The following is a 60948-nucleotide window of genomic DNA, read 5'->3' on the forward strand; positions in this document are numbered from 1 at the left end:
TTTCTGCATTTAAATTTTATTTGTGTTTCATGATGATTTTCTAACTCTTATATCTTTGATTACCCTTATTTTTATTAATTCCCTATTCATAAGATGTTAAATATAAATACTGGTAGCATGTATTTTTAGCCACTATTAAATATTAATGTAAAAACTTTAAACAGTTCTATACGCTATATGACTGTCATTGGAATTTTTGTTTTGCTATCTACTCCCTTGATCTATTTTTAAGACTTATTTATTTTTATTTTATGTGTATGAATGTCTTGTCTGCATGTTAACTCTATGCACAATGTGAGTTTAGTGACCCCAAAGGCCATAATTTGGCAACAAATCCTCTGAACTTGAACTTAGAGATAGTTGTAGGCCAGTATATGGATGCTATGGACCAAACTTAGGTATCCTGCAAGAGAAACAAGAGCTATTAACCACTGAACCATCTTTCCAGTCCCTAAAGAAAGCATATTTACAATCAATTTATTATCTTATCAATTATTTTTCCTCCTTGATTCACAAATTTTTCTAATTAAATCAGTTCATGTCCTCAAATTCGTTCACCTTTATTCGATCAATCCTTTGTTATATAATGTCTGATACTCAATTTCTGAGTTCTCCCACACATCTGGATGGTAAATAGACTTTACAAAAAGAAATTAATTACCTGTGATACACATAACTCATGTGAGAATGCAGTGTCTTATATATTGGGTTAATTTTGCTAACTACTGTAAAGAATTGTTATTACATTAGGTTGCAATTTACTTTTTCTTTTTTTTTTTTACTTCTTAATTGTAATTCTTTTTTTTAATTTTTTTATTTTTTTATTTTTTTTTAATTTTTTTTATCAGTTACATTTTATTAACTCTGTATCCCAGCCGTGTCCCGATCCCTCATTCCCTCCCAGTCCCTCCCTCATCTCCACCGTGCCCCTTTCCAAGTCCACTGATAGGGGGGACCTCCTCCCCATTCAACTGATCCTGTTTTATCAGGTATCTTCAGGACTGGCTGCAAAGCCCTCCTCTGTGGCCTAACAGGACTGCTCCTCCCTTCGGGGGTGGGGAAACCAAAGAGCCAGTCATTGAGTTCCTGTTAGAAATAGTCCTTGTTCCCCTCACTTTGGGAAACCAATTGGTTACTGAGCTACCACAGGCTACATCTGAGTGGAGGTTCTAGGTTATATCCATACATGGTCCTTGGTTGAATGTCAGTCTCAGAAAAGACCCTGTGCCCAGATATATTTGGTCCTTGTGGAGCTCCTATCCTTTCCCCATCAGGCTAACTCCCCTTCTTTCTTATGATTCCCTGTACTCTGCCAAAGGTTTGGTCATGAGTCTTTGCTTTGAGAACACTGCTAGTTAGAGTCTTTCAGATGTGCTCAGTAGACTCCTGTCATACGTTCAATGCACATCCCATCTGTCTTTCTAAACGAGGATTGATCATCTTACCCCATGTCTGCTCAATTGATTATCTTTTTTAGCTGTATAGATTTCATTATGTTTATCATATCTTATAGGTCTATATAAGTGAGTATATCCCATGTTTGTCTTTCTCCTTCTGGGATATTTCACTCAGAATGATCTTTTCTAGATCCTACTATTTGCCTGCAAATTTCATGATTTCCTCCTTTTTGATTGCTGAGTAGTATTCCATTGTATAAAAATACCACAATTTCTGTACCCATTCTACCGTTGATGGACTAATATGTCAATTTAAATAATTAGCAAAATAATTAAGACATAAAATATGATATGTCATGCTGTTTACTAAAGTCAGAGACAAGAAACATTTGTATATCACTAATTCTATTGTTCAAAACTAAACTCAGAAACAGCTAGAATGCTAGAAACAACAAATTAAGTTAGTAGGATTAATAAGAAAAAGAAATATGATTCTTAATCAGGATTTAGTGGATTACACAACAATGAACAGAAAACATCATAGCACAGATCAGAATCTTGCTCTTGTCGTTAGAGCCCTGCGGTCCTGGTCTGGGCTGCATGATAAACTTTAGAGAAGTTTAGAGGTGTGGTTTGACTCGGAGGCCTTGCTTCAAACAGGGGCGCCATCCTTAGAAAACTTCTTCTCAGGAAATATTAAGGAATCTGGAACCCAGGGTGGAGTCCTTGGGTGCAGGATATGCGCTTCAGGAAAAGGGAGGCCTTAGTCTGGTGGAATCAGTAATGGGTAACAAAAAAGGGAGAGTAGGAGGTCTAGGGCTTATAGAAGTCAAGATAGAGGCCCCAAGGGATTATTTTGTGTTCTGTCCACCAGAAGTTGTCACAATATGTTCTGGTTTGCGAAATTCACTTCAAATGATGTCTCCAAATGAAAATCTAGAGTTCATTTCTTAATTTAAAAAATTAATTTTATTTTTATTTTTACCTTTATATGTATGGACATATATAAAGGTATATCTATGTCCATACATATAAAGGTAAAAATAAAAATAAAATTAATTGTACAACTGTACATAATATATATTGCATATATATAATATGTATGAACATGTTAGCGTAGGAGCCAGAAAATACCAGAAGAGAGGTGTCAGGTCTCTTGGAATTAGAGCTATAGGCAGTTTGTGAGATACCTGATATGGGTCCTGGGAACAAACAACTCTTATTAACCACTGAATCATCACTCCAGCATGGCTTTCCAGGGTTTCTTAGAGAAACATGGTCTTTGGAGGTGGGATTAGATGTTTGTTTTTTTTTTAATATTTAACAATCAAGATGGGCAATGACGCGTTTGAATCAAATCTACCTCCTGTTACCTCCCCTTAATTCCTCCTACATCCCCAGTACAACTTTTTCCTCCCAACTTCTTTATTGTTCTTTTAAATATTTTTTTTTAGTTTTTGAGATAATATAACATTTATTCCTCCTCTTTCCTCCCTTCAAACTCTCCCATTTACCCATTCTCTTTAAAATTCATGGCCTCTTTTTGTTAATTATTGCTGTTTGCATATATGTATATACATATGTATTCCAAAATAAAACTTTCCAGTCTTTATAATCACTTGTATGTATGTTTTCAGGGCTGACCATTTGGTATTACATAACCAAGTGATATGCTCTTCCCTGGGGAAGATGATTTGTCTTGCTCTCAGCATTCCTTCATTGCCTGTAGTTGCTTGTGCAATGTTGGGGACCTATGGGGTTTTCACCATTCACTTTTGCATGTTTCCTGGCATCATCCTTATTCAGCTCATGTTGAGCAATCATGTTGGTGAGAATTTATGGGTCTCTGGCATTACTAGGAGACACAATCTCACATAAAACTCCTTGATCTCTAGCTCTTACAGTCTTTCATTTTTCTCCTACACAATGCTCCCTAAGCCTTGGGTACAGGAGTGTTTTGTAGATGTATATATTGAGACTGGGCTATACAACTCTGCATTGTCATTGGCTGGGGCTTTCTGTAGTGGTCTCCATCTAGTGTAAAGATAGAGATCACTCGTTATGGGGAGACAACAACAGTTATCTGTGGGTATAAGGACAAATGTTAAGATTGTTGTTAGGGATTGTTCTCGCTTAGTAAACAAGTGGTTGTCTGCATGTCTCTTCCAATACTGATGACTTCACTATCATTGGGAAGTTAGCTAGGATTTCAGTACCAGGCATGGCTTTCCTGTTGTTGAGTGAGCTTAAAGTTCAATTAGAGAGCTGTTGGTTACTGCTGAGGTATGTGTGCCACTAGTGCACCTTTAGGGTTATCATGCCATTCTGGCTGTGGTTCGTAGGGCCATAGCAGGGTAGGACTGTTGTTTACCTTCCCCTTTGGAAGATTGCATGGTTCCTTCTGGTAATATGAAAGTAGTCCTCAGGAAAGACACCTTCATGTCAGTTCCAGTTAAGGGGTTCTTGGGTCTTGTTTATGAAGTGCATGCTATCTTCAACAATAGGGACTTCTACCTCTGCCTTCCCAACTTCTTAAATAACATCCCTTCCTCCCTTAAAGAGCAAGAGTCCATTTCCTGCTCCCCATGTGTGCATGAATGTGGAGTCGTCTACTCAAGAATGAGTAGTCTGTCAGGGCCTGCTTCCCCCCAAAAAACTGACTTTCTCATCTCCAGTTAGTATTTCATACCAATAGCTCTTCAAATTAGGATAAGTTTGTTTGTAACAGGATCATACCTTGTAGCTTGGGATTGCCTGCATCTGACTCTACAGACCAGGCTGGTCTTGAAGTTAATACAGTCCTCCTGCCTCTGCCTATTAGAATTTTTCTATTCCTCTTCATTAAAATTCCCTGAGGCTTAAGTTCAGTGATTATGTTGTAAATGTATCAGTTTGTGCTGGATACCACAATATGAGTTGTTTTCTGTATTTTGACCAGTTGTGAATTTCTGTGATGGTCTCTGCTGTAAAACAAACCCCCTTTGGTAAGGGATAGGTACACATTGTGGAGATAAGAATGGATAGACTGCAGTTGAGAATTAGAGTGGTTTAAGAAAGTGGCATTAGTAAGAATATCAAGGGAGAAAAGTAATTAATGCTCTTAAGAGTCCATGACCCTCCAACCAAGGACTATTCATGGAGATAACCTAGAACCCTGACAATGCAGCCACTTCTGATGAGAACTGATAGACTAAGATCACAAAGGAGAGGAGGACCTCCCCTATCAGTGGACTTGGGGAGGGGCATGCATACAGAAAGGGGGGGAGGGTAGGACCGGGAGGGGAGGAGGGAGGGGCTTATGGGGGGATACAAAATGAATAAAGTGTAATTAATAAAAGTTAAATAAAAAATAAAAAAAAGAGTCCATGACCTCATCAGCCATGGCTACCTGGCTAGCTTTACTACACCAGGAATGGATTCTCTCCTTTTGAACAGTCTTTTGTCCTATGAGACTGCTATTGGTTAACCCCATAAGTGTCACTACTGAGCCCTTAGATGTAGGTTATGATGCTGGTCATTGTTGCAATTCATAGAATTTGCAGCTGTGTAGAACTAAAGTTTGCCCCCCACCTTGGCAGCTTGCACTACACCTTTGGGTAGTATGAGAACTAGTCCTCAGGCAGGAAGCCTTTAGGTCAGTTGCTGATCAATTCCTCCATATCCTATGTATCCTGTGTCTGAAGTGTGTGGTGTCTTTAGCAGTAGGCTTTTACCCTCCAGATCTAAAAGATAAACAAGGGAAATGGCAATAACCAATATTATGAGAATCTCATGGACTCCCCTGACCAACACTTCAGTTTTTCTCATGCATAGTACTCAGGTTTAGATAGTATGTAGCTCTCAGGGTGAGAATTGTCTGCATTATCTGTCAAAATTCAGAGCATAGACTTGTTAGGTTAGCTGTGGCTCTCGGGTTCTATATCTTGTCTTCTATAAGCCATAGACCTCCTATTCTCCTTTCATTTTTGGACCCATTACCGATTCCACCAGACTAAGGCCTCACTTTTAATGTTTCCCTATGGATTTTTCCTTTTTTTTCCCTCCTTAGTGTTTTCTCTCCCCTCTGTATTGCCTTCCATTTTCCCTTAGCATATAAAATTGCTGTCCTATTTTCCCATTACCCCTTTATAACACCTCCATGGGGCATTTACTTAATTGCTAATTGATATAGGTTGCCCCATCCCACAGTGTAAGTTGTGTCATTCCTAGGTAACTAAACCTGGGCTATATAAGAAAAGTAATTGAGCAGGCCTGTCTCAGTCACTATTCTATTACTATGAAGAGACACCATTACCAGGGCAACTCTTATAAGAGAGAGCATTTAATTGGGGCCTGCTCACAGTTTCAGAGATTTAGTCCATTATCATCATCATGGCAGTAAGCATGGTAGTATAAGGCAATCTCTGGAGTAGTAGCTGAGAGCAATATCCTGATCCATCCAGAGAAAGAAGAGACTCTGAGCTTGGCATGGGCTTTTGAAAGCTCACAGGCCACCACCAGAGAGATACCCCCACCAAAAAGAAATCTTTCTAATCTTTCAAATAGTGTAGCTTTCTGGTGACTGAGCTTTCAAATAGATAAGCCTATGACAGCCATTCTTATTTAAACCTCCACATTCCATTCCCTGGCTCCATAGTCTTATAGCCATATCATAATGCAACATGCATTTAATCCAATTTTAAAAGTCCCGTAGTTTTTTACAGTCTCAGTACTGTTTAAAATTCAGAAGTCCAAAGTCCCTTCTGAGACTCCTGGTAATCTCTTTTTGTATTAATTACAAGTTATTCACTTTGTATCCCAGCTATAGCCCCATCCCTCATCCCTTCCCAATCCCGCCTTCCCTCCCTCTTCTCTTCCCAGTTCACTGATAGGGAAGGTCCTCCTCCCCTTCCATCTGACCCTAGCCTATTCAGGTCTCATCAGAACTGGCTGCATTGTCTTCCTCCATGGCCTGGTAAGGCTGCTTCCCCCTCGGGGGGGGAGGGAGATCGAAGAGCCAGCCACTGAGTTCATGTCAGAGACCGCCCCTGTTCCCATTACTAGGGTACCCACTTGGACACTGTGCTGCCATGGGCTACATCTGTGCAAGGGTTCTAGGTTATCTCCATACATGGTCCTTAGTTGGAGTATCAGTCTCAGAAAAGACCCCTGAGCCCAGAATTTTTGGTTCTGTTTCTCTCCTTGTAGAGCTCCTGTCCCCTCCAGGTCTTATCTCCCTCTTCTTTCTTAAGATTCCCTGCACTCTGCCCAAAGTTTGGCTATGATTCTCAGCATTTACTTTGATATCCTGCTGGGTGGAGTCTTTCAGAGGCCCTCTGTGGTAGGCTTCTGTCCTCTTCCCTGTTTTCTCCCTCTTCCAATGTTCATCCCATTTGCCTTTCTGACTGATTAATCATCTTATAGAGGGTCCTTCTTCTTGCTTAGCTTCTTTAGGTGTTCATAACTGTAATCTCCTACAAAATAAAAATTAAAACACCTGATCACAAACGTCGACATACAATGACACATATATATTACCATTCTAAAAGAAAGGAAAGGGAGTACAGTGTGGAAATATTGGACCAACACAAGAATGAAAACCAGCTGGGCAAATTCCGAACTCTGCATCTCCATGTCTGATGTCAAAGCACTCTTCAGATTGTCAACTCCATTTAGATTTGTTGACTGCAGTACACTTCTCTTTCTTGGGATGGTTCCACACTCTGTTAGCAACTTTCTTGGGCAAGTACTCCATGACTCAAGCATTTCCAATATCTTGGAGTCTCCAACACAGTACTTCTTTTATCTTTACAGCCTTACACAGTACCTCGATTCAGGGACACTTCTGACACATGGCTTCCTTCAATGGCTTTTCTTAACTAAGGAGAGAGAATCTACAAGCCCTTTCTTCTGTCTTTAACTCTAAAGACAAAATCACATGACTGAAGCTGCGAAGTTGTGCTGCTTGCCAGGGATGGAACTTTGTCCCCTCTTTTTTATTTTTAATTCTTTCTTAATTATACTTTATTCACTTTGTATCACCCCTGTGGTTCCCTCCCTCCTCCCATCCCAATCCCTCCCTTCCTCCACCCTCTGCATGCATGCCCCTCCCCAAGTCCACTGATAGGGGAGGTCTTCTTTTCCTTCCTTCTGATCCTAGTGAATAAGGTCTCATCAGGAGTGGCTGCATTGTCTTATTCTGTGGCCTGGTAAAGCTGCACCTCCCTCAGGGGGAGGTAATTAAAGAGCAGGCCAATCAGTTCATGTCAGAGACAGTCCCTGTTCCTATTACAATGGAACCCACTTGGACTACATGGGCTACATCTGTGCAGGGGTCTTAGCTTATCTTCGTGCATAGTCCTTGGTTGGAGTATCAGTCTCAGGAAAGACCCCTGTGCTCAGATTCTTTTGGTTCTGTTGCTCTCCTTATGGAGTTCCTGTCCTCTCCAGATCTTACTGTTTCCCACTTCTTTCCTAAGATTCCCTGCACTCTGCCCAAAGGTTGCCTATAAGTCTCAGCATCTGCATTGATATTCTGCAGGGAAAAGACTTTCAGAGGTCCTCTGTGTCAGGCTCCTGACTTGTTCCCTCTTTTCTCCTTCTGATGTCCATCCTCTTTGCCTTTCTGGATAGGAATTGAGCATTTTAGCAAGAGTCCTCCCTCTTGATTAGTTTCTTTAGGTATACAGATTTTAGTAGGTTTATCCTATATTATATGTCTATATAAGTGAGTATATACTTTGTGCATCTTTCTGCTTCTGGGATAGCTCACTCAGGGTGATCTTTTCCAGATCCCATCATTTACCTGCAAATTTCATTATTTACTCTGAAAAGCAATCTGGCACTTTCTCAGACAACTAGGAATAGCACTTCCTCTAGATCTGGCCATACCACTCCTAGGCATATACCCAAAAGAGTCTCAAGTACACAATAAGGACATTTGCTCAACCATGTTTGTAGCAGCCTTATTTGTAATAGCCAGAAGCTGGAAACAGCCCAGATGCCCCTTAGTAGAGGAATGGATGCACAAGTTGTGGTATATCTACACAATGGAATATTACTCCGCAATAAAAAACAAGGAAATCATGAAATTGGCTCCCTCTTTCAATTATGTTTGTATTAGTTTTCTGCTGGTGATAATTTCCTTGTTGCTGAAGCTTTTCTTTAATTCCTTCTCATTAGTTAGAAGCAGAGCTGAGTGGAGTCTTTCCCTGAGGCCACCACTCCCTTTATCTCATTTAACATAAGACTTTTCTTTAAGCTTGAGCACTGGACTTAGCTCCATTATACTTCCTGGTGCTCCTTTTCTTAAACTATATATTTTATATTTCTCTTTGTCCAGCTTCTTTCTTTTCATTCTATATCTGCAGAAGAGTGATTAATGATATCCACAGGAAAGAGTCAATAGTGGGGTATCTTAAAATCATCTGAGCCAAAGCCATTAATCCAAAACCCTTAAGTTTATCCCCAGGCACAAATTTTGTACAAGGTAAAAATAAAGCCAAAATATCACAAGAATGGTTTAAAGGCACTTAATATTCTTCCCCTTTGAAACCTTCTGAGGTGGGCCATCTTTTTTTTTTTTTTTTTCACTTAAAACTCAGTTTTACTTTTAAAAACTCAGAATACGGTATGATTTTACAAAGACAAGACAGACAGCAGGTTTGGCTTTCACAAATGGGAAATTATGGAAATAAACTAATAAGCAAGGCTTGTCAATGTCTGAAGTAGTTAGAGATCTCTTTAGTGATTAACTTCTTTCTATATTTCTTTGTGGGTGTGGGGCGAGACAACTTTATAATTTTAGTTTGGGGTTTAGACAAATTGGGATAGGGCTCAGAGTTTTTCTAACTCTGCTTCTGCTTAACTGTTTTCAGCTCAAAAATGTTATGTCAAAGAGGCATGTTTTGGTATGATGTATTCTAGTTTCCATCGTATCATACAAAAACAATGAATGACAGAGAGGCAAGAGAAGAGAATTCCTACTCTTTCTAGATCAATTACAAACCATAGCTATAAAAGCTTTCTGAACATTGGCAAGAAATGGGGAAATGTTGTTGACTTTCTCCTGAAATTCTGCTAGGCACTCAAGAGGAGGTGAACTTCATAATCCCTAGCTTCCTTTAGGCTCAGGGAAAACACACATGGGCTTTCAGGATTCTTAGGGAATATATTCTTATATTCTTAGAGAATATGAACTGTAATTTATCAGCATGAATCTTTCTAACTTCTAGTTCAAGGTAATCTCTATACAAGTCAGATGATTTCTGCAGCTGTTTCAATCTTTTTTTTTAGCTTTGTCAACAGTGGAAATGGTTTTCTTTTTCCTAGAATATTCTTTTTTCAATTTTTATAATTAGTTACTCTTTAATTTTTTTATTAATTACACTTTATTCACTTTGTATCCCCAAAAGCCCCTCCCTCCTTCCCTCCCAAACCCACCTTCCCTCCCTCTTCTTCATGCATGCACCTCCCCAATTCCACTGATAGCAGAGGTCCTCCTCTCCTTCCTTCTGATCTTAGTCTATCAGATCTCATCAGGAGTGGCTGCATTGTCATTTTTCGTGGCCTGGTAAGGCTGCTCCCCACTCAGTGGGAGGTGATCAAAGAGCAGGCCAATCAGATTATGTCAGAGGCAGTCCCTCTTTCCATTACTATGGAACCCAGTTGGACACTAAACTGCCATGGGCTACATCTGTGCAGGGATTCTAGGTTATCTACATGCATGGTACTTGGCTGGAGTATGAGTCTCTGGGAAGACCCCTGTGTTCAAATTTCTGGTTCTGCTGTTCTCCTTGTGGAGTTCCTGTCCTCTCCAGATCTTACTTTTTCCCACTTCTTACATAAGATTCCATGCACACTGCCCAACAGTTGGGCCATGAGTCTCAGCATCTGCTTTGATAGTCTGCAGGGAAGAGCCTTTCAGAGGCCCTCTGTGGCAGGTTCCCAGCCTGTTTCCTGTTTTTGTCCTCCTCTGATGTCGTTCCTCTTTGACTTTCAGGATAGGGATTGAGCATTTTAGTCAGGGTCCTATCTCTTGATTAGTTTCTTTAGATGTATAGATTTCAGTAGGTTCATCCTATATTATATGTCTATATGAGTATATACCATGTGTGTCTTTCTGCTTCTGGGACAGCTCACTCAGGATGATCCTTTCCAGGTCCCACCATTTACCTGCAAATTCCATGATTTCCTTATTTTTCATTGCTGAGTAATATTCCATTGTGTAGATGTACCACAATTTCTTCATCCATTCTTCAGTTGAGGGGCATCTGGGCTGTTTCCAGCTTCTGGCTATTACAAATAAAGCTGCTACAAACATGGTTGAGCAAATGTCCTTATTGTGTACTTGAAAATCTTTTGGATATATGCCTAGGAGTGGTATGGCTAGATCTTGAGGAAGCACTATTCCTAGTTGTCTGAAAAAGTGCCAGATTGATTTCCAGAGTGGTTGTACAAGTTTACATTCCCACCAGCAGTGGAGAAGGGTTCCCCTTTCTCCACAGCCTCTCCAACATGTGTTGTCACTTGAGTTTTTCATCTTGGCCATTCTGATGGGTGTAATGTGAAATCTCAGGGTTGTTTTGACTTGTATTTCCCTAATGGCTAATGACGTTGAACATTTAAGTGTTTCCCTGCCTTTCGATATTCCACTACAGAGAGTTCTCTGTTTAGCTCTGTTCTCCATTTTTTAATTGGATTACTTGGTTTGCTGCTTTTCAGCCTCTTTAGTTCTTTATCTGACAGAGGGCTAATATCCAGTATATTTAAAAGGTTGCTGAAGATTCTTTCCCAATCTGTAGGCAGTCATTTTGTTTTAATGACGGTGTCCTTTGCTTTACAGAAGCTTTTCGGTTTCATGAGGTTCCATTTATTGATTGTTGTTCTCAGAGTCTGTGCTGATGGTGCTCTGTTCAGGAAGTTGTCTCCTGTACCAATGAGTTCTAGGGTCTTCCCCACTTTTTCTTCTAACCGATTTAATGTGTCAGGTTTTATGTTGAGGTCTTTGATCCACTTGGACTTTAGTTTTGTGCAGGGTGATAAGTATGGATCTATTTTCATTTTTCTACATGTAGACTTCCAGTTAGCATCTTCAATAAATGGTGGTGGTCTATCTTTTTTCCATTGTATGATTTTGGCATCTTTGTCAAAGATAAGGTGTCCATAAGTTTGTGGGTTTATTTCTGGAACTTCTGTTCGGTTCCATTGATCCACCATTCTGTTTCTATGCCAGTACCATGCAGTTTTTATTACTATTGCTCTATAGTACAGCTTAAGATCAGAGATGGAGATAACTCCAGATGACCTATTGTTGTACAGGATCGTTTTAGCAATTCTGGGTTTCTTGTTATTCCATAGGAAGTTGAATTTTTCTTTCCAGGTTATTAGTTACATTTTTATTAACTCTGTATCCTGCTCCCTCATTCCCTCCCAATCCTACCCTCCCTCCCTCATCTCCTCACTGCCCCTTTCCAAGTCCACTGATGGGGCGGATCTCCCCCCCCCCTTTCATCTGACCCTGTTTTATCAGGTATCTTCAGGACTGGCTGCAAAGTCCTCCTCTGTGGCCTAACAGGGCTGCTCCTCCCTTGGGGGGTGGCGAGTTCAAAGAGCCTGCCATTTCCTGTCAGAAATAGTCCCTGTTCCCTTTACTAGGGAAACCCACTTGGTTACTGAGCTACCATGGGCTACATCTGAGCAGAGGTTCCAGGTTATATCCATATATGCCTTGGTTGGAGAAACAGTCTCATATAAGACCCCTGTGTCCAGGTATATTTGCTCCTTGTAGAGCTCAGCTCCTATCCTCTCCAGGTCATATTAACTCCCCCTTCTTTCTTATGATTCCCTGCACTTTGCTGAAGGTTTGGTTATGAGTCTTAGTCTCTGCTTTGATACACTGCTAGGTAGAGTCTTTCAGAGGCCCTCTGTGGTTGGCTCCTGTCCTGTTACTTGTTTTCTCCTACATCCAATGCACATCCCATTTGTCTTTCAAAGTGAGGATTCATCATCTTACCCTGGGTCTTCTTTCTTGTTTATCTTCTTTAGGTTTATAGATTTAATTATGTTTATCATATCTTGGAAGTCTAAATAAGTGAGTATATACCATGTATGTCTTTCTCCTTCTGGGATACCTCACTCAGAATGATCTTTTCTAGATCCCACCATTTGCCTGCAAATTTCATGATTTCCTCATTTTTAATTGCTGAGTAGTATTCCATTGTGTAAAAATACATGTTCTATATCCATTCCTCCGTTGATGGACATCTGGGTTGTTTCCATGTTCTGGCTATTACAAATAAAGCTGATACAAACATGGTTGAGCAAATGTCTTTGTTGTGTACTTGAGCAACTTTTGGATATATGCCTAGGAATAGTACATCTGGCTCTTGAGGAAGCGCTATTCCTAATTGTCTGAGAAAGCACCAGATTGATTTCCAAAGTGGATGTACCAGTTTACGTTTGAGGTGGGTAATCTTAATCTACACGGCTCTAAGCACCTCTGTCTCCCTTGCTCTTATGGTCCATTAAGTCCCATTTAAAGCATTCAACTGCTTTCCTAATCCAAAGTCCATGTTCTGCCAACAAGCAGAATGGTCAGGCCTATCATAAAATTACTCCATTCCCTGATACCACTTTCTGTCTTAGTCACTGTTCTATTGCTGTGAAGAAACACCATGACCAAGGCAGTCTTGTAAGAGAAAATTATTACTTTGGGTTACAGTTTCAGAGATTTAATTCATTATCATTGTGGTTGGAAGCATAGCAGCATGCAGACAGACACTGGAGCAGTAGCTGAAAGCTACATCCTTATCCATAGGCAGAGGAGGAGGAGAATATGAAGTCAGTGTCATGGGCTTTTGAAATCTTGCATTCCATTGCCAGTGGCACATTTCCTCCAACAAGGCCACACCTCCTAATCTTTCTTCTTTCAAATAGTGCTACTCCCTGATGACTAAACACTGAAATATATGAGCCAAAAAAAAAAAAAAAAAAGAAGAAGAAATATATGAGCCTATGGGGGGCATTCTTTTTAAGAACACCAAAAGGGAAGATAACACAAGCCAGTTAGCAGCATTCCTCCATGGTTTTTCCTTCAGGTCCTGCCTTTAGATTCCCGCCTTGAGATCTTTCTTTGACTTCCCTAAGAGATGGATTATAACTTGCAGGGTGAAATAAACTCTTTCCTCCTAAGTTGCTTTTGTTCAGTATTTTATCACAGAACCCAAGAAACAAACTGGGACAACTCTTTCATGGCATTTATTTGAAAGAATACTTTACAGTGAGAGTATAAATTCTAGACTAAGAACCATAGAGCAAAGGTTCAAGGAATTATCCTTTGAATGATAGAAAACCACATGGACTACATTCTCCAAAAGAACTGGTGCTCTTCTCTGGCTCTCTGCTCAGCTCTGGAAGAACTCTGGAATGGGCATCCACAAGGAACATCCTTTATGTCATTGTTTCTTTTTTTTTTTTTTTTTCAGTGAACTATGGCCTTTGATCTGAAGCACTGAAGCCAGACAATTAGAGGGAGGATTCAAAGGTGCATTCAGTGTCTAAGGTAAGTATTCTCAGTTAGCAGTTAAGGAACCTTTAGAGCAGAACTGGCCCCACAATGTCCATCTATAATGTTAGAACTTGGATGTTGGGATGTACATATGAAGAATGGCATTTTATCTTTCTTTGGTCCCTAATACTTCTGGAATTTAATACTAAAAAAATTACAAAAAATAAAAACAGACTAGCAAGGGCAAAGCTCTTATGCAGTGTTAGTAACTGATGTATAGACATAAGAAAGATTGAAGAATCATTTGTTTTGTTATAGTTGGTATCTTCATATGCTTCATTCTGATCTTCAAATTTTGAAATTTTTAAGTGGTACTTGGAATTTAGTTACTTAGTTGTGAGAATAGCAGTCTCAGATTAAGAGAGATGTGTACAAAACACAACTAGGAATCTAGACTTAAACACAGATAAGATTAAGGCTATTATACACAGTAGGATACAAGAGGCCAAACAAACAAACTCTAATATGTTGTTAGTCCAGGGTACCTTAGGATTGGATAAGTATTCCTCCTCTTCCTAACTAGAGTTTTTATAAGAAGTTGTTTTGTTGTCGTGGACCCATGTCATATCAAGTAGTATAAAATGCCCCAAACTCTGCCAAAATCAAAGGCAAGACCGTGGAAGAAGTCTGAGAGATTACCCTTCCAAGTATATAGGTCTCCATGTGGTGGTATCCTCTGTTGTCATACTGGTTAGCTGGGTTTTGGCAAACAGATTTCTCATACCTTTCCCCACAGTTGTCTGAAGTGATGACAACTGATTTTGGCAGGGAGTTGAACTTGTAGCTATCAAAATCTAGGAAGTATAGCTGAATCAGTACTCCAAATAAAACCTTTGACTAAGGGCCTCAAGGAATCATGTCTCTCAGAATATCTGGATTAACATAGCCCTGCTCAGTTTCCCTATGTGCCTGAGGAGCCCCTGGGCAAGACTGCCAGACTATAATGTAAAGAGATTTCCTTCTCCTGCCAATTGAAGACATGGTTTTAAATATTTTGTTCCAAACAAATTATACCATATTCTAGACACTTCCATTGGATAAAGAAAAGACATTTAGTGAGGCAGATAGAAACATATACTCACAAACAGAGTGATCTCAACAGAACAGTCTCACCTTATTTACAGATTGTAAGGGGGAAATGGATGAATTTAATGCTTTTCACTTCCTCCTTTGGGGTCACAGGGACACAAGTAGTGTGATAGAACATCCGTTCAACAGAAGAAATGGATCTCAAATATTATCAAGATGTGTGCTATATATCTTAAATGATCAGTGAGTGATACATATAGTGAAGTATAGGAATGATAGCACATTTACTACCCTGATACTGTATTCGTTTCTTTAGATAATTCAAATGAGGATAGCAAAAGTGTGAACAGTTCACTTCCTGTACTAGGAACTGAGAGAGGCAGTAGTCATCTTCTGACATAGGTATATTTCCAATGAAGAAGACGAGACTGATGTTTGCTTCTAAGTAAGGCTCCTCGGCAGTGAGGAGGTCACCACAACACACAAACATTCTGTAGAGTTTAGTTTCTGCCTTTGATGCACAGAATTTTAAAATAAGGAGGACCTGACCACTTACTCCTACATTTCTAAGAAAATACAATTTTAGTCTTAGGGAGCATGGTTTTACTATTTATTCTTTCTTGTAGGACTCCTAACAATGCAAGCTTTTGGGACCCTTTTCCTCCTACTGGGTTTCCTCTTCCAGCCTTACTATGAGGAGAGGTGCCTAGTCTTACTGCATCCTGATATGTTATGTTTTGTTGATATCGCTGAGAGGCCTGCCCTTTTATGAAGGGAAATGGAGGTGGAATGGTTTGGAGGGAGAAAGAGGAAATGGGAGGAGGAAAGGGCTGGCAGGAGAAGAACAAAGGGAAACTGTAGTCAGGATGTAATATACAAGAGAATAAATAAATTTTAAATAAGAAAATTTCATAGAAGTTTGATCATATTCACCCCCTACACTTCCTAGTTGCAATTTCCTTTCCTCCCTACCCAACTTTGTGTTCTTGCTTTGTTTAACCCATTAAGAACTATTGGTGCTGTCCATGTAGTTTTGAGTGTGTATGCCCCCCTATCAGAGCATGGTCACCTACCTTAAAGAAAACTGACTCCCCCTTACCAGTAGATGTCAGTTTCCTATAGTTCCTTGGCTACAAATAGAACATCATGCCTACCTTTAAGGGGGTTAGTTTTTCTATGGAACAGAATGTTGCCTTAAGTCCATCAGATTCCATGTTGATTAAATTGTAGTGATTATGGAACTTCTCTTTTTTTTTTTTTTCTTTTAGAAAAGGAATGGGTATTACAGAGCCAAATCTGTGTCTACTATGAATCCTGATAACTTTCATATTGGGCTGTCTAGCACTCAGCCAGTCTTCTATATTCCTGTACCAGTTTTTGCATGTGAACCTTTATAACATGTTTTTCAGAAGCCTGTTGGAAGTGGCTTTTACTGGCTGATTACCCTCACATCATCCCTTTTTTCTTTCAAACAGTGATTCCTCATTGCTGCCTTGCTGCCTACACCCTTATTTACGTCTAGTCTATTAGAGTCGCCATGTCTCAACTTCAGAAGACTCCAGAATATGCAGATGACCAAGGCCAGACCTGTGAGGAGACTCAGGGCCTACAGACTGAAGCAGTCCCCACGGATGTGGAGGACCCATGTCCCTCCTCTCATCTTCTTATGAACCAGACCTGTGAAGAGAACCAGGCCCTAAAGATTACACAGGTTTTCAAGGATTTGGAGGACCCATGTTCCCCTGCTCATCCTCTTGCGGGTAGCAAACAGGAAGATCCTAAAGATGAGATGCCCAGTACTTCTGGGGTTCTTCAGAGTCCCTGTGCCTCTTCAAGAGAATCTCCTGAGGGTCTTAGTAACCAAGAAGAGCAGGGTAACCCAGTCAATCCACCAGGTCTACCAGGCCCCATGAATTTACCTCTGATGAGTGAAGATATGAAAGTTAATTTTTTGGTGAATTACATGCTGTACAAGTATCAAATGGAAGGGATAATGAGCAGGGATGAAATAGTGAGACTCATTGTCAGAGAAGAAGAACATCGTTTTCATGAAATCCTCGTGAAAGCTGCTAAGCGCATGGAGATGGTCTTTGGGCTGGATGTGAAGGAGGTAGATCCTGTCAACCACTACTATGCCCTCTTTATCAAATTAGGTCTCACCTATGATGGGATCCGCAGTGATGAGTATAGTTTTCCTAAGACTGGTCTCCTGATAATCATCCTGGGGATAATCTTCATGAAAGGCAACCGTGCCACTGAAAATGAGATTTGGGAACTGATGAATCCAATGGGAATCTGTGCTGGGATGAATAATTTCTTATTTGGTGACACTAGACAGCTTATAACTGAGTTAGTGTTGGAGGAATACCTCATGTGCCAGGAAGTACCCAATAATGATCCTGTGCAGTATGAATTTGTGTGGGGCCCCCGGGCTCACGCTGAAACTACTAAGATGAAAGTATTAGAGTTTGTGGCCAAGCTACATGGGACAGACCCTACTGCTTTCCCTTCTCATTTTGAAGAGGCTGTGCTAGATGAACCCATGCCATAATTTTAGACCATGCTGGCCTGAGTTCTGTTCCTGGTGCTAGCTCTAGTGCCATGGGCAGCAGCTTTCCTCGTTTCTAGTAAAATCAGAGATAAATTACTCCTTAATAATTTCAGAGAATTTTTAGAGTTGAAGGTGATAATAGACCTAGGTTGATAGTGAAGGCATAACCCTATCTGTATAGTTCTAATTTGTATAAATACCATACTATTTTTCCTTCACTGTTTGTCCCTTATATTTGAACACCATTGCACATAATAGCACTGTTTAGCTTGAAATAACTTCACTGAATGCCATTCACAAATGTAATAATTAGAACTTTCTCATAACATAAAATTAATCGTGGAATATTTTCATCTATCTGTACAATTAACTGGAGTACCAAAACATGTTTGCTAAGCTTCCACCATTTAAACAAATTTGTTCTAATTTTTTGCATTTTTCCATTTCTCAGTAAAATTACATGATATATGTGGAGTTTTTTTTACTTTATAGTTGCCAAGTGTAATAAAATTCAATAAATTCTGATTCACATTTACAGTCTTTTATTACCCAAAATTTATTTGAGCATTTACTATTTTTAGTAGTTATTTTACTTTACTAGGGTTCTAGATTAAACAACATTTCCCTTATAAATGTGTTGATTATGGTAGTATATCTCCTAATAGTTAAAGACAAATGAAAGATAGTGTTTATTGGTAAATCAGTCCTTATGATCCTGTTAAGGGTAAATATCCTGAAGGAGGAAATGCAATGCAGTTGCGGTAAGGTAAACCTCTTCAGAGTGTTAGTTTTTAAGTTAAATTTTGATGTGGAGAGAACTGAGATGTAGTAAGACCAGGGGATGATGAACTCCAAAGTCGACATCCAAAAGTTGAATGCAAAACACTCTTTGTGGTTTTGTTTACTTAGAGACAATCTTCATGCAGAAAGAGTCAAAACTGTCCACCTCTGTCTCCCATCTCGGTGCTGCCGAATGTTGATCATAAACTAAGCCTTTATTTGCAAATAATTATGGACATGTTTATAGGTAACAGAGACACAAGAGCCACTGGGTTACTACTCGCCTCCCAGATGTGTTAAAGTCTGAAAATACCCAGTTATAGTAAGAGCTGGAGAGGACAGGGACTCCACAAGGAGAGCAACAGAACAAGAAAATTTGAACACAGGGAACTTCCCAGAGACTCATACTCCAACCAAGGACTATTCATGGAGATAACCTAGAACCCGTGCACAGATGTAGCCCAGGATAGTTTAGAGTCCAAGTGGGTTACATAGTAATGTGAAGAGGGACTGCCTCTGACATAATCTGATTGGCCTGCTCTTTGATCACCTCCCCCTAAGGGGGGAGCAGCCTTACCAGGCCACAGAAGATGACAATGCAGCCACTTTTGATGAGAACTAATAGACTAAGATCAGAAAGGAGAGGAGAACCTCCCCTATCAGTGGACTTGGGGAAGGGCATGCATGCAGAAAGAGGAGGGAGGGTAGGATGGGGAGGGGCTTATGGGGGGATACAAAATGAATAAAGTGTAATTAATAAAAAAATAAAGTTATCAAAGAAAAAGACATTTTAAACATTTAGTATTATTTGAACTGTATATAGTAACGTACACTTAATTTTTAATAAAGATATGTTAAAATATTGCTGATTTAGATGAAGGGAAGTAGTTGTTCCTTGTCAAAAATTATAAGAATTTTTGTGTAACTGAAAATCCATTTTTCCATTTTTTAAAGAACAACGCCCATGGAAAAATTACTGCAGTTTATCTGTTTAGGGTAGCTGGGCTACCTTGTCTGGCCTCAGTGAGACAGGGTGCTTTATCACTTGCTCTAATGACATAAAACTGACATGAAATAAGTTTCCATGTTTTGAAAGCCAACATTTAATTTAACAACAGGTTGACAGAGAAAATGGACTAAAATTCTAAAGTTGTATACTAAGAAACAGCTCAGTCTCAGGGAAAACTTATTTCTTGCTAAATAAATTAGGATTAAAGGATAATCCTTCCTCAATTTTTACTTTGGAAGTGAAAAAAGATGTATCCTTATTTTCCCCTGAACAGCAAAAGAGGATTGCTAATCTTGATACAATAGCTGAGTCCCAACATTCCAAGTACTCATATGCAGCCATACTCTTAGATGTCTCCAGCTACCAAGTGACTATAATAGCATGAGAAGTCTACAATGAAACTTTAAAAAGTAATTAAGCTGAATCAATTCATGCAATCAGTGAAAAATATTAATCGTATTTTTAGGAAATAGGTGAAAATATTTTTTCTTATTTTTAATATCATTTATTATAATTTATTCAATTTGTATCCTAGCTGTGGCTCCCTCCCTCATCTCCTCCCTCCTTCCTCTCTCCCTATGACCCTCCTCTAGTCCACTGATAGGTCCTCCTCCCCTTCTATTTGATCTTAGTCTATCAGATCTCATCAGGACTGGTTCCATTGTCTTCCTCTGTGGCCTGGCAAGGCTGCTCTCCCCAAGAGGACGTGATCAGAGATCTTGCCACTGAGTTCATGGCAGAGAAAGTCCCTGCTCTCCTTACTAGGGACCCCACTTGGAGACTGAGTCTATGGGCTACATCTGAGCCAGGGTTTTAGGTCCTCTCCATGCATGGTCCCTGGTTGGGGTATCATTCTCTCCAGGGCCCTCAGGGCTCAATTTTTGTATTTTTTTGTAGCAGGCAATATGTTTTATATTCAGATCTCCTTTTGGAGCTCCTGTCCCTTCCAGATCTTTCTATCTCCTCCTCCTTTCATAAGATTCCATATACTGTGCCCAGAATTTGGCTATGAGTCTCAGCCTCTGCTTTGATACCTCGAGTCTTTCAGAGGCTGTCTGAGGTAGGCTCCTATCCTGTTCCCTGTCTTCTCCTGCTTCCAATGCCTATCACATTTTTTCCTTCTGAAGGAGGATTGAGCATCTCCCCTAGGGTCTTCCTTGTTTAGCTTCTTTAGGAATACAGATTTTAGTATGCTTATCCTATATTATATGGCTAATATCCACTTATAAGTGAGTATATACCATGTGTGTCTTTCTATTTCTGGCATACCTCACTCAGGATGATCTTTTCTAGTTCCCACCATTTGCCTGCAAATTTCATGATTTCCTTGTTTTTAATAGCTGAGTAGTATTTCATTGTGTAAATGTACCACAATTTCTGTATCCATTCCTCAGTTGAGGGACATTTAGGTTGTTTCCAGCTTCTTGCTATTACAAATAGAGCTGCTACGAACATGGTTGAGCAAATATCCTTGTAAAGTTTGAGCATATTTTGGATATATGCCTAGAAGTAGTATAGCTGAATCATGAGGTAGCACTATTCCTAAGTTTCTGAGAAAGTGCCAGACTTTTAGATGCCTCCAGCTATTGTGTGACTATAATAGCATGAGAAGTCTAAAATGAAACTTAAAAAAGTAATTTAGCTCAGTCAACCAACCCATACAACAGTGAAAAATATTAAAATAATCCTGTTTTTATACTATTAAATTTTAGAATGATTTATTGTGCCACAAAAAAGAATCAAACTGGATATTAAAATACTATATTCAATATTACTTTTAGTTCATCTGGTCTTTGTATTTTTTTTAGCAGGCAATATATTTTATGTGCATGTATTATTTTTCACAAATAAGTGATATGGTAACATCTACAATTTCCAACATATGAAAGCTCTGATTATCTCATCAGGCAAGAATGTGTTTACAACTTCCATTTGTGTAACTTTTGATAGAAATATCTAAATTAAAAGATTTTATCAGTTTCATCTAAAATTGGTAAATTTTAAGGTATATTCCTTTAATATCAACTCCTAATTTCCCCCTTTATCATCTAACTTCAGGTAAAGAAAGCCTCTTTCTAATTTGTAGATATCCATAATTTTGTTAACCAAACTTCTCCAGAGAAACAAACAGTAAAGTCATTCATGAATATGACCAAGAGAAACTTATAATAAAATATTGTCTATTGGCTCATGATTATAGAAACTGAGAAATTTCTCCTCTTCAACTCGGAGATTCTGGAAAGCCAATGGTGTAATGGAAAGAATAGGAATTGGATTCAGTGTGGTAAGATCAATGAGTGAGGGGACCGATCTGGGTCCCCAGAGACCAACACACATCAGGGAGCAACAGGAGCCCATCTACTGGCCTACCCACAGCCCACTAGCAACAGTGATGAGGTCTGTCCAGAGCCCTCTCTGCTCCACTTCACCTGCCTGCTCCATACCTCAGTTCCTGGACCCATGCCATTTCCTGAGACCCTCCCCAATCTGTGACCCCAGAAACCAGCACAGACAAAAGAGTGGCAGAAAAACCAGAAGAATTCGGCCATCTGAGATCATGAGCTCTACCTACAACTCCAGAGACCTACTACCACCAGGGACCACGAGGCCTACTAACAACAAAGTCAACCACATGGCTAGAGGTCAGTGCAGTAACACAAGCAACAAAACCCAGGGCCATATGATACCACCCAAACCCAGCTACCCTACCACAGCAAGCCCTGAGGATACTATCACACCAGAAGAACAAGAAACCAATCTGAAATCTGAGATTATAAAAAATGGTAGAGGCCTTAAAAGAAGAAAATAAATCCTTCAAAGAAATGCAGAAAAATACATTGAACAGGAGAAAGATCAAATTGCTTAAAGAAATACAAAGAATACAAACAAATGGAAGAAGGAAATGAATAAAACTGTCAAAGATATAAAAAATGGAAATAGAGACAATAAAAAAAAACACAATCTGAGCCAATCCTGGTGATGGAAAAACTAGGGAAGAGAACAAGAACTATAAACACAAGCATCGCTAATAGAATACAAGAGATGAAAGAAAGGCAGTCAGATGTAGAAGATACAATTGAAGAAACCAAAGAAAATGTTAAATCTAAAAAGTTCCTGACACAAAACATCTAAGAAATCTGGGACAATATGAAAAGACCAAACCTAAGAATAATCAGAATAAAAGAAGATTCTAAGCTCCAAGGTCCAGAAAATATTTTCAACAAAAATATAAAAGAAAACTTCCCCAACCTAAAGAAAGAGAGGCCTGTAAACATACAAGAAGCTTACAGATTATGAAATAGATTGTACCAGAAAAGAAAATCCTCCCATCACATAATAATCAAAACACTAAATGTACAGAACAAAGAAAGAATATTAAAAGCTTCAAGGGAAAAAATCCAAGTCACATATAAAGACAGACATATCAGAATTATATCTGACTTCTCACCAGAAACTCCTAAAGCAAGAAGGGCTTGGGTAGATATCTTACAGATACTAAGAGACCACAGATGTCAACCCCGACTACTATACCATGCAAAACTTGTAATTACCATAGATAGACAAAACAAGATATTACAAGAGAAAAATAAACAATACCTACCCATAAACTCAGCCTTACAAAAGCTACTAGAGGGAAAACTCCAACCCCAAGAGGCTAATAACTCCCAAGGACACAGAGGAAATAAATAACCACACAACAGCGAAACCAAAAGAGGAAAGGCACACACACACACACACACACACACACACACAGTCACCATCAATATCTAAATAACAGGACTTAACAACCACTGGTCATTAATATCTCTAAGCATCAATGCCCTCGACTCCCCAATAAAAAGACACAGGCTAACAGAATGGATGCATAAACAGGTCCCATCATTCTGTTGCATGCAAGAAACATACCTCAGTAATAATGATAGATATTTTCCTCAGAATAAATGGCTGGGAACAGTTTCCAAGCAAACAGACACAAGAAGCAAGCTGGAATATATATTCTAATATGTAATAAAATATACTTTCAACCCAAAATTAATCAAAAGAGATAGGGAAGGGCACTTCATACTCATCAAAGGAAAAATCAACCAAGGTGCTATCTCTGTCTGAATATATACACCCCAAATGTAAGAGCACTCTCATTTGTAAAAGAAACAATACTAAAGCTTAAATCATACATGAACTCCACACGTTAACAGTAGGAGACTTCAACACACCACTCTCACCAATGGACAGATCATTGAAATGGAAACTAATACCCAAAATATATAAAAAACTTAAACATCAACAAATCAAATAATCCAATTTAAAAATGGGTTATAGAGCTAAATCGAGAATTCACAACAGAGAAATCCTGAATGGTGAAGAAGCTCTTAAAGAAATGCCCAGTGTCATCAGGGAAATGCAAATCAACATGAATCTGAGATTCCATCTTACACCAGTCAGAACGGCTAATACCAAAAACTCAAGTGATATTCTGGAGAGGATGTGAAGAAAGGGGAACACTCCTCCATTGCTGCTGAGAGGGCAAACTTGTACAACCTCTCTGGAAAACAATCTGGTACTTTCTTTAAAAATTGGGAATAGTTCCACCTCAAAATCCAGCTATACACTCTTGGGCATATACCCAAAAGATGCTCCACCACACAACAACAACAACAAAAATATTTGCTCAACTATGTTCATAGAGGCTTTATTTTTAATAGGAAAAGGTGGAAACAACCTAGATGTCCCTCAACCAAAGAATGGATGAAGAAATTGTGGTACATTTACATAATAGAATACTATTCACCTATTAAAAATGAGGAAATCATGTAATTTGCAAGCAAATGGTGGGAACTAGAAAAGATCATCCTGAATGTGGTAACCCAGACCCAGAAAACTGAACATAGTATATACTCACTTATAAGTGGATATTAGTCCTATAGTACAGGATAACCATACTACAATCCACAGACCCAAATAAGCTAAGTAACAAGGAAGATCCAAGGGAGGGTGCTGGAATGTCACTCAGAATGGGAAATAGAGTAGACAGCAGAGGTGGATGAAGAGAGGAAACTGAGTAGAAGATGGAATGGGTAAGGAAACAATGGTGCCGATCAGATGTAGGGAGAAAGGGACAGGAGGTGAAAGCCCTGGGAACAAGAAGGGAAACTGAGTGAGAGCATCTCCTTGCAACAAGTTAGCCTCCTGGGAAGATATTGGTGTGACTCTAGCTGAGACACCTAACTGGGGTGGTGGGGTGCATGAAGACTGAAGTGTCCACCTCCTACCAGGCAGGACTAGTGGAGGGAGAGGAATAATAACCCACCCCAAAACCTTTGATCCAAAAATTACTCTGCCAACAGGAAGTGCAGGGATAAAGAGGGAACAGAGATTGAGGGTATGTCCAACCAATGATTGGCCCAACCTGAGGCCCACCCCATGGTAGAGAGCCATCTTCTGACCCTATTAATGATGCTCTGCTATGCTTGAAGACAGTAGCCTAACATGATTGTCATCTGGGAGGCTCCACCCAGCAACAGATTGAGACAGATGCTGGGACTTGCAGCCAAGCATGGGACAGAGCTCTGGTGCTCCTGTGGATGTGTTGGAGGAAAGACGGAGGGACCAGAAAGGACAGGAACCTCACAAGGAGATCAATAAAGACCAGATAATCCAGACCCACTGGGGCTTTCAGAGACTGAGACATCAACTAAGGAGCATGCATGGTCTGGACCTAGGCCCCCTGCACATATATGGCAGAAGGACGACTTGGTCTTCATATGGGAACCTGACAAGTGGAGGGGGGATTATTTCTAACATGGACTCTATTGCCTACTTTTGGATCACTTCCGCCTGGCAGAGCTTCTTTGCTTGGCTTCAGTAGATGAGGATATTGGCCAAATCCCAGGAAAGCTAGCTGTCTCTTCTTTTGTCCAGTCTCTGTGTTGCCTGACCAGTTTCTGTATTGTCCAGTGTCTGTGTTGTATGTCTTTTGGGCTAGCTCTTTTAAAGATGATTTGCATGTAAATTTTAGAAGAACTTCGGCGTAATTCTATAGTTATTACAATCAGTCCTCAGCATTAATAGACAAGTTACCAAGGTGTTACAAGTTACCTTTCTCTGGAATTGTAGAGTCCTTCTGTAGTCAGAAAGCCATGGTTACACTTACACTGTGTTCTCTGTTGCTGTCCTGTATTGATGTGACATTGAGGTGCTCCTTATTCCTTACCGAGTTACAGTGTTCTGTCTCAACCACGTAAAATGGTATTAAAACTCCATCCCATTTGCCTGAAAACAAGAAAATCATGAAATTTGCAGGCAAATGGGATGGAGTTTTAACAAAATTGAAATTCTCTCTCCTTAAGCCCACTGAAAAGTCGTGTCTATGAAACCATAGAACATATTGGCTTTGTTCACCAACATATCAATAACTCCTAAAATCCTGGTGCATAGTCAATGACAAAAAAACATTTCCTGAATGAACAATGAAAAACAAAACAACTATCAAATCCCATTTTAAGTTCTGAGAAGACAAAGACTAAGAAGTATTATTTTACTCAAGAATTTGAGAATGACAGTCACTGATTATCATAAGAAATTTCAGTGGAACAGTTGGGGAAAACAAAATGTAAATGACCTAAATGAAATAGCAAGAATGTCTTTATACAAGAAATCTCAGGCTGCCAATATAGCTCCAGTGGATAAAAGCATTTGACCCTAAGCCTGACAACCTAAATTTAATCCCCTGAAGCCAGATGGTGGAAGGAGCTCCCACAGATTGTCCTCTGATTTCCATATATGTGCACTGACATGTACACAGAGAGAGAGGGAGAGAGGGTGGGGGAGAGAAAGGTTGTAAAAATAATTATTGTTAGTATTTAGGCAGCCTGCTTCTGGGTTGCCTAGCAACCTAGATGTACTTGTGTGTTGCCCTCCAGGTGTCGCACCTGGCAGGCGTGGTTAAGTTACTCCATAAAAGGACCAACCTGCCACTTTGTCACGCTCTTGCCTTCTTTTATTTTAATTTATTTTTTATTTATTACAGTATGTTCACTTTGTATCCCAGCTGTAGCTCCCTCTCTCCTCCCCTCCCAATCCTATCCTCCCTTTCTCTTCTCCTCCCATGCCCCTCCCCAAGTCCACTGATAGGGGAGGTCCTCCTCCCCTTTCATCTGACCCTAGCCTATCAGGTCTCATCAGGACTGGCTGCATTGTCTTCCTCTATGGCCTAGTAAGACTGCTCCCCCCTCCCATCAGGAGGAGGTGATCAAAGAGCCAGCCACTGAGTTCATGTCAGAGACAGTTACTGTTCCCATTACTAGGGTACCCACTTGGACACTGAGCTGCCATGTGCTACATCATGGTCCTTGGTTGGAGTATCAGTTTCAGAAAAGACCCCTGGGCCCAGAATTTTTTGGTTCTGTTCCTCTCCTTGTAGAGCTCCTGTCCCCTCCAGGTCTTTCTGTCTCCCCCTTCTTTCATAAGATTCCCTGCACTCTGCCCAAAGTTTGGTTATGAGTCTCAGCATCTGCTTTGATACCCTGCTGGGTAGAGTCTTTCAGAGGCCCTCTGTGGTAGGCTCCTGTCCTGCTCCCTGTTTTCAGCTAAAAAGAGAATTCTCAATAGAGGAATATCGAATGGCAGAGAAATACTTTAAGAAATGCTCAATGTCCTTAGTTATCAGGGAGATGCAAATCAAAACAACCCTGAGATTTCACCTTACAGAATGGCTAAGATAAAAAACTCAAGTAACAATATATGCTGGTGAGGATGTGGAGAAAGGTGAATCCTCCTCCATTGCTGGTGGGAATGTAAACTTGTACAACCACTTTGGAAATCAATCTGGCACTTTCTCAGAAACTTGGGAAAAGTGCTACCTTAGGATACAGCTATACCACTCCTAGGCATATATCCAAAATATGCTCAAGTATACAACAAGGACATTTGTTCAACCATGTTCATAGCAGCTTTATTCTTAATAGCCAGAATCTGGAAACAACCCAGATGTCCCTCAACTAGGGAATGGGTATAGAAATTGTGGTACATTTACACAATGGAATACTACTCAGCAATTAAAAACAAGGAAATCATGAAATTTGCAGGCAAATGGTGGGAACTAGAAAAGATCATCCTGAGTGAGGTATGCCAGAAACAGAAAGACACACATGGTATAGTCTCACTCACTTATAAGTGGATATTAGACATACAATATAAGATAATCATACTAAAATCTGTACACCTAAAGAAGCTAAGCAAGAAAGAGGACCCTGAGTAAGATGATCAATCCTCATTCAGAAAGGCAAACAGGATAGACATTGTTTGCCTTCTTGTTCTTGCTCTCTTGTTCTTCCCCTCTCTGTTGTGATGCCCCTCCCCCCACTATGTCTCTGTCTCTCTCTCTCCCTTTCTCGCCCCCCTTTCCCATTTTCTCTCTATCTCCGTCCAATAAACCTCATTGGTTGTGTGCATGGCATTTTTATCTAAATCCTAATATTTGATGCTGAAACCCTTAAGGGGCTCTTCTAGCAATGTTCAGACATGCTAGAATCCCTCTTCATATGCCCGCCCACAACAAATCTTTCCCTCTCACCATCACCATCATCTCTTTCCTTTTTCATGATTGCTTAACCTGTCTGCCTGCTGCTGCCACTGCCACACGTATCTGTCCCACTTCTGGGAGCTGCTCAGAACTTTTTCTCGCTGACCTCCTCATCTGCTCCGGTCATTCAGCTCGCTTGTGCTAGACTTCACTATTAGGTAAGCCAGACCTCTGGACCTGCCCGCACAGCACTGAGGGTTTGAAAACTGCTCTCAAATGGCTTTAAATTTTGCCACCACGGAAGAAGTTAGGATTTTAAAGTCCCTGCCTCACTTGTGTGCTTATATGTGGAGCAGGGTTTTTGAATTACACCCCTGCCCAATTGTACCACCCACAGACAGTTTAAAATCATGCCACCCACAGACAGTTTAAAACTGCTGTCTGGCAGGGACCGCCACGCCATCAGCAAGGCCCCAAGTCTCACTATGCCACCGTGGGCGCACACCACACAGGGCAAGCCACCATATTGATTTTAAAATTGAGAAGCCACACCATGCCCTCGCCCCTCCCCCATTCCTGAAAAATTCCAAGCCTTTCTGTTCTAAACTGGCTCTCAAAATATTTCTGACCTCTAAGCTACTACTTCCCAGGTTTTAAAAATCTTTTCTTCCTGATTTCTGTACACACTGCTCTTAAAAAAAAATATTTTCAAATGCTGTAAATTCTTATCTAACAATTTACTTATTGGGTTTACATATATAAGACTTCCTTAGTCATAACTAACTATCTCCTTTTAGAATAAAAGCAACAAGTCTTATTTTAAAGGGGATGGATTTTTATATAAATTTAAAGTTATATTTTTACATGGTACATATATATATATATATATATATATGATTCAACCTTGGTTCAAAATAATTTTTATATGATGCTAAAATTACAAATTATAAAGGTCTATCTATTCAAATTAAGCTAATTTAAAATTGTATATCTAACTCCCTATGTCTTCATCAATTTTTAAATTAATAAATAAATGCTTTTTCCCCTGCCCCAAGCTGCCTTATGATCTGCTCTAATGAACTATGTTTATGACTTTTAAGGCTCCAACTTAGCAGGGACAAAACCTAAAGTCCTTGTTGTGCCTGATTTGAAAAACCCCAAAAGACCACCACGAGTTGAGATCATTGTAAAACACATGAGGATCTTTATTTCAAGCTTGGCCTCATACCCTAACTGCCAGAGCAATTGAGAGCAAAGATCAGGTTAGGTGGTTGATTTAAAAATTCCAGTCCCTCCTAGCATGCCCAAAGCAGGGAAATTCCTGCCTGGCAAGCATCTATTGGTTGAAACACAAAAGGGGATGTTGCATTTTGAACTGATTGGCTATAGGAAGGCCCCCAAACCGTTAACTGCCTGGCTTCCCTTGTTTGGCTGTCCTAAGGGGGAGAAGGGCTATCTGGGCCGGTTTCCTAGCATCTGTATCTCTAGTGGGCAGGAAAAGAAAGCTGTATGGCTGGTTCCTTCCCACAGGTGGCTGGACATGTCTCCACCTGCCTGGCCTTTGTTCAGATTTGTGTTTTAAACTTTGTACCAATACCCCACACACACAAAAAAATTGATTTTTAATTCTTTGGTCTCTCATCCTAATATTTGATGGTTAACAAATGCAAGTTAATTGTCAGTCATCTCAAGTCCTCCAACGTGTTCAAAAATATATTTACAGTCCTACAAATGCAAACATGGTCTCACTGATATCTTAATTGGACAGCTGAGGATGGTCCCTGAGTCACCATAAGGAGTTGGTAAAAATAACAAAGGAGTCTTCCCGATAGGCTCATCTACAGCAAAAACTATGCACCAGAACTTGATTGCTGCTCTGAGGCTGTTGGCATTCTTACACAGAAAACAAGAGGTCTGCAATGCCCCATCCCACTGGGGTATGGCCAAAAGTCAACTCTGCCAGGTGACTGTTTCAAATGCATCCAAAGGGGACACTGGTCCCACAGCTGCCTCAACAAGCCACACACTGCCTGCTGGCAGACTGGCCTCTGGAAGTCAAAATTCTGCCATGCAGGCTTGTCCTCTGTGCCATGGAGGTTCAACCAGCACAAGAACCATAGACACTTCAGCCTTTGAGCTCCTTGGCCTGGCAGAGGACAAATGGCTCCTAGATTCAGTGACCTCCACCACCCTCATCCAGCCCAGGATAACATTGCAGGTCTGTTTTAACCTCACACTCGGGTCCCCTGGACATATTTCCAACTTTCTATCTTGGGAGACTTCAGATGCCTTCTCAGTCCTCTTCATATGCAGGAAACCAGGCCTTATGCCTGAGTCCTAGAGTTGCTACTGTCAGGCCTAGACATAATATGCCTTGTTGTCAGACTCAAGAAACAGGCCTCAGATGTAACCTTTACCATCCCTTTAGCTAAAGGACAATAAATGTTCATAGCAGTCTCACCTATGTCTAATAGTAAATAACTAGATACAAAGGCTTAAGGAAAATGTTGTTTAAGGGTCTAAGAAAATGTTTTAATGTTGGTAAATGAAAGTTGTAAAGGTTGAAAGGTCTAAGGTGCTTTAAGGTATCCTAAGTAGGTAAAAAAAAAAAAAAAAAAAAAAACATGCTTATTTTTTCCTCCTATTGGTATGCTACTCTTACATTGACTGTCCAGAGCATTGACCTTTACAATAAAGCTCTGATTTATTAATCTAACTGTAATACAAAAACATTCCACTATACCACCCACTATGGTTCCAAGCTCACGATTTTAAATCTCCTTTGGTTTGTCTTTTAATGATAGACCTAAAAATTGTTTCTCATTGTGCTAGGCTTATATACATACAGTCTTTTCTGGACAGAGAGGAAAAAGCCTCTCTTCCATAATATGTAATCATACTAAAAGTTAAGATCAAGTGAGCTTTTGTCCCTTCTACTTCATGGAAGGGTTCTGCCTTTTCCCAGTTCACCTTAAAAACTGTTTATGCTGTTAAAAAAAAAAAGGTATGTATATGTCTACTGCTTTTTCTACAATGCATATTACACTAGTGATGTTAACATGTCTGAAGTTTTATCTCCTTTGTAAAACTTAAAAGTAATTCTTGTAAGCTTCAGAAAATCCACCTGAATCCACCTCTCAGGTCAGCTGGGCTCCAGATATGTACTGCACCTATTGTCTATCTCAAAAGTTAGGATTCCTTCCCTCCCTTTCCCTGGTTTTGGGACTCCTATTTCCTGGATACCCAGTCACTACATCCATACCTCCAACACCAGCAGATTCTTGATATTCCCTTCAATGGTCAGCATGAACATTCACCTTTGTCTGAAAGTCTGACCAGCGTCTCTCCATTTCACTGGTGAACGAAGGTACCCTCCCTTCTCACTGACCCTCACACAGATGCCTTTCCTTGGGTGAATAATCTTGTTTTATTTTACAGTAACGTTTATTTTCATTCTTTTTTGTGGGGGGGGTGCGTGTGTGTGTGTGTGTACACAGGTGTGCACATATATATGTGCGTGTGTTTGTGGGCACCAGAGGTCAGTTCTGAATGTCTTCTATTTCTACAGGATTTTTTTCAGCCTGGGTCACAATACTTTTCTTTTTTATTTACTACAATTTATTCACTTTGTATCCCAGCTATAGCCCCCTACCTTGTCCCCTCCCAATCCCACCTTCCCTCACTCTTCACATCCCATGCCCCTCCCCTAGTGCACTGATAGGGGAGGTCCTCTTCCCCTTCCTTCTGACCCTAGACTATCAGGTCTCATCAGGACTGGCTGCATTGTCTTCCCCTGTGGCCTGGTAAGGATGCCCCCCTACTCAGGGGGAGGTGATCAAAGAGCTAGCCACTGAGTTCATGTCAGAGATAGCCCCCTGTTCCCCTTACTAGGATACCCACTTGGAGACTGAGCTGCCCTGGGCTACATCTGTGCAGGTGTTCTAGGTTATCTCCAGGAATGGTGTTGGTTGGAGTACAAGTCTCAGAAAAGATCCCTGGGCACAGTCTCTTGGCTTTTCCTTTCCTCTTGCATGTCAAATGTGCCCTTGAAAAATCCTAGTACTAGGCGAGCTGTGTCTCCCGGGAGACTTCCCTGTGGCCCCTGACACTGCTCATGACGACCTGCTTTGCCAACTTGTGCTCCGGTACCTCTGGTTCTTCTGTACTTTGTGGAGATGCACTAAAGACCGAAAGAACTAAAAAAAAAAAAAAAAAAAAAAAAGACCGAAAGAACTGACTTCTCTCTTCACCCATGGAAATCGTGTCTTCCACCATACCCCATACCCCCAGGCTCTCCTCTCAGATGCCTTCTCAATAATTTCACATTCATACACCTAGAGCCCACTTTAACGGCCTCTAGGCTTACACGCCTCTGCAACCAAACTTGGCCTCAATTTCCTTAGATGACAGATCCAAAGCAAAATATTTTAAATTACTGTCAGCGATCAGGTAAATGGAGGTTCCCTCGGGTAAATGGAAGTTCCTATGTTCAAGTCTCTATTTCCATTTCTCTTTGTTCTCCCAAAAAGTTTCAAACATTTACCTAAAAAATATACACCTAAAGAAATTTTTCTCCATAACCTATTTAACTTTGTCTTCTACCTATATGTATGTTCCAGTATCCTGCCAAACCCAGGTGTTTCCTACATCCAAGACATGGACAAAACAGCTACCACAGGTGTTCCAGTCTGACCTCACAGACTGTGTCAAGCCAGACCTGCACTTTCACTCCCAGCCACAGATGTGTTCTCACAGACCCTGGACAGCATCAAAACAGCCTGTTCTTCCTGGGCTTGGCCAGCATTTCTGCCTTTTGATCCCCCTACAGCGCCCCCAGTGTCAGCAGGATATAGCCAGAAGAGACCCTCTGCCCTTTATTCACTTACTAAAAGGCTGGAATGGTGTCCTTCAGGCTCCAGGTTCTCCCAGCATTCCTCTATCCCTACCTGCTGCAGTACATGGCCAGCAACACTCTACTGGCAACCCTCTACTCTGAACTTACCAAAACAGGGATTTCCCTCCTTGTCTTGACCATGTAATCTGGACATTTTATTGCTATTACCTCTCTCTCTCTCTCTCTCTCTCTCTCTTTCTCTCCCTCCCTCCCTCCCACAAGCCAACCAAGAGCTGCTTCCAATGAATCTGCATTTATATACTTTAACTTGCCTTACATGAGAAGCAGCCCAAGCTCCTCGTGTTTTAATTATAAAAAAGAGGGAGGAATATTAGTATTTAGGCAGCAGGCTTCTGGGTTGCCTAGCAACCTATGATGTCATCATGTGCTCTCCCCCCTCCCAGACAGAGGTTGTACTTAGTCTCTCTCTTGCCTTCTTGCTCTTGCTCTCTTGTTCTTCCCCTCTCTCTTTTGGGCTGCCCCCTCTCCTCTCTCTCTCTCTCTCTCTGTCTCGCTCCTCTCTCCCTATCTCATCCCATTCCCTCTTTCTCTCCATCTAAATCCAATAAACCTCATTTGATTTAAGATTGGTTGTGTGCATGGCATTTCTATCTAAAGCCTAACAATTATCTTGCCAGACATGGGGCCACATGCACGTGATCCCAGCAGCTGGAGTGCTAAGGCAAGAGGATCACCAATTTAAGTTTATATGCAGCCTGTCTCAAAGAAAGAAACAGGAGTGAGAAACTGCAATCATTGATAATATTAAGGATAGAACCTTGTGCCTCATGCCTGTGAGGGAAGCATTCTGCCAGTGAGCTGCAGCCTGGATAAAGTAACATTGTGTGTGTCAGTATGTAGCACTGGAAGTGGAAGAGGTCTTCCTGTCTCTGCTTTCCCAGTGCTATAAAATAACACTGAAGAGGAGGGTATTCACTATGTAGCACTAGAGCGAGTGGAAGAGAGCTTCCTGCCTGTGCCTTCCCAGTGCTAGGACTAATCCAGTAAGTTATCCTTTAAAAATGAAGAGTGGGCTGCAATCAGAGGTACACAGGATCAAAAGGATTTTTTCTTCAGATGGGAGGAAACTTGCTTTGTTCATGTCTCCTCGGTCCTTCTGGCCACTGTGCGGGTGGTCAGCAGAGCCTGGAACTGACCAGTGTTCAGTTTGTGTGACAGGGCGCTGGAGGCTTTGTTTTTTTGGTTTTGTTTTGTTTTGTTTTTTAGCGTTAGGTGGGGCTTGGACTCTGTCCCTGCCAGCACAGCTCTCTAGCTGCCAGCACAGCTCTCTAGCCCCCACCTCACTTATCTTGAGCAGTAAAACCAAAGGACTGGGGAAAGCCACGGCCGAAGAGCAAAGGGAATGATAAGTCCTACACCAACAGTGACGCCCAGGGACAGGCAGGCAAGTTTTGGACTGCCAATCGTGTATCGCCCGGTTTTACAGCGACCAGTCCTGAGGCGCAATTTTCGCAGGTCCCTCCCTGAGCGGAAACGACGCATCTTGTCGTGCGTGATTGGAGGAAGCAAAAATTGCTTTGCGGCAGGCAAGGAGCTTACTCTCTTTTGGGCTTCCGCTCTTCACCCGTGTGAGAGACAGGCTACAGATATGAACGCGATCAAACCTGCGAAGGGGTAAGAAGTAAAAGGGAGAGGCGATCCTGGGTCTCTTTTGAGGACTGAGTTTCCTGTATTTAAGGAAGTGGAAGCCATTTTCTAACAAACAGCAATTATTCGTCTCTTGCCTCCCAAGACCCTGTCAGTAATGTATCTGAGATTCATCCATTAAAGCCCCTTAGTTTAAGTTGATTTTACTCCTCTGTTTCTCGGCGCTTTAGTTGCGTCGCTGTTGGCCTGATGGTCGTCTGTCTCTTGGCAAGGTTAATATTATTGATTTCCCTTATTTTGTCACGTGCCCATGCCCATTTTCTGCCACGCGCTATGTTTGCCGGCAGAGCCAAGTTGTGCGAGAGTCGTCCACAGTATTTTCCCCCCTCTGGTATTACATGTGTTCCCCTTCAACGTTAAAAAAAAAATCCTTTGATAATGTTTGCCTACTAAATACAAAGATACATTGTTAAATAATAGTGGATTCTTTGTAAATTCTAATCACCTTAGTTACCCATTGGGTTAATTTCAATCATTCCGCTATCTCCGCAGTTCTGGGAACAAATGATGGAGATTACATTTTTAATAGGTTACACTTACCAAGGCACCTGAGCAGTGGAAGAAGCGTAGAAACATTAATAGAATGTTACCCAGGCAGTGGTAGCCACGCCTTTAGTCCCAGCGCTAAGGAGGCAGAGGCAGCAAGCCAATCTCGGACAGGCAAGGCCACAAAGAAACACTGTCTCAAAAAAAAAAAGTTTAAAAGATTAATTAGGAAACTGGCTTTGCCTCAAAGGCCAGAAGTAGCATCCATTGGGAAAGTAGTGTCAATCACTAACCAGTGGTAAGTCTTTCTCTTTGAATGGTTTTGTCACCTTGGCAGTGACGCTTGACTTTGTAACATTTTAACGAGTTACTAAAGTTGCATTTTTGCATCTTTCTCAGATAGACTGTTCAGAACTGAACAAACTGTATTGGTTTAGATAGTGGTACTCAACCTTCCTAATGCTTTTAATACCCTTTAATACAGTTCCTCATGTTGTGGTGACCCCCCCAACCATAAACTTATTTTTGTTGCTACTTCATAACTGTAATTTTGCTACTGTTATAAATTGTAATGTAAACATCAGATATCCAGGATACCTGATATGTGACCCATGGGAAAGGGTCTTTTAAATGCCCATGGGAGTCATGTCCCATGTGTTGAAAACCATTGGTTTAGAAGTTGTTTTAATAGAAGGGTTATTTCATGTGCTAATATTTCTATGTTGCCTTTTGAAACAGCCTTCTGGCTTTGAGCCAGCAGGACGAATTAATGGATTTGCCAACCACCTACCCCTTGAGTGCCAGTGAAGATGAGGTGGGTGACAAAAGTTGAACTGACTCAAAATTACGGTGAACAGTACATTCCGGGGGGGGGGATTGTGTGTGTAAAGGAGGTAACTAAAACTCCCAACATATGCTATCTGATTTTTAACCTATTCCCTGAACAGAACTTCTTAAATTATTTATCCTCCTTCTGTGTAGAAGATTTTTGTTTGCTTGTTTTTTTGTTGTTGTTGTTTTTGGTTTTTGTTTTCTCTGTGTAGCCTTCGTTGTATTGGACTTGATTTGTAGGTTAGGCTGGCCTCACAGAAATCTGCCTGCCTCTGCCTCCTGAGTGTTAGGATGAAAGGCGTACACCACCACTCCTGGCTATGTGTAAAATATTTTAACCCTGGCAGAAGTAGGTGGATCTCTATGATTTTGAGGCTAGCCTGATCTACATGATGATTTCCAGGCTAGCCAGGGTTACATAGTGAAGACCCTGTCTCAAAAGGGAGAGGGTATTGTTTTCTTCTAAGAAAAAGCCACTTTGATAACTATGGCAATGACTTAAACTATTAGTAATTGTTTCTGTATGAAAAAATGCTTTAAGCAGACACAGTATTTGAAGCCGTTTTCTTAAAATCAGTTAGGACATTAACTCCCAAGTTACTGAGGAGCTCCACTGCTTGTAAAGATAATGTTTGGATTGTGAAAGAATTCCTAATTCCAATTCCAGCTTGTATTAGAGGTTTGCTTATAATATCTCATCCAATTCTCTTTTTATATGGACTTGTTTTTAAGTTGTCTTTTCTCAACTCTCGTTGTCCTAACGGATTTTCCTTTTCTGTGTCTAGGGAGACAGTGATGGAGAAAGAAAGCATCAAAAACTTCTGGAAGCAATTGGTTCCCTTAATGGAAAAAATAGGTAACATGCCTGTCAACTTGGCTAACTTATAATTAGCTCATTCTTTTCTTTATTCCTTTCTTTCTTCCTTCATTCCTTCCTTTGTGTGAAGGTATACATATGCCACTTGGCACAAGTGGAGGTGAGAAGGCAACCTTGGTTCTTTCCTTCCACCGTATGGGGGATTCAGGGGTCAAACTCCAATAATTTGGCTTGGCAGTAATGGCCATCTTGCTGGCCATATAACTGGCTGTTTCTATGAGATTTTTACTAGGATTTATTGAATATCTTTTGTGATTATCCTAGCTCCTGTGTATAACATATAGTAAAAAACTGTGTCATTGTTGGCTATTTTATTTACTGCTGTAACTGTATTAGAACATTTCACCTTGGAAGTCTTTTGAAACATTGAATATATATTAACCCCATTAAAGAAGTTCATTTTTTTATCCCCATGGTCAACCATTTCTAAGTGACAGGTCTTGGATTCAAATCCATGTGTGCTTAAGTCTTTTTCATTGTACTACATCGTATTTTTGAAAAGTCTATATAAAAAGATGAGATGTAGATTAGGCTAAGTCTAAGTTTAGGAACAGTTTGAATGCCCAGTGACAAAAGTAGACCTTAGACCATTGTGGGCGTGGACTATAAAACCAAAGCTGCTTTTGAAAAAAGAAGTGTTGTGCTTAAACATGTACCTCAGTGATAGAGCACCTGCATAGCATATATGAAACCCTAGGTTCCAGCATCCTAAAAACAAATGAACGAAAATAAGTTTCTATGTTACTGTGCAGATGTGTCCATTTCTATTAATTTTTTTTTCCTAATTTCAGGTGGAAATTGCCTGAAAGATCAGAGGCTAGTCTAAAAGTGTCTGAGTTTAATGTTAGTTCTGAAGGTAAGTTTTTAAAAAGTATTTATGCATGGAACCATAAATATTTACCTGTGAGAATGGATTAAGGGTAGTCAGATGAAGAATGCTATGGTCAGTACCTCGTATGGAGCTCAATAAGATATTTATTGCATAAAGTAACTTGATTTTTTTTTGTTTTTGAGACAGGGTTTCTTTGTCTAAGCCTGGATGTCCTGGAACTTGCTCGGGTAGACCGGGCTGGCAGGTCTGGAATTCACAGAGCTCTACCTGTGTCTGCCTCCCAAGTGCTGGGACTAAAGGCATACACCACAACCACCCCACTATAAAATGACTTGAGTGGTGGTAGCTTCCACTTACTGGCTTAGCTGCCTTGTTTGTATAGCTCTTTAATGTTTTCTCAGATGCATGTGGATTTCAGTTCTCTCGTGCTTTGAGTTAGGACAGGCAAATACTCTACTGGAACTTGAGGAAATCAGGTTTTGTGTAGAAGGGCTTTCACCCAACACAGTATCTTGGCCTTTAGTCTTTATTGGAGCCCTGCTGGAATTGTTTGGTGTTAGTGAATCAATGCGTTTATACTGGGGTGACAACAGTGTATAAATATATGGGTGAGGGCCGACTTAGAGGAGCTAGAATGACTCAGAAGCAGCTGCATTACTGAAAGCCCACTGCAACACTGGTGAGTACTCAGGAATACCATGTCCTGACACTTCTTGCAGGAAGTGAACAAGAAAAGCTCTCTGCAGCTGCCTAGTCAGGTCTCCTCCCCAGCAGTTGTTAACTATTTCTATAAAGTTGGGAGGGATGGATAATCTTACAAGTGTCAGCTTTCCCAGACATATGACATTTATTAACCTCATAAGTCTCCAGGAGCCTTCCCCACTCCCTCCTATGGGAATGTTTCAGTTGGGAAGAAACTGCCATATAGCAGGTCACTGCTTTCCTCCCTCCTGCATGGTGTTCACTTAGACTTGAAGGGGTTAATACAAACATGCATAAGGCTAAGTGTCATGCCACTGCACCACAGCAACAGTCACTTTGATGATTGGGTCTCTGTTACACCATCCACTACAACAGGAAGTGTCCTTCCATGACCAGTTAAGACTGACCATGGCAGTGATCTTTTCCTCTAGGGCTTCAGAGCTTCCCATTTTATGTTGTAGTATTTAACCCACTAGGATTTGATTTTTTTTTTTTTTTTAACTTCCAGCTTCTGGAAACATCAGCCTCTTCTCTATGGTTCTTCCCAAAGTGGCATGTCATAGGGCAAGGGATCAAGACAGAGAATCCCAGGCCTCCTCAGCAAAGAGGAAACATGGTGACAGATCTTTACGTGGCTGGGGAGGTGTCAGACATTTTAGCCCCATTGCCTCCTTGTCCAGGAAATCAGTAACTAAAGAATGTACACATATTAAGTCTTGGAAAGGCACAAAGCTTAGTAGTAGCTAAGGTTTGGTCTTGTTTTTGTTTTTTCATGTACCCCCGCCTACTCAAGAGCAGGAGAGTAGGGTTAAAAAGGACAATATCAGAGGAGAACCTCACCTATTAGTGGACTTGGGGAGTGGCATGCAAGCAGAGGGAGGAGGGAGGGTGGGATTGGGAGGGGAGGAGGGAGGGGCTTATGGGGGGATGCAGAATGAATAAAGTGTAATTGATGAAAAAAAAAAAGGACAATATCAGCCCTGTTAAAAGTACATGATGGAGCTTTGTGCAACTGTGGCAGTATGGTAGCCAAGGAGGTTTATTGGAAGCATGATTATTCCTAATTGAAAAAAAAAAGTCTGTGCATGGTGGTGCACTCCTGTAATCCCAGCACTCTGGGAGGCAGAGGCAGGCGGATCTCTGTGAGTTACTAGGACAGCCTAGTAACAAATCAAATCCAGGACAGCCAAGGCTACACAGAAAAACCCTGTCTTGGGGTGGGGGTGGTACACACCTTTAATCTCAGCTCGAGGGAGCCAAAGGCAGGTGGGTCTCTGAGTTCAAGGCCAGCCTGGTCTACAGAGCTAGTTCCAAGACACCCAGGGCTATACAAAGAAACCCTGTTTCTGGGAGAAAAAAAAAAGAAAGAGACAACAAAAAATACATGATCTACTAGGTATAGTGGCATATACCTTTTATTCTCAACACTCAGGAGGCAGAAGCAGCTGGATCTATGTGGATTCAAGGCTAGCATGATCTACATAGCAAGTTCCAGGCCAAGCAGGTTTATGTTCTGAGGCTCTGCCCCAAGAAAGAGAGAGAGAGAGAGAGAAAGAAGAGAGAGAGAAAGAAAGAAAGAAAAGGTCTAGTAATTGGCATAATTACTGTGTCTAGATACCAGTTCTCTTCACCCTGTTCTGAACTTAGCATGAATGAGTTTTGTGCTTTTAGTAATCCCCAATAGAACCTCTCAGAACAATTAACTGTATATTACCAGTAAGCTAATTGAATTGATTCAATGGGTATTTATTGAGCTTCTACAGTGGATCTGCCAAAGTAGTTCTGTCAATAGCAGGTGAATAAGGTATGATCACATAGCCCCTGCCAGCCTTGGCTATAGAGTTCAAAACCAGCCTGGTCTACATGACAGCTTGGATTAGGGGAGAAAAAAAAAAGCAAAACCCAGGATGATATAATGACTTAACTGAATACTTCATATGGTTTGGTTATGAAAAGTCCCTGAAGAGGAAAACTTGAAGAGAAAAGTCAACCATGCAGAGATAGGAGAAAGCATTCCAGTCAAGGGAAGAGCTTATTAAAAACAGTTAAAAGACAAACAAATCATGTTTGGAAAACTCAGGAGAGGACTCAAGTATGAGTGCTTCAGCACTTGGTGGGGCCTAGAGAGGAAGATGTAGACCAAATCCTATATGGATGTGTCCCTTAGGTTTATGAGATTCTAGGTAAAATGAAACAGGGTTATGGTATATTGAGACACATTTTCATAGTGACTGGCTGCTATGGGAATCATGAATTACAGTGAGGTGAGAGTAAAAGAAAAGGACCAGGAGAAAAACTAAACAACTGACTCACTGAATTACTCTTTGGAAATGTTTATGATTAGTGGTGTCACAGCCTAGTCATTATGGCTAGGGAATAAAGGATTGAAGTAAGAATTATTTGTAATTTCCTGTACATTTGCTGACCTATCAATGTATTCTGTTCAGACCATTCCCTACCCTATATTACGATTTTTGTGTCACTTCCAAAACTGACCAAAAAATTGGCCTTTCCACAGGATCTGGGGAAAAATTGGCCCTTTCAGATCTGCTTGGACCTGTTAAGGCTTCAGCCCCATTGGCTGCTGTAAGAAAACAACTGAGCAGAATCAAATCAAAGAAGACTCTGGAATTACCTCTTAACAAAGGAGAGGTTGAACAGGTAAGGCACATAGAAAAAGTGGTCCATTAAAGGGAAGAATTTGAACTGAGAAGGGAAAATGCAAGAGGGCCAGCTGAAGTCTTGAGGTAAGCAAGCATTCTCTAGGCTTCTAATACTGGGACAGGGAGGACTAAGAAACATTGCCTCCTGATCTCTTGTTACTGCTTTGTGTTTGATGTGGAATTTCATGGCACTTTCCTTTTATGTACGTTGCCTGGTTTAGATCCACAGAGAAGCGGCGTTCAGTAAAACTTCACAAACCCTCTCCAAATGGGATTCCGTTGTTCAGAAGAATCGGGAAGCAGAGCAGCTGGTTTTTCCCATACAGAAGGAGCCATCTTCTTCCTTTGCTCCTATGGAACATATGTTTCGTGACTGGAAGGTGTGTGCAACAAAATGAAAGTAAACCATGGGGTACAACTTGAAAGCTCAGAACCTTCAGCCAGTTTGATTGACTGAATAGATTATACCAGCTTATGTCATTTCATTTAGTGGTCAGAAAAAGAAAGGTGAGACAACCTGTCTTTTTTTATCATTTATTACAATTTATTCCATTTGTATCCAGCTGTAGCTCCTTCACTCATCTCCTCCTAACCCCATCCTCCTCCCTCTATGCCCCTCCCCTAGTCCACTGATAGAGGAGGTCTTCCTCCCCTTCTATTTGACACTAGCCTATCAGGTATCATCAGAACTGGTTGCATTGCCTTCCTCTGTGGCCTGGCAAGGCTGCACCCACCAGGGGCAGTGATCAGAGACCCTGCCACTGAGTTCATGCCAGAGAAAGTTCCTACTCCCACTACTAGGGACCGCACTTGGAGACTGAGTCTATGGGCTACATCCGAGCCGAGGTTTTAGGTCCTCTCTAGGGAAGATGCTCAATCCTCATGCAGAAGGACAAACACAATAGACATCGGAAGCAGGAGAAGACAGGGAACAGGACAGGATCCTACCACAGATGGCCTCTGAAATACTCCACTGATGGAGGTATTGAAGCAGAGGCTGAGACCCATAGTCAAACTTTGGGCAGAGTGCAGGGAATCTTAGGAAAGGGAGAGATAGAAAGACCCGGAGGGGACAGGAGCTCCCAAAGGAGACCAACAGAGCCATAAAAACTGAGCCCTGGGTCCCCTGAAGAGAATGATACCCCAACCAAGGACCATGCATAGAGAGACACCTATCTTAACTGTCAGTCGGTTAATGGCCTAGCAGTAGCTCTATAGAAAGTCTGCTCATGCTTATTGTATTCAGAACATGGGCTTATAAGTTTTAGTGTTAAAACAGTTCACCGCAAACAGGGGAACATGGAGGTACATACCTCTAGCCCCAGCACTTAGAATGCAGAAGCAGAAGGATCAGAAGTTTGAGGTCAGCTTGGGCTAGCTAAATGAGACCCTATCTCAAAAACAATAAATTGTTTGAAATACGTATATATATAACTGCCAAGGGAACATACTGTGCTTTTTATATAATTGCTTTTTATGTTCATTGGTGTTTTGCCTGCATCTATGTCTATGTGAGAGTGTAAGAAGCCCTGGAACTGGAAGCTATAGATGGGTGTAAGCTGCCTCATGGGTACTGGGAATTGAACCCAGGTCCTCTGGAAGAGCAGCCAGTGCTTGTAACCACTAAGCCATCTCCCTAGCCTCTATGCATTCTTTCTTATCTCTTAGTTCTGTTTTGTTGTGATGCTAACACCTAAAAATATATTAATAATGATAGGAACTTTAGCAAGCACTAATGACTCTGAGCTGAAGGGGATGGGGAATATTTTAAAGCTGTGTTGCCCAAACACTGACCCCTGCCACTTTGCATAACCATGGGTATACAAGTTGGATGGGTTTTAATGTACCCATTTTAGCGGGTTTTGAAATCTCCTTGTAAATGAAATGATGCTCGTAGTGAATGTTGGGGTTCAGGTAGACTGGCAAATACACTTTATTTTTTTTACTATATGAACAACTCCTTCAGAACAGCCAGCCTACTTTTCTAATATATCATTGGTATGGATCCCCTACTGGTATGGTCTGTGTTGAAGAGAAATAGTTGTAGCTCTACCTAAACCATAGACAGATAGATGCTTATTTATGTTTCTCTGTGCTTTCTAAAAACCAGAAATGATGGCGTCTTTTATGTCAGGAAGTTGAGCTAATTAAACTAATCAAAGGGGCTAGAGAGACAGCTCAGGGGTGAAGAGCACTGGCTGTTCTTTCAAAGGTCCTGACTTCAATTCCCAGCATCCACATAGCAGCTCACAACCATCTATAATAAGGTCTAGTGCTGTCTTCTGGTATGTAGGCAAACATGAAGGCAGAATTCTGTATGAATAATAAATAAATAAATCTTTAAAAAAACTAATCAAAATTACATTGCTTGCCACCATAACTATACAGTCATTTGTTAAGGGTTAAGCTCTGTTTTCTGATGGTATTTTTGAAGTCACTACCATTCACTTTCTAGGATTCTTCCTTTTCTACATGAAAAAGGATCAGTTATAAAGTGTGGCTGCAAGATGAAGGGAAACTTTAAAAAAATTGAGGTGATAACAACTTAAAGGGTTCAAAATGTAAAGTATAGAAGACATATAGTGATGTCTCACCCCACCCCATCTCCGTTGTGCTTAATTTTGCTTCCATGTCTGCTCAGAAATAAACAGTGCTGTAAGTTTTTTTTGTTGTTGATTTAGAGTTTAATTTATATATTCATGGTTTTTACCAACTTTTTTCTGGAGAAAGTAGTAGTTTACACACTGTTCTGCACCTTGCTTTTTCTAAATGATGGTGTAATCTAGGAGATAACAGGAGAGTAACTTGGTGAAAGAGAGTGCACTGAGAACAGCATAGCCTCTTTATCAGTAGGGTCCATAAGCTATACTTTGCCATTCATTCTAAGATTGATTCCTAAGAAACTATGCTAGTGTGGCACGGAAAAAAAAAAGTGAAAGAGTTTTGTCTAGTAGCTCCAATTCTTTCCTTGTAGTTTAAGAGTTTAAAGTACCAAAGAGGATAATAGATCAGGATTCTAGAGGTAGACAATCAAAAAGCCTTCATTGTAGTTTGGATTCTGCTTCTTAAAACTGCACTTAATTCCAGCTGAAGAGAGTTATGTGAGCCAATGCAGGAGAAAGCATATGTAAAATGCAATATGCTGTAAAGGATATAAGGTAACTTATACCCTATCTCTCCTTCCTTTCGTTCAGCATGAGCATTTCCCAAACTGTTTCTCTTTAAACCTTTGTCTCATTATGCACTCAGAGAGAGTTCATCATTAGAAGTTACTCCATGGAGCCCATCGTGGTGATGCATGCCTTTAATCCCAGCACTCAAGATACAGAGGCAGGTGAATCCCTGTGAGTTCCAGGACAGCCAGGACTACACAATGAGACCCTGTCTCAAAGACAGAAAGAAGAAATCGGGGAGAGAGACCAAATGATGATTGTGTCTACTGGAGATTAAAGATTTGCAATGTACACTAGCTGTTTTTTGAGGCGCACCTTTTGCATCAACCTCTCAGAATCCTTGAACTGCAGGCATGCACAACCATAGCTGGTTCCTATAGCAGAATTTTTGAAGGCTATGTGCAAAATGTGACTATATCGATTGGACCTAATCTGAACCACTAATTTTATAAAAAGTGAAAGGGCAGGCTGCATGTCATAGCTTTTGCCTGTAATCCTAACACTCAGGAAACAGAAGGGGATTACCTTGAAACCCATCTCAGAAGAGGGGCAGTCTACCTAGGCATAGTGTGCATGCCTACAATTCCTGCAATTCACAGGGTAAAACTGAAGGATTTCTTGTTAAAGGCAAATTCAAGGGACATAAGGTTAGGCGTGATGACATAGGCATATAGCCCTACCTATTTAGGAGACTTGAGGCAGGAAGTTTGAAAGGTCCAACCACCCAGGGCAATTTAGCAACATTCTATCACCAGCTAAATTTCTTTTAAAGTTGAGACTAGAAAAAAAAATGGCAAAGTCAAATTGCATTTTAAGCTTTTACAAAATAAAGCAAATCTCACTATCTTCTAATGAGGAACTTGCTGTGAGAAGAGCTGGTCTCAGCTGCTATTTCTACTACTGTCTCCCCTTCTTGTCCCACTGCCGCTTGTCTTGGAAGTGTATTAGGAACGGGTCTCCAGATTGCCTTATCCAAATCCCTCATAATACTCATTTAGACATATCTGACAACAGCATTTACATACTGCATTCTTAAATAGCCTCCCATCCTTGGTTTCTGTTATATACTTCTCATGCCTTATATCCCCAGTTTTTCATAGGCACTCTGATTCTTACTCTGTGAGTTGACTGTCAACTTTCAATCTGCCCCAGACTCTAGCCTCACACCCTATATGACAAAACAGGCATCCACTGGGTCTCTGTGTGCACTGTTCCAACCAGTTATCACATTTCTAGATTCCCAAGCCTTGACCACCACCTTTAGTTAATTAACAGCATAACTCCCTATTTGCTCATGTAGGTTGAAAAGCTGGATTGTTCCTTAGTTGTCCCCTCCCTAGCACATGTGGTGGGATCGACTTGTGAATTCTATTCTGGCTCCAGGTACCTGTTTTCTCTTTTCATTTTCATTTTTTGATGCCCTTGTCGAGGTCCTCAAAACCACCAAGATCTCCATTTTGAAACTCAATTATTTGTCATGCTCCTACTTAAAATCCATCAGGGGCCAATGAAATGGCTCAGTGAGTAGGGGTGCTGTCAAGCCTTACAGCTTGAGTTCTAGCCCCAGGACCCTACATGGTGAAAAGAATTGACTCCCAAAAGTTGTCCCCTGACCGCCACCTGTGCAGCATGGCATACCCCCCCACACACACACACAGGCATGCACACACAATCAATGTAAAAATTAAATTTAAATCCAACAATGGCACTACACTTAAAGGACAAAATAAAAACGCCTAGTATTTTATCTGTGCTGAGCAACACATTGTTCTCTTATGTACCCTCATTTTCCTGGTACCTGTGTTTTGGTTATGCTTACCTGTTTGGGCTTTTCCAACTCCTGAAAGAATTGTGCTTAAGCATCAAAGCCTGAATCTAAATGTTAATTCATTCCCTCTCTAACCCACCCACCTCCTAATGAGAATTAATGGTTCTTTCCTGTGTGCTTACCTTTATAGAATAACATTTAAACCATTAATGTTACATGGTTACTAGCATATGTATCTCTTTGCTCTGAGCTCTATGAAGACAGGATCTGGATCTATCTTAATTAATTGTGTAGTCCTAGCAACCTCACAAGTGCCTGGAATGTAGCTACAATCAATAAATGTTGGCAAATTGAATTGAATTTGAAGGGCGATTACAACATTGTAATATAAATCACTTTGTGGCATGTGATTGATCACTGCTGCAGATACTAAAAATGGAAGAACATGCACCTCTACCATTCAGTAGAATAGGTTTATGGCTAAATCAATAGCACAGTCTAACATGTGATGATGTGTATTTGTAAGTTTTACGCTGACCATGATTCATGTGGCTACTAAAGAAAAACACACATAATATGTGTTTGAGGTTTAAAACCGGCTGTTGCCTAGAGCTGTATTTGTGCCTTGTCAGGATGGACCATGCATGGCATGATTGGCCTGGTTGTTTTAGTTATTTTCACAGTGTCAGTCAAGCAGCAAATGGGGTTTTTGATTGGTGTGTGAAATAACTGGTGCACAGTTTATTTATGTCATAGATACCACCTATCATGTAAAAGTAAAGTGGAAACTAAGGAGTTGGAGTCAAAGTTAGAAAATGAGTAGAGTTAAGTTTTAACTACTTTGAAGCAAGATGATCACATGAAAGTCATCTTTTTTAAGAAGCCCTGTCTATTTATGCTTGCGAAATTAAAATGCATACCCTGCCATAAAGTAAATCACCTGGCAAAATGTGCCTAAGAATGACTGTCCTTCTTGTCTTGTTTGTAATGAATAAAAACTTGGGACCACACATAATAACAAATTCCTGTAGTGCCAGCACTTGGAAGGCTAAGGTAGAAGTTTGAGGCCAGCCAGGCTGTGGCAAGGCCCTGTATCATAGAAACAAAAAAGGAGGGCTTGAGAATTATAGCTCACATATGATAGAGCACATACACAAGGTCCTGGGTTCATCAGTGCATTGAAAATTAGAGTTCTTCTCTGGGTTGATTTTTTTCCCCCCTATTTCATATGATCAATGGCAAATAATGCTTAAGGTCCAATAGGTTTGTTTGTTTGTTGTTTTGCTTTTTTGGCTGTTTGGGTTTGTTTGTTAGTTTGGTTTTGATTTTGGTTTTTCAACAGGGTTTCTCTATATAACTGTCCTAAACTTGCTGTTGTAAATCAGGTTGGCCTCAAACTATTGGAGATCCGCCTGCATCTGCTTCCCAAGTGCTGGGGTTACAGCCTCCCTGTATATTTATTCTTTAACAGATGCTTATGACAAGACTCATGAGATTCCCAGCTATAACTAATTAGAGTTTGTGTGTGTGTGTATTATATATATATAACTTATGTAAGAATTTATAGATAAATTTATAGATAAATTCTTATATAAGAAATTAGAATTTATATATATAAACATTATAGGGATTTTTTTTTTTGAGACTGGGTTTCTCTGTAGCCTTGGCTGTCCTGGGCACACTTTGTAGACTGGGCTGGCCTCAAACTCACGGTGATACACTTTGTAGAGATTTTTGTTGTTGTTTTGCCTTTTTTTTTTTTTAAATCAGAGGCTTGCTATATCACCCAGTCGGACCTTGAAGTTGCAGCATCATCCTGCCTTTGTCTCCCAAGTGCAGGGATTATATGAATGCATCACCATTACTTCTGACAGTTTTGGACTTTTAAAACTAACATGACAATTTGGTGATGCTCTCTTCCCAACATTTGACTTAAGGGTATCATGCTCAGATTCCTAAGGAAATAGAACTCTATTTTCAGAAAACTGTTTTCTCCTAATTGATAACAGAAAATGATCCCCCAAATAATATAAAAGATTACCTGTGCCTCCTTGTAGAAGATGTCTTAATTAGAATCTTTTAAAAATTCAAGCTGATTGTGGTAGCACCTGCCTATAATCACAGCACTAGGGAAGTTAAGACAGGAAGGCACCATAATTTACAGGGCAACCTGGATTATAGTGAGTTCCAGGTCAGCCAGGGCTAACTTTATCTCAGAGTGGGGTACTTCAAGAGGAAAGAAGGAAAGAGAGAGAGAATGAATGAATGAATTTTAAAAATTCAAAATGAAATAAAATGTTTTCTGTTCTTCTGAACAGCTAGACTAGAGCTTAAGATTGGGCATGTTTCGTTATCTCCTTAAGGCAAGAACCCCTCTGGAACAGGAAGTTTTTAACCTCCTCCATAAGAACAAACAACCAGTGACAGACCCTTTACTGACCCCTGTGGAAAAAGCCTCCCTCAAAGCCATGAGCCTGGAAGAGGTAAGTGTTATAGAGCATTTCACAAAGCCAACATCTGACTTCAAGTCCAGTAATCACTGTGAATGTCATTCATTGTAGGCTAAGATTCGCAGAGCAGAGCTTCAGCGGGCCCGAGCTCTGCAGTCGTACTATGAAGCCAGGGCTCGAAGAATGAAGAAAACCAAAAGTAAAAAGTAAGGAAGCTGTGGATCTCCTGAAGAAAATGGTGTGGTTAATCATGAGCTCTTTGAAGAAAACTTTTAACATGACAATTAGGGTCATGTAAAACAAGTCCCAAGTAGGAATGACTGTTCATCTTTTCCTAAACCAACCTCCTATAGTTGTACCTACTTCAGTACTGTCCTCTCCTCTGGCTTTACCATTCATGCTTGACTTTGACAAGAAGAAGACTGTTCGGTTGCTTTGTCTCCTTCCAAAAGAGCATGGAGTGGTTCTGCAGAGCGAGCTCTGAGTTGCCACAGCTGTTGTATCCAGGACTGCTCTTTGGCCTTTTTGCCTCTTTGGAACTTGTTCTATTCCTTCTATGCACTATAAAACAGGAGAACCTGCTCTGCAGAAGTCTGAAGGGCCTGAGAGTCCTGTCAGTCTTGTCAGGTTCCATGTTGGCTCCCTAAAAGTCATTCTACTAGGCCTGTGTAAGGAAACCCCTTGGATAGCATGGGCACTTTTGCATGTTGTGTTCAACATTTCAGCTAAACCCAAGCCCCCACCTCCTCTTACCCTGTAGATACCACAAAATTGTGAAGAAAGGAAAGGCTAAGCAAGCCCTAAAAGACTTTGTGGAGCTGACAAAGGTTGATCCAACTGCTGCATTGGAAGAACTGGAAAAAATTGAGAAAGCCAGAATGATGGTGAGATTGCCTCTTGCAGTTTTTTTTTTTTGTTTGTTTGTTTGTTTTGTTTTTCCCAACAACTGTCCCTGGTAGTGCTAAAGATCTCATTTTGTCCTTCCTTTCCAGGAGCGAATGAGCCTTAAGCACCAAAACAGTGGAAAATGGGCCAAGTCAAAGGCAATTATGGCAAAATATGATCTGGAGGTAAGAGTTGAACAAGACAAGAGGAAAGGAAATTGGAGGAAAAAAGAAAGGATGGAACACAAGTATGGTAGCAGAATTAGAGTTTGGGGAAAGGGGTGAGGGTGAATGAAAGAAAAACAATATAAACAGACATTAGGAAAAAGTTTAAGGCAGAGAAGAAATTGACCAGGAAAAAGGTGGGAAAAGAGCAAAGATAAATAACACCAAGGCAAATCTAGTAAAAAAAAAACTAGGGAGGGGGAGTCATATTGTTTTCTCATTGTGTTTCAGCTGTTGCTTCCTTAAAGAGTTATTCCATGGTTACTACACAATATATATGTACTATTTAACAGTACATACCAGTAAAAAATACCAAGTAAATGGGAAAACTGGGTTTGTAGCTCAGTGGTAGAGCACTTAACTAGCATGCTGAAAGCATGAGGTTCCATACCCTGTACTATGAAGGAAAAAAATCAAAGGCAGCAGTTTGAGCTGAATGTTGTGATAAACCCAGCATTAGAAAGGCTAAGGCAGGAGGACCACCCATTCAAGGTCAGACTGGGCTACCTAGGGAGTCCCTGTCAGAAAAAGAAAAAGGAGGGGAAACTGAGCAGTGGTGGTACATGCCTTTAATCCCAGAACTCAGGGAGGCAGAGGCAGGCTGATTTCTATAAGTTCCATGGCAGCCAAGGCTATATACAGAAACCCTGTCTCGGAAAAAAATGGGGGGAAGATGTCACTGTGGCCACTAATGACAAAGGTCCTGTGCTGATGGACTCCTTCCTCTAGGCCCGCCAAGCCATGCAAGAACAGTTGGCTAAGAACAAGGAACTGACACAGAGGCTGCAAGTTGCTTCAGAAAGTGAGGAAGAGGGAGGTGCTGAAGAGGAGGAAGCCCTAGTTCCTGACACAGTGAATGAAGTACAGGTGAATGCTGATGGGCCCAACCCATGGATGCTCAGGAGTTTCAGTCGTGATACAAAAGAAGATGAGGTCCAGGAAGACTCTGAGCAACTGCCTGAGCCTGCAGCCCATGAGTTTGCTGAAAGTGAGGAAAATGAAAAACCAGTGGCAGAGGAAGATGTTCTGTTGAAAGAATTTGAGGAAAGGAGATACCTTAGGAAACAATCTGAGCTCAAACAGGATGCTGAGCCAGTGGGTGGCCAAGAAACAAAAGGTGAGCTGTGGGGAGGTGGAAGGGACAATTTCTTATTTCTGTGAATGGACTGAGAGAAAAAAGTGTTCAACCCACATACATGCTACATAGTGATTAGGCTCTAGGGACCTTCAAGAGTATGTATACTAGGTCCCTGAAGTGAAATTAGATTCATAATAACCATTTTTCTTCTAAAGCATTTGATAAGCAAAATGCAATGTACTCAAATACATTTTCTGCTCTTGGAGCTTATAATTTTCAGAGCAGCATTGCTGGGCCAGCCTTGAAGAGAGGGTGTGGCTTAGCATTCCTGGTAAGTACCTACAGACTTTCATCTGTTAAGTTGGTAAGTGTCAAAATCTATTCAGACATACAGGTAGATTTGGAGAAATTGTTAAACTGCTTTAAATGCATGATCTTATGTAGCCCATGCCGGCCTTAAACTCACTATATAGTCAAGGGTGACCTTGAACTTCTGATGCTCTGGACTCTGGAGTGCTAAGATTACAAACGTGCCACCATGCCTAGTTCTAGAGAGTACTAGATATTGAACCCAAAGCCTTGTAGATACTAGGCAATCACTCTACCAAATGAGCCACACCCTTAGCCTATAAAAAATATTTTAAAAGTAATGCCATTAAAATATATTATGACCTTCACATAAAGGTTCACAGGTGGAGACTTCTGGAATGAAGTAGTTATAGTCAGTCATTTCTGAAGATTTTGGAAAGCAGCATTGAAGGCTAAGATTGTGGCATCTATGCAAACACAGAATGCTGATGGTTTCCTTCTGAGCCCTATAAGAACTGGTTATCTAAGTCACGTGTGCTACATGCCTGCAGTCCCAGCACTTAGAAAAGAAACTGAGATAGAAAGCTTAACGCCAGCCTAGACAATAAAGCAAATTTAAGGATAATCTGGGATACCTTGTAAGATTTCTATCTCCAGGGAAGGAGTAGGGAGTTGATCGTGTATATAAGTACAAAGAAAAACCCAGCTAGTGTCAAGTAGAAGAAGAAATAATGCCATAAAGTACTAGTAAGTTGTGGATGTCTCCCCCATTCCCCACCCCATCAAAATGAGCTTGGAAATTTATTCTTGAAAAATATTGGCACATCTATCTCAAGACCAGATTTAAAGTGATACAAAAGCTTCAAGCCAAGGCTAAAACAAGGTCTACAACTTTATTTATTGCTATGGGCAGTTTAGAAGAATAGTATGTTATAAATAGCAGCTTCTTCATTTTTTTATTGACTAGATTACACATAAGAGGTTATAAAATCTGCTTAAGATATATAGTGAAAGGGAGATATGTTTAACATATGACATGTATTTATATGGAAAAAAAATTAATTTGAGTATGAAATGAGGCTGGCACAGTTGCAGGTGCTTGTAGTCACAATACTTGGGAGATGGGAGTAGAAGGATCAGAAGTTTCCAGGTCATCTTCAGCTACATAGCAAATTCAAGGCTAATACAAACTACAAAAAAACTGTCTCAAAAAAAAAACAAATTTTAAAATGAGGATTTTTGGATCAGTCAATGCAAAACCATCTAGAGAAGCATTTTATAGGCCAGGAAAGTATAGTGCTGTTCCATTCAGATGTGATACCTGTTAAAATGCCACCTCCACCAGGCCATGGTAGCACACATCTCTAATCCCAGCACCCCCCAGCATTTGGGGAGCAGAAGCAGGTGGATCTCTGAGTTTGAGGCCAGCCTGGTCTACAGAATGAGTTCCAGGATAGCCAGGACTACATAGAGAAACCCTGCCTCAAAAACAACAACAACAAAAATGTCACCTTCATGTTTTTGTTTGGTTTTGGTTTTGTTTCAAGCTTTGGAGGCATGAGGCTTGGTGGTAGCATGTTTGCTTGATATGTACCAGGGCTTGGTTTGATCTCCATTTCCACACTTTAAAAATAAGAAGAACTTGGGATGGTCTTTCCCAGTAGAGTTTACTTTATAGGGAAGTTAAGCCCCAGCCACCTGGGAAATAGAATCCTTTTGATCCTCATTAGAATATATTTCATGGTACCCAGCACTTAGCAGTTGCTTGTCAAATACTCATTAGCTGGGAAACTTCCAAGTTTCTTCTCTGACTGCTTTATTTTTCCCCCTCCAGTGTCTACCAGCCAAGAGGTATTATCTGAATTGAGGGCATTATCTAAGAAACTTAAAAAGGAGAATCATCTATCCAAAGAACAAAAAGAGAGTTCAGCAAAGAGTGTTCCCTTGGTCCAGGAAGAGGAACCTGCCCCAGAAGAAGAGGAGCCTCTATTGCTGCAGAGACCAAAGAAAGTACAAACTGTGGAGGAACTAGAAGCACTAGGTGAAGAGGACTGTCTTCCAAATAAGGAGTTCCCTAGACCCACAGTAGAAGGTGAGCAGATGAGGAAGAACCCACAAAGTCAGCCCAAAGGGAAGAGCAAGAAGGAGCAAATGATCAGTCTACAGCAGCTCCTGACTACCAGAACTCCTTCTGCGACGTCATTGGCGGTTCCCACAACAGTAGAGGCGTTGGTGAGCAGAGCCAGGGTCTTGTGCTTGTGGGGGTTAATTGAAAGTTGGAAGAAAACAGGTCCTTCCTATGCACAGCACAATCAATGCAGGCTGGTTTTGCTGGAAATACATTTCAGGAGTTAAGAGGCTCAGATTATCATGGTGCCAGGCTCGGCCCAAGTGTCAGTTTAACAGATTCAGATATGTAGACACAGCTGAACCACACATGCAACCTAAATTCTGAGCAACTATTGCTGCCTAGGGTTACTGTCAAAGTGCCCTCAAAGGAGAAGGTAGTCACTGAAAGATCTGGCTAGATCCCCGGCATAAAAACTCAGAGGTCAGTCACTGACATCCTGTCAATGCTTCCTCCACTCAATTCCAACAACCAGTCCTTCGCCCTCCACCCAACCCCAAATTAAGTAATTAAAATTAGTAAGACAAGACACCCTGTCTTTTCCTGGGTTATAACCTACTAGAAGCTCACTCCTATCCAGCCAGACCACGTGAAACTTCTGCTATTTTCACAGACCACCATTTCTCCCACCCTAAAACTTCCTTGTTGAAAGTTTAAAATTGCACCGTATGATAGTGAGCTAAGGATATTTCCCCCAGAGAGAAAGAAATTGGAGCATGATTGGCTGATTGGTTCCTATTGCGAAGTGATCATCCTTTCAGCACTTCCCCCTAGGGGGCGCTAATATGTCACAATCCAAGATTCAGTCTTGTCATGAAGCACTCACAAGAGAACTTACAGTACTTGCTCTTGTTTCTTCCTAGGATGATGAAGTGGAGAGAGACCAAAAGCAGATGATAAAGGAAGCTTTTGCTGGGGATGATGTCATCAAAGAGTTCCTAAAAGAGAAGAGAGAAGCTATCCAGGCCAGTAAGCCAAAGGACATAGATCTGACCTTGCCTGGCTGGGGAGAGTGGGGCGGGATGGACCTGAAGCCCAGTGCCAAGAAAAGACGCAGGTAAGGGGTTGGGGGGGTCTGTCAGAAGAACACAGATATTCTCCAGCTCACCTTGAATGGTGCCCCTTCAACTTTTGACTAAATCTTGAATATTCCTTTTACTCTTTGGCTTTCCAGGTTTCTTATTAAAGCCCCTGAAGGTCCTCCAAGAAAAGATAAGAATTTGCCCCATGTAATTATCAGTGAACAGCGTAACATCCATGCTGCAGCTCACCAGGTGAGTTGAGAGAGCTCTCTACTATTCTGAGCTCCATCCCTTCTCTTCAGAGAACTGTTTTAGTTTAGTATCAGTGACGAGAGTGGTGTGATGTTTTCCTTTTTTTGGTTTGTTTACTTTTGTGTATTTGAGACAGCATACCCCCAGCCTGGCCTTGAGCTCCAAATCCTTGATGCTAGGCATGACCCACACTTCTAATCCTTGATCACAGCACCTCTTAAAATCTGTATGCTGCTATACCAGCCTGGGAAGTGTGGTGATGACCAATGGATAGAATTTGTCTTTTTCACTGACAGGCCGTTAAGAGTAGCAAAGGCAGGCAGGCTGTGCTGTTCTAACTACTGACCACGTTCAATCTGAAGAGAGAATTTTTACAAGCAATAGCAAAGCACCCAAGTATGTTTCAATTGCTACCCCAGATCATTATGGTCTAAATGAGTCTTGCCAAAGTAAAAATTAGCCATTCTGCAGTAGCCTTGTGTTTGTAGTCAAGGTAATGCTCAAACAAAGACCAGAAATTTTGAGCCATGTGTCAAGAAAAGTGATGATGAGCCAGTATCTGTTCATAAAAATGAAGTGATTTTAACTTTAATCCACCGTTAACCCCAGCAGAGGCAGGTGGATCTCTGATCTACAAAGTTCTAGGACATCCAGAGCTACACAGTGAGACCCTGACTCAAAAAAGCAAATAATAATAATAAGCAAGGGATGATTGCTCTGTAGAAGGAAACTAGAGCATTATCGTGGTCCCTAGGATATCACCATCAATATGGAGCACTATTGGGTAGAGAGGTTAGGAAATAGGAGGAAGTGGGCTGCTGTAGGGTTGAGCACGTGACTTAAATGACATTAAACTCTATAACCTATATATTCCCTTCAATCCTGAGATTTGCCCCTCATGAGTATAATACTGAAATGAGTTATACTTGCCCTCCTGAAACAGGAATAGTGGGTACAGTATAGAGATAAGAGCTGGGGATTTGGCTCAGTTGCTAAAATACCTACCTAGTGTTCACAAGGCTGCAGGGTCAGTTACCAGCATTGTGTAAAGCTGGGCATGCCCACACCTCTAATCTCAGCACTCTGGAGCAGGAGGCAGGAATATTAAAAGTTCAAGTTCATCTGTGCCTACATAGTCAGTTGGAGGCCAGCCTAGGATACATGAGGCCCTCTCTCAAAAAATAAGTGTGAGATAGCAGTTCAGTCATATACTGTTTGATCTTAGTTTCTAAGGAGTCATTGCAGAAATTGCAACCACTATAATTCCAGCTGAGAATATATAACTAGACAATTGGATATAAAAGGGAAGGGGAGGGAAGGAATACCCTGAGAGGGCTGGTGAAATGGCTCAGTGGATAAAAGCACTTGCTGCTAAGCCTGATAACTTTTAATCTGCAGGAGAAAAATGCTCCCGTGGGCCAAAATTACAGATGACAGCTCAGAAAGGATCAACTTTCCTTCCTAGAGCTCTTCCTGTGTTTATTTACTATTGTCACAGCAAAGTGGGAAATGCTTTTCCAAGAACAATCTCTCTTGGCTTTTGCTTTTTTTAAGAGGGGGTTTCATATAGCGTAGCGCGGCTTTGAATTCACTATGTACCTGAGCATGGCCTTGAACATCTGTTCTTCCTTCCTTTTCTTCCTCCTCCCAAATGCTAGAATTATAGATATGTGCCACCACATCTAGCTTACATGGTTGGCAATCATAACCACCTGAACTATATCTCCACAACATTAGGAACTGTATTAAAGGCTCCCAGCATTAGGAAGGTTGAAAAACACTGGCCTGGGCTAGAGTAGAATGTAGGCAGGCTTATGCAAGGGGAGTGCATGAGAAGGTGGAGAGTGGGAGAGTCAGAAGTGGGCAAAGTTTGGGATGTTCTCTCACACAGCTCTTGGAGAAATCACTTCCGCTATCTAGACATGTGTTAATCTAGACACAAGGGAAATGACTAGTGCTATCATCCAGGGCCAACCAGCTCTGCATCCTCTGATGTCTTTAGGGGATGAAGCTGACCACAAGAACCTGGAAGCATTCAAGATTCAGAAGTCTATCTTTGAGTTTTTTGAGTTTTGGTTTTTTGTTGTTGTTGCTGTTGTTTGTTTTTTAATATCACTTATAAAGAGGAGTCAGGCATGATGGCACACACCTTTAATCCCAGCAAGTAAGAAGCAAAGGTAGAGGAAAGTAGATCTCTTGTTCAGCCCACCTGAACAAGTTTCAGGCTCACCAGGGCTGAACATAGTGAGACTCTTTGTCCAAAAAAACAAAAGAGAAGAAGGAAGGAGAGAATGGAGAGCGGGAAGAGAATAGAAGAGTCAACATCCATAAAGATGCACAAATATTCCAGGGCTTCTTGTAGTCACAAGTGTTGTATAGAAGCGCCCACTGGCTAACGGCCTTGAACTATTGTAGCCAGACAGAAGAGGTCTTCTGAGTTTTCAGTCCCAAAACCATTGGCTAAGCCTGAGAGTATGGGTACCAAATAACTTCAAACAGATTAGCACTCCTAAGGATTATATGGGAACAGTTGAGTGCTTTGGCCTCTAAAAAGCTTACCTCCCTTGTGGCTGTCACATAAAACTAAACTATGAGGACCACACTGGCCTTAAACATGTCCTCATGTCTCAGCCTTGCAGATGCTGAGATTACAAGCATGAACCATTGTGCCTTATCTAAGATGCCTTTAGAGTAAACAGTTGCACCCTAGGGCCTCATGATTGAATCCTTCTTCTTTTCCTTCCAGGTGCGGGTGCTTCCATATCCATTCACCCACCATCAGCAATTTGAAAGGACCATCCAGACTCCTATGGGATCCACATGGAACACCCAGAGAGCCTTCCAAAAGCTGACTGCACCCAAGATTGTTACCAAGCCAGGGCATATCATCAAACCAATAAAAGCAGAGGATGTGGGTTACCAGTCTTCCCCAAGGTCTGACCTGTCTGTCATGCAGAGCAATCCAAGACAACATTCCAAACATCAAAAACAGCTGAAGAAAAACTCTAGAGATTGAAATGTCTGAGGAGTGCCTTGACTATGCCTCTGCTTGCTCTGTGCTGCAAAATGACTCTCCAACACTGGCTTAATACACTGTGTGTGTGGTTAGGGCATATCTTTGAAATAAAGGCATTGTTACCTTTATAACTCGACTACCTTCTGTATTATCTCCCTGATGAATATTTTTCTTCAAGTCAGACACTCTGGCTACCCCAGCTTTGCACTTCTCTACATAGCACTTATCAGGAGAACTACATTTACTTTCCTTACCAAGACTTATAGCTAGTCATGAAAATGAAGGAAATTTATCCAAGTCTCTGGTTTTATATATGTCTGCCATCAATCATGACCCACTGTAAATACCAATTTATAGACAGAGATTGATAAAGTACTGTGTGGTTTAACCTCTGAGTCTAGAAGCAGCATGTACAAACCACAGCTGGATCCTGCCCTTAATTAGTCATAGAACCAAGCTGAAGTGAGATCTAACCCCAGGAGTTGAAACTTAGCTTTTAGTATCCAGGACCTTTCCAGCTCAGTCAGGTTGCTGTATAGAGGATCATTTGGGGGAGATTTAGCTTAGTGGGGAGTTTTGTTTCCTCTGAGAAACATTCTATCCTGCATGAACTTCCTTAAGCATTAAGGTAACAACTCAGAATAGCTTCAGGAACTCCCTGATACTTACCAGATATTGGCTCCTCTCCCTGCCACAGTTAATAATAAAAGCTGAGAGTCCCTCTCAGATGGAGAAAACCAAAAAGACTTAGACTAGACCTACCACCTGAAAGAGGTTTACAGGAACTGGGGCTCCAGAAAAGGACTCTAGCCTGTTGAACTGCTTTCAGGCTGTGCAGTGTGCTCCAGGGTCCCAGCTTTGTGAGCTGTCACCCATGCTAGGGTAGGCTTTGTTGATGCATTTGAGTCATTTTACTTCTGTCAGTAACCTCAGTAAAACTCATTGGTTCACTAAGTTGGAAGTAACCCCAATAAGACTCAAGGTTCACCAAGTTGGACTTTGGTGGTCTTGGTACTTTGATCTGTCTTGGGCTTTCTATCCGGATTGAATAGACATGTTTTGTTTTAGAAGAGCTTTGTCACAACAGGAGCCTTATACATACCTAGAGGGCCCAGGTTTGATTCCCCGAGGCACCCCGAAAAGTGGGGTCATGGAGGTATGCTAGGTTTGTAAGGGAATCCCTGACGCTCCAGGGGTGGAGGCTAAAAGGTCAGTATCATTTTTGTATGCCTTCATAACGAGATAGGCTTTCTCCTTACTTTACAGTTACAGGTATGCAATTTCAGAAATAAGCCTGTTTCCTTTCTAACTCACCCAGCCAGTTCCTCACTGTTGATTCAAGCAGTATTTAGCCATATGGTAGACTTTTTGCCTCATTGTGTATCACAGTATCTGCAGGGCTGGAGATGTAACTCAGTGGTAGAGCAAGTGTTCAGCATGCCTAAGGCCCTGAACCACACTGTACTTCATGTCCTATGGAGGTTCACCCCTCATAACCTTACCCACAGGATACAAACTCTGAGGTGTTGAAAGCTGTGCAGGCTTCTGAGAAAAACAAGAAGACACTCACTATTCTACATAGTTTCAGCTTTAGACGTTTATGACCACTGCACCATTGTTACCATGGTTTTGGGTTTTTACAGGTCCCCCAAACTCCATCTTGAATCTCTTTTAAGCACAGTACTCTCCAAATAAATTCCGAAATGTTTAGACCTCAGAGTGCCCACCTACCAATACCTTTAGTTTTATAGGCAGATTTCAGTGGAGAGTGATAAGCCCCGTGTTACACAGTGAAATTATAGGAACTAGGACCTAAGGCTAACTTGGAAGCCAGAAGCCATACAATCATTTTCCCCTGAATTTCTGAGTGCTGTGTGGGCTCTAACCAGCAGTCTTCGGGAAGTACCTGGAACTATCTGTCAAGGGAAGTGTATGTAATGAGGTCTTCAGTGCCCAAAGGGCATTTTTTAAGTTATGCACTGGCTCCAATAGGCTCCGCTAATTGACACGTAAATCAGTAGGCAGTGGAGGGGAATATCGAACCTTCACCTCCTCCTGCCTCCATTTAAGATAACTCAACATTCTTTCACTCTTAAGCACAAAGCTGCCACCCCTGTGCAACCCACTCCCCAAATCAAAGTGGACAATTCCCGGTCTACTTTCTCGGGACCCTCCTGCACGCCGTTTTCACCACACAGCACTAAAGTGATGCAAGCCATCCCATCCTTCAAAGGAGAGAACAGACACTGGAACATGACATAAATGACACCCATTTCCCGTTTTCTAAGCCCCCAAACGGATTCGATTGTTATTTCGTGGGGTTCTTTTTTTCCTTTTCTTCCTCAGAACCTCCGAAGTGTTCTTCCTTCCCATTGGCCGAAGCTGCCCCTTGACGCCACCCCAGCTTTGCTTGCTGATTGGTCGGCTCTGGATGTACCCAAGCCTTTTTCCCAGGGTGTGGCGCCCCCCTCCCGCCCCCAACAGGGTTCTGACCTTTGGCTCCTCCCTTCTCCCCAACTCACCCCCCCCTCCTTTCTGAATGGTACCGCCCTGGCTCGGCTCCCCCTACGGCCCTGGCCGCTGCCCTTAGGGCCCCGGGACGGGGCGGGGCACACTGGGGACCGGCAGAAGGCGGTGGTGGCGCCTTCCTGCTTAGCCCGAAGCCACCCGCCACCCTTCTGCAACCCTCCTAGGTTCCACTTTCCCCTGAGCAGTTTTCGTCCTCCTTGGTAGCCTCGTCCTGTCTGTTGATGCCCCCACTGGTCTTTGGTCATCCCAAAGGGCAGCTTTCAACCCCAGCCCTCCGCGCTCCACATACGCCCATCCGCCTCCACCCTTGGGTTCTAGAAAGACTCCTTTCTCCTCGCATCTGTACACCCTTCCGCTCCTGGTCCCTCTTTCTATCGGACTGTCCATCCATCCCCGGGACCTCCCTCCCTGTGTGTGGCCGTTCCTCCCAGCGGCCTCCACTTCGCAGTGTCCCCTCCCCTTCGTGGCCAGCGTGGTGGAGGACTCCTGCCCCCCTCTTCTCTGTAATCCCGCGCTCTCTTATGTTGTCCCTTCACGTCCCACTCTAAGTCTCTCCCACGCCACCCTCCAACCCCCCCGCAACACACACTCACACCCCTCCCGGCGAGGCGTCCCCCGGCGCCCCACCCCTAGCCCCGATTGTCTATGCCCCTCCCACACACCGGGTCCTTTTGTCTCCTCTTTGGTCTCTAAGTCCCCCGCCCGCCCTCGCTCCCCAAGACCTAGCTCTTATCTTCCCAGGTCCTGGCGCCCCGCCCCCTGGCCGCGCCCCGCCGGCCCCCTCCCTCGCGAGGTCCCATCTCCGCCCTTGGGGCTTTGCCTCCACCCCCCCGCCCTTTCCATCCCTGGTGGCTCCGGCCCTCCAGCCGAGCACACCTCCTCCCTAGCTCGCTGCTTTGCTCCTCCCGCCACAGCGGCTGCGGATCCCAGACCCACCCTTCCCAGGCCGGCGGCTCGGGCTCCCGCGCGCTCTCCCTACACATGCACTCCTCTCTCCGCCCTGCTTCGCTCCCTCGCCTAGGCTCCAAAGCCGCCCGGCCCAGGGCACCATGCCACCCGCCCTCGGGGAAGCCTCTCTCTTTGAGGCCGGCCACCGGCACCTCACAAGTGGACCCACTACCCAAGAGCGCGAACAGAGAGGGCCAGCTGGGACCGCCTCTACACAGCCCAATCTTCTGAACCCGCTCGGGACCTGGTGCCCGTCGGAAGTGTATAGGGACTGGCTGAGTGGGTCTCCTCTGGGCTGCCCTGCGCACCCTGGGGAGACGCTGCGACCAGAATGCCAGGGACGTCTTTACCCAAAGCGCGTCTGGACTTCCACCCCAAA

General features: G+C 41.6%; 2 protein-coding genes across 2 annotated transcripts; both read left to right on the forward strand.

Moving 5' to 3' along the window:
- The first annotated feature begins 16510 nt into the window (after positions 1–16510).
- On the forward strand, positions 16511–17601 carry LOC110564970 (melanoma-associated antigen B16-like). Its single transcript, XM_021662522.1, is given in 2 exon segments — positions 16511–17513; positions 17516–17601. Coding segments are annotated over 2 exon segments (1089 nt in total).
- A 16634-nt stretch (positions 17602–34235) lies between these two features.
- Utp14a (UTP14A small subunit processome component) lies at positions 34236–57223 on the forward strand. Its single transcript, XM_021662527.2, has 15 exons — positions 34236–34363; positions 35621–35696; positions 36499–36569; positions 37382–37446; positions 40643–40785; positions 41009–41167; positions 48092–48211; positions 48290–48384; positions 48939–49062; positions 49171–49248; positions 50017–50404; positions 52509–52906; positions 53666–53859; positions 53977–54076; positions 56823–57223. The coding sequence occupies exons 1-15, from the start codon at positions 34338–34340 to the stop codon at positions 57090–57092; spliced, it is 2307 nt and encodes a 768-aa protein (XP_021518202.1). The 5' UTR covers positions 34236–34337; the 3' UTR covers positions 57093–57223.
- Positions 57224–60948: the final 3725 nt, after the last annotated feature.

Source organism: Meriones unguiculatus, chromosome X (genome assembly GCF_030254825.1).
Source record: "Meriones unguiculatus strain TT.TT164.6M chromosome X, Bangor_MerUng_6.1, whole genome shotgun sequence".
Lineage (NCBI taxonomy): Eukaryota > Metazoa > Chordata > Mammalia > Rodentia > Muridae > Meriones > Meriones unguiculatus.

Coding starts and splice junctions, on each gene's coding strand:
- Utp14a (XM_021662527.2), top strand. CDS start 34,338: ATGAACGCGATCAAACCTGCGAAGGG. Junction 50,405..52,508: donor GGGTGGCCAAGAAACAAAAG/GTGAGCTGTGGG, acceptor TTCCCCCTCCAG/TGTCTACCAGCCAAGAGGTA. Junction 53,860..53,976: donor AGTGCCAAGAAAAGACGCAG/GTAAGGGGTTGG, acceptor TTGGCTTTCCAG/GTTTCTTATTAAAGCCCCTG.